Below are 72,089 nucleotides of genomic sequence, written 5' to 3'. Positions count from 1 at the left end.
CCACGAAGCAAGGGCTCCTAAAAGGCAAGTTTCACTGCTTTTTCAAATAATTCACTTGAAGCTCAAAGTACGTCTACTTTGGACTTGCCAAATTTTGACATGTTTTACCAGAGGTTTGCACTTGCCAACAAAAAACAAAACCTTGAGAGGAACTGGTTTCAGAGATCTAAAGACAGTATTATCACTCCTTGGTATGACCTGGTAGTTACGCCTGGACAATGAGGAATTCCCCCTCATTCACAAGCGTCTGACTGCTGATCAGCCTCTAGCTGTCTCAGGTGAAGGAGACCTCACAATAAGTGCTCTGGGATCGTGCTGATTAAGTCCTAAAACGCTGCGACGTGCCTGTCTTCATTCATGAATTTACAATGGGAGGCAGTGGGAGGAATTCTTTAACTTGGGGTGAGGTGACTAGTCAGCTCCAGACTACGGTGTCTCCGGAACGGGAGGAACAGCCCATTAGCAAGAGAGGAGGGAATGCTGAGCAGGTTTTAAATGTATATTTCTGATCACAGTTCCGCATCGGGCGCACTGGGCTCGCAAGCCACAAGGCGTTGTCAAACCATGGCCCGAACCTGCCCTGGCTGAGGTCAGAGTGAACAGCGAAGGCACCCCCCTCCTAATCTAGCCGTCTCCGGGCGCGTACTACTGTTAGTGATAAGGGCTCCGGTCCGGCTTCGAAGAGCCTTCCAAAGCCTCGCCAGGCGCCTCCCTGCCCACACACGCCGTCCCCTGCGCTGCGGAACGCACAGGACCAGAGGCGATCAGAGGTCGGGGTGCAGCCGCCCGGCCCCCTGCAGCGCACGCAGACCACTGACTCTTCACCCTCGAGCCGGGAGGCGGGCGGCTTCCTCAGAGGCTGGAGCCCCGAGGCCGCGCCCACAGCTCCGGCCCCAAAGGAGCAAACGAGCAGTCCCCGGCTCCGGAGGTTCTCCCGGGCGACGGGGCTCGGGGCGGGGACCCCGGCTTCACGTCCCCGGCCCCGGGGAAGCCAGCCTTGCTTCTTGCTCCTTTCGTTGTAAAATGACAACTCCCCTGCCGGGCCCTACCGAACCCTCTGGGAAGTCTAGCTTGGACCAGGGGGCGGTCCGGCCCCGGGCCCCGGGCCCCGCGCCCCGCGCCGCCGCCGCCGCCCGGTGCTAGCCTCACCCCCCGAAGCCCCTGACCTCCGAGTCTTTGCGCTGGTTGCGGTTGAACTCTCGGGCTTTGCCCCCGGGCAGGAGAGCCCCGGCGGCCCGTGGTGCTCCGGGTGGAGGCTGCGCGGTAGCCGGCGGCGGAGGTGGCGGCGGCTGGGGCTGCTTGTTGTTCAAGATCAGCGGGCCGGGGCCGCCAGCTGCCGGCTCCATCTTGGCTGTTCCACACCCCCGGCTTAATTCACGGACAGCCGCGGCGATGCAACTCTCGCGTGGTTTCCTCCAGGAACGCTCCCTGGTCGCCATATTAAGTGTGGCGGCGAGTGCCGGAAGCCATCTTGTCTGCCCAACACCTCGTGACATTTTGTCTTTTTGAAATCTTATTCTCCTCCGTCCTTTTCATTTCTGCGTCTTTTCAGCCCCGGTGTAGATGGCGTTTTATCTGTGAAGCCTCCCTTAGCTCCTTTAGTCAGTTTAGTCGCCCTTTCCTTTCTTTAACATCGTTTTGCACGTGTCACTGTTACAGCCCTCTTCAAAGCTTAGGGGATACAGTAGTGAACAAGATGGGCACCGTCCCAGTCTTCACGAATTTACGTATGCGTAGAGAGATATGCTAAACAAATGAATAAATCAATAAAACAATTACAGTTGTGACAAACATTTATTCATCATTCATTCAAAGAACATTTGATGAATGGCTCCTGTGCTCCAGGCAGTGCAATAGAATGGAGAATAAATCAAGTTCCTTCCCTAATGATGTATAACATACTGTCTGATGGGAGACACAAACAATGAGCACGCAAATATAATGTTAAACAAGTGCTAAGAAGAAACAAGAAGTGTAAGGGATTTGAAGGTGGCAGTGATGACGGGGGCGGGGGGTGGCTATATTAGGTGGGCTGACCCGGGAAGGCAGGCCTGAGACTGTGATTTTGAACAAGTTCTGAGAGAAGTGAGAGCCGTGCAAAGATCCACGGAGGCAACACGGGCAGGGGGACCAGCTAAGTGCAGAGGCTCTGGGTTAGTGTGGCAGGAACCGAGGGAGCCAGAGGAAGAACAGTAGGAGATGGGGGCCAGGTAATGCATGAACCAGATAAATGCAGGGCCTTGAAAGGGCATGGGAAGAAGGTTGAAGTTTATTCTAAGTAAAAGGAATAACCACCAGAGGGTGTTAACCAGGGAGGTGTCATGTCTGGTATTTAAAAGACCAATCTGGCTGCTTTTGGAGAAGGGATTGGAGAGTAGCAAGAATAGATGAGGGTAATCCGGTTAGGAGACTATATACATGGAAATAATAGCGGCTTGCATCAGGGTGGAGCATGGGTTGATACGATATTGCTATATTGTGTAGGTAGAGTCCACAGGATTTGCTGAAAGGCTGGAATCCTATCAGCAGGATAGAGAGGAATCAAGGATGAGTCCTAGATTTCTGGCTTGAGCAAGTGGGTGGGTGGTTGTATTGCTTATTAAAATAAAGAAGTCTGGGAGAAAGAAAACAGGTTGGGGGAGAAGATCAAGATTTCTGTTTGGGACATGTCATATTTCAGATGCCCATTAGACATCTCAGGGGTGATGTGTAATAATTACCTGTTAGTGTGCTGTGAAATCCTTAGAGGCATTTTATCATCTTTGTCTCTCCATAACTGCATCTTGGCTGCTCCACACCTGCAGCTCAATTCTAGGAAAGTTGCTGTTATGCAACTTTTGCATGATTTCTGCCAAGGTCCCACCCAGCAGGTGCTTTAAAAATCTTTTTTGTAAAATAATGAATAAATCCAAAGCTACCATGTTGCTACTTCCTCCTACCTAGCTTCCTGTCCTTTGCCTCTATTCCTTCTCAAATCCAGTAATACACTTTCTAAATTAGCATTTCATCCAAGCTGGGCTGGGCCAAACTGATAGGAAAAACTAAGGAATTTGCAGGAAAAAGACCAATGTTGAGAGGCTTCTTAGATAAAATCAGCAAATCCCACACAACCCAACACACAACTGATACCTAGTTTTAGTGACCACAGTTTGGACAGGTTCTAAGACTGACCTACCATAAGCTTTCCCACCTGGGGAAAAAATTTTAGACCTTCAGACACTGTAAACTGTTTCAGCTACATTCAGAATAAGGAAGGTTTTGGTTCAGCAACTCCACTTCTAGTAATAAATTCTAAGAAAATAATCAAAGATTTCGACAAAGGTATATGTATGATGATGTTCCAGGCAGTGGTATTTTCAATAGTGTAAAGTTGTGATAAACCTAATTTGAGAAATAGCCAATAAGAAAATGGGTGACTAGGGGCTGGCCTGGTGGCGCAGTGGTTAAGTGCACACGTTCCACTTTGGCTGCCTGGGATTCACTAGTTCGGATCCTGGGTGCGCACATGGCACCACTGGGCACACCATACTGTGGTAGGCGTCCCACATATAGAGTAGAGGAAGATGGGCATGGATGTTAGCTCAAGGCCAGTCTTCCTCAGTGAAAAGAGGAGGATTGGCAGCAGTTAGCTCAAGGCTAAGCTTCCTCAAAAAAAAAAAAAAATGAAAATGGGTAACTAAATAATGGGCTATGTGTAAGATTTAATATATTAATATTTAATCTTAATATTTGTGTTTAACATTAAGAATTTTTAGTAACATGGGAAAATGCTTATGATATAATTAAATGTACAATTGGTTCTGTGTGTGTGTGTGTGTGTGTGTGTAGAAAAGAGACTGGAAGGAAATATACCAAAAACTTAGTAGGTTTTATTTCTAGATGTTGGAAACATAGGTTATTTTCATTTCCCTCTTTGTGCTTTTCTGTGTTCTTGAAATTTTTATAATCATGTGCTATTTTTATTAAGGTCTAATTTTTATACACACATGTTCAAAGTATACAATTTGATGTATTTTGACATATATAAACACCATAAAATCACCACTGCAATCAAAAGAATGAACATACCCATCACCCCAAAAGTTGCCTGTGCCGCTTGGTAATCCTCTCTCCCACTCTTTACTGTGTCCCTCTCTCGTTTCCAGTTAACCACTGATAAGTTTTCTGATACTATAGATTAGTTTGCATTTTCTCCAATTTTACACTAATAGAATCATACAATATGTATTCTTTTTTGTCTGAATTCTTTCCCTGAATCTAATTATTCTGAAATGCATCTGTCTTGTTGCATGATATCAATGGTTTATACACAGTATTCCATTGTTCATCCAGTCACCTGTTAACAGACATCTGGGTTGTTTCCAATTGTTCTGGCTTGTTCAAACATAATATCAAGGGGTAACAAGCTTTTTTAATAAAAACAGTCTGAGCTTGTGTGGAAATCTTTCCTGAATGAAATGCAGTGTCTCCAAGCCGTGACTAGTTCAAGAATTCTAAATAGGAGAGCTACTTAAATTGGCACCACTTTTGAGTCCCAAAGAGTGCTCCCTCTCTCCTGGGAAAAACTCCTTGAACTATACTCCATTTGGCCTCTGGTAGGAAAAAGGATTCCAAACGTGAGGGAGCTTAAGCACAGCTGCAGAACTCACTCTTCTCCATTTGCTAAGAAGCTTTCAGAAAAGCACAGCCCTGTAGAGAGTGGAAGTTGCAGAAATGCCTTCTGCACATCTCTTCCTTCGTTCCTCATCTGTGAAATGAGGATAATCCCACCTGCCTTATGAGGCAATGGATCAAATGAGCTAATTCATGTAAAATCATTTTGAAGACTATAAAGCATTTTTTTCTAACAAAAGAAAATTATTATTATCACCACGAAGTGAAGCCTAAGGTGAGAAGGCCCTTCCTTCATCATGAGCAGTCATGTTAAAGAGACTGGAAGAAGTGGAATACCATATTTGAGATATTATAGCATTGCAAGGGCTGCACCAAGAACAGGGTGATTGTTCCGGTTGGGCTCCGTTGAAGGAAATTGGCACATACTATGTGCTTACAGGATGTCAGGTACTGGGCAAGATGCTTCATATCCATCCATACCTAAGTTCATACTGGGAGACAAAGTGAGCCTGTTTCTGGCAATTTCCATCTTAGCCCTGGCCAAGATATTGCTGGTCACTGAAATGCTCAATATTAAAGTCATGACCCATGGAGCATCTATGGGCAGGTCTTCCCCCTCTAGTTGTAGTGCCACGTGGAATTCTCTCCATTAGCAGCTATGAGAAGAAGAAAATATTAACAATGTTTTAGGTAGGTAGTTAATAGGGCAGGTAACAATCCTGTCTTCCAAAGGAATCAGTCAGTTTAACTCTGTCCCAGGTCAGATTAATTTATAACCTCCTAGCCTTCTTACAAACAGTTTGGATTAGTCAAAAGAGGACCCAAACATACATCCAATGGCTGATTTGACATCTCATGTGGAAGTCTAATAGGCATTTCAATCTTAACATGTTACAGCCAGGACTCTGGATTCTCCCTCTCTTGCACCAAATCTGCTCTTCTGCTTTTCCTTATCTAAATAAATGGAATTACCAACCACCCATTTTTCTCAAGCCCAAACCGAGGATACCTCCTTAATTCCTCTCTTCTTCACCCCTCACATCTAGTTCACCAGTGACTCTCTCACCAAAACGTATTCCGGAACTCACTATTCATGATTATTGCCACTCCAGTCTTCCCCACTTCCCCTCCGGCTGCCCTATAACCAATTCTCCTTGCAGCCACAGTGAGCTTTTAGAATCACATATCAACTCATGTCACTCACTTGCTCTCAGTCTTCCATGGCTTCCCAACTCACTTAGATTTAAATCCTGACTCTTTAACATACAAGACCCACATGGGTCCAGCAGAGATCTGCCTTCTTCTCCCACCTCGTCTCCTACCACTCTCCTCCTTTAGCTTCATGGCCCTCCATTCAGTCTCTCTAGCATGCCAAGTTTGCTGCTACCTTAAGACCCTTGCACCAGCTGTTTTTTTTGGGGGGAGGGGAGCTTGGAATGTTTTTTTAGTATATAGTAATAGTAACAACAGCAAATATTTATATGTGCTTGCTGTATGGCAGACACTATGAAGGACTTAATCTCATTTAATCCTCACAACAATCCTATGGGATGGACACTGGTATTTCTCCCATTTTGCGGATGAAGAAACCAAGATATAGAGAGGTAAAGTATTTGCTCAAGGTCACATAGTATCTTAGGTCAGGTTCCCCAGAAAGTAGGCTCTGAGGGAGAGATCTGCATTTAGGTGGTATGTTGGGGACTGTTACTAATCATAACACCTGTAAGGAGGTGAGAGAAATAGGATTTGGTGGAGGGAGAAGTTGAACTGTGACACAGTTGCAACAGAGGTCTCAGTGGATGCTTCAGGACACCCTAGAGCTGAGATAATCTTTCAAAGTTGTCCCACATTGAAGGCCAAGGGTCTAGGCCTTTTACTCCTGCATGGATGAATCCTTGGGTAGCAGGCTGTCCCTGGGAAAGAAGCATATCTCTGGGAAATGTAGCTCTCTTTACCAAAGACATTAACTGGAGAAGGACTTAGCTGTGAACTACCAGCAGCCAGCATTCCTGGCAGTAGAAGAATGAAAGCCCCAGTCCTGGAGGGGAACTTGAGCAGTGCATCACAGTATCCATGACACATCATGTACCACTTCCTATTTCTGTGTAGCAAATTACCCTAACACTTAGAGGATTAAAACAATAAACATTTATTATCTCACAGTTTCTATTGGCCAAGAATCCGGGGATGGCTTAGCTGGATGCCGCTAGCTCAAGGTTGATAAACAAAAAATTATTCTGACATTTGTTAAAGTGGTAAGGAAGACTTTATTCAGGACTGTTGTGGTAGATGTCAAGGCTGTCATAACAGATGAGAGAGATTGTACTTAACTCCAGATACAGCAAAGACAGCTGGGGATTTGTAGCCAACGAATGGAATGAGGGGACAAATGGATGAAAAATTACTAAGAGGAGATATCAAGGGTAGGGGGATTCCTGCTAAACTGATTTAACAGGATTCTTGCTGAACATAGGCCAGGGTGATCAGATACCAAGGAGAGGGGATGAGGAAAATGATCAGACATTAAGGGTGATCAGATATCAAGGGTGAGGGGATGCTTTCTGAACTGACTTAGCAAGATTCTTGCTACAATTGGGCTATGCAGGCCTGGAAAGGACGGTGACCAACGTCAAGGCCTGGTCAAAAAAGGGGCTCAGAGGAGGCTGACTAAAGTTTGGTCAAGTAGAGAGTCTTTGTCAAGGTCTCTCAAGAGGTTACAGTCAAGCCATTGGCCAGGGCTGTGGTCTAATCTGAAGGCTTGACTTGGGGAAGGGAGGAGATGATGAGACATATCCAAATGCCATTTAAGTGGTAAAATGGTAGGGGTCACAGGAGAGGATTCTGGAAAGATGGCAGAGTTAGAAGCACCAGGAATCTGTCTCCCCACCTAGACAACAATTGCACTGGCAGAATCTGCCTGATGTAACTATTTTGGAACTCTAGAGTCTGTTGAAGGTTTGCAACTTCCAAAGGAAGACTTGGATGTTAAATTATGGTTAATTTTGGTCAATTTCAGCTCCTAGCACAGTAACAGCTATCCATCCTGCACCCTCAGCCATGTGGCAGACAGCTGTGCACACAGCATGGAGCACCTTGCACACAGCTTGCCAGGGTGGGCAAAAAGGAGCCCCCTGTTCTCCAAATATTGGGGATCTGTGCTCTGATTGCTGTTTCTGATCACAGAGGTGCAGACAACGAGGCAGGCAGCCATTGTTGTTGCACTGCCCCCCATTGTTGCAAGCCCCTCTCACTTTGGCTGAAGTGACTTCCAAGGTTTTAAAGGGCTTGGGCCCTTTTCTCCCCTCCCTCATTTTTCACTTTTTCCCCTTTTGGGAGCCAGACATTAAAGACCAGGACATTAAAAAAACAACAGTGTAAAAAAAAAACAAAACACTAACAGCATATATGGAGAAAATTGGAAAGTGGCCATGTATGCCCAGAGAAAGGCTCAGAAGAGACCTGAGAAGACATTAATTTTACACCTCAGTTTGATCCTTGGTGTAGAGATAGCCTATAACAACCAAAAAACCAATAACAATAAACAAAAACAATAACGAAAAAAACAGCAAACCCTGGGGGAAAGGGCAGAATCTGATTCTAAGACTTACCACATTATTAGATTTAAATGTCCAGTATTCAACAAAAAATCACAAGGCATACAAAGAAAAAGAAAAGTATGGCCCATTCAAAGGAAAAAAAACAAGTCAACAGAAACTGTTCCTGAAAAAGACTTAATGGCAGATGTGCTAGACAAAGACTTTAAAACAACTGTCTTAAAGATGCTCAGAGAGCTAAAGGGAGATGTGGAAGAAGCCAGGAAAACGATGAGAGAACAAAATGGAAATACTGATAAGGAGATAAAAAGCTAAAAAGAAAAGAATTCTGGAGCTGAAAAACACAATAACAAAATGAAATATTATTAGAGGGATTTAAAGGCAGATTTTTAGCAGGTGGAAGAAAGAATCAGGAACTTAAAAGATAGGACAGTGAGAATTATTGAGGCTGAGGAACAGAAAGAAAAAAGATTGAAGAAAAGTGAACAGAGCCTAAAAGATCTGTGGGCCACCATCAAGAGGAGGACAACATAAGCATTGTGTGAGTCTTAGAAGGAGAGAGAAAGAGAAGGGACAGGGAGAATATTTGAGGAACCAATGGCTGAAAACTTCCTAAATTTGATGAAAGACATGAATATAAACATACAAGAAGCTCAAAGAATTCCAGGAAAGGTGAACTCAAAGAGACCCATACCAGGACACATTATAATCAAACTTTCAAAAGATAAAGAGAGTCTTCAAAGCAGCAAGAGAGAAGCGAATCATCACATACAAGGATCCTCAATACGATTATCAGCAGATTTCTCATCAGAAACTTTGGAGGCCAGAAGGCAGGAGACTGATATATTCAAAGTGCTAAAAGAAAAGACAAAAAAACTTTGACAATTTTCCAGTTTTACTTTTGTTACTGATTTCTAACTTCATTCCATTGTGATTGTAGAAAATAATTTGTATGATATCTATCTTTTTAAAACTGTTGAGACTTAATTTGTGGCCTAACATATGATCTATCCTGGAAAATGTCCCATGTGCACTTGAGAAGAGTGTATATGCTGTTGTCGTTGGGTCGAGTGTTCTGTATGCCTGTTAGACCTGGTTGGTTTATTGTGTTAAGTTCTCTATTTCCTTACTTATCTTCTCTCTGGTTGTTCTAGCCATTATTGTGAGCGGAGTACTGAAATCTCCAACTATTATTACAGAATTGCCTATTTCTCCTTCAATTCAGTTTTTGTTTCATATATTTTGATGGTCTTCGTTAGGCGTAAATGTTTATGATTATTATAGCTTCTTGCTGTATTGAACCTTTTATTCATAGATAATGTCCTTTGTCTCTTCTAAACTTTTTTGGTTTAAAATCTGTTTTGTCTGATATTTGTATGGCCACCACTGCTCTCTTTTGGTTTCTATTTGATATGATCTTGTAAGTAGAAAACCCTAAAGATTCCACAAAAAGCTGTTAGAACTACTAAATGAATTCAGCAAAGTAGTAGGATACAAAGTCAACACATAAACATCAATTACATTTCTACATATGAACAATTTGAAAAGGAAATTACAAAAACAATTCCATTTTCAATAGCATCAAAAAGAATAAAATGGGGCCAGCTCTGTGGCGTAGTGGTTAACTTCAGCACGCCCCACTTTGGCAGGACAGGTTTGTGGGTTCGGGTCCCAGGCACAGACCTACATCAATTGTCAGCCATGCTGTAGCAGCAAACCACAAAGAAAGTGGAGGAAGACTGGCACAGATGTTAGCTCAGGGCTAATCTTCCTCAGCAAAAAGAAAAAAGAATAAGACACTTAGGAATTAATTTAACCAAGGAGCTAAAAAACTTGTACAATGAAAATTACAAAACATTGCTGAAGGAAATTAAAGAAGACACAAATAAATAGAAACACATCCCACGTTCATGGATTGGAAGACTTAAGATTGCTAAAATGTCAGTATTACCTACACATTCAATGCAATCCCTATAAAAATCCCAAAGACGTTCTTTGCATAAATAGAAAAACCCATCCTAAAATTCATATGGCATCTCAAGGGACCCTGAATAGCCAAAAAATTTTGAAAAAGAACAAAATCAAAGGACTCACACTTCCTAATTTCAAAACTTACAACAAAGCTACTGTAATCAAAACAGTGTGGCATTGGCATAAAGACAGACATAACCAATGGAATAGAATAGAGAGCCCAGAAATAAGCCCTCACATATATGGTCAAATGATTTTTGACAAGGGTGCCAAGACATTCAATGGGGAAAGGTCAGTCTTTTTAACAAATGGTGCTGGGGAAAACTGGATATCCACATGCAAAAAGTATGAAGTTGGACCCTTACCTAACACCATATATAAAAATGAACTCCAAATGGATCAAGGACTTAAATGCAAGACCCAAAACAATAAAACTCTGAGAATAAAACATAGGACAAAATCTTCATGACATTGGATTTAGCAATGATTTCTTGGATATGACACCAAAGGCATAGATAACAAAAGAAAAATAGACAAATTGGACTTCATGGAAATTTAAAAATTATATGCATCAAAAGACCCTATCCACAGAATAAAAAGGCAACTCAGAGAATGGGAGAAAATATTTGCAAATCATATATCTGATCAGAGGGGAATACCTGGAATATATAAAAGAACTCCTAAAACTCAACAACAAAAAACCAAACAACTGCATTAAAAAATGGCCAAAGTACTTGAATAGACATTTCTCCAAAGAAGATATACAAATGGCCAGGAAGCATGTGAAAACATGCTCAACATCACTAACCATTAGGGAAATGCAAATCAAAACCACAGTGAGACACCACCTCACACCCTTTAGGATGGTTACTACCAAAAGCCCAGAAAACAACAAGTGTTAGTGAGGATGTGGAGAAATTGGAACCTTTGTGTACTGCTGATGGGAATGTAAAATGGTAAAGCCACTGTGGAAAACAGTATGGCAGTTTCTCAAAAAATTAAAAGTAGAATTACCATATGACCCAGCAATCCCACTCTGGGTAGATAACCAAAAGATTGAAAGCAGGGTCTCGAAGAAGTATTTGTTCACCCATATTCTTAGCAGATTTATTCACAATAGCTAAAATGTGGAGGCAACCCAAGTGTCCATTGATGGATGAATGGATAAGCAAAATGTGGCATATATGTACAATGGAATAGTATTCAGCCTTAAAAAAGAAGGAAATTCTGCAATATGATACATGGACGAATCTCGAGGGCACTATGCTAAGTGAAATAAGCCAGTCACAAAAAGACAAATACATATGATTCCACTTATATGAAGCACTTAGAGTAGTCAAATTCTTAGAGACATAAAGTGTAATGGTGGTTGCCAGGGGCTGGGGACAGGAGGGGATGGGGAGTTATCGTTTAATAAGCATAGAGTCTCAGTTTTACAAGATGAAAAGAGTTATGAGGATGGATGGTGGTCATGGTTGCACAACAATGTGAACATATTTAACATCACTGAACCGTATACTTCAAAATGGTCAAGATGTCAATTTTATGTCATGTGGTAGGTTCCCTAGGTGGTCAGGGCTTGCATTCAGGAAGCATTAGCAAAGTCATGGCATCCGCAGTTTGAGTCTTCGTGCCCATGCCAAGTTTCTTCTCCTGAAAGAATCTTTGCTGAGAAACGAGAACCCTGGGGAAACGGCCTGAAAAGCCACAACGTGACTTAGAAGGGCCACAGGGAACCAGAAAAGACTGGGGGTTGAATCTTAGCTCTACCTAGCTATCTAATCTACCTATCAACTGCGCTATGACCTTGAGAGGTATTTGACTTCCTCACGGCCCTGAGAGTTTGTTTCCGTAGGTTTGGGACAGGATCTAGAAATCTAGATCCCGTTTTTAGTTGGCCCCACACGTGACTGATACTAGATCCCTGGTTTGGAGCTGATTCCTAGAAGCGATATTGCCTAGCATCAAGCAGGGACCCTGAAGCCAGACTGTCTGGGTTAATTCCAGTTCCACCGATTTAGGGACTGTGTACTATTGGGCAAGTTCCTTTACCTCAATGTCTCAATTTCCCCATCTGTAAAATGGGGATAATAGCAGTACATATCTCATGGGGTTATTGTGAGGATCAAGTGTGCTAATCGTGTAAAGCATTTAGAATGGAGCCAGTTACAGAGCAAACACTATGTCTCACTCTTAATATTCTAGAGCTGTAAACCTTTATCTATCACTCCAAAATTCGATAAATTCTAAAAATCAAAATTTTTGTCCTGAACTTTGGCACAAGTTACTTTGGCAGCAGAATCTGATCTGAACTGATGGGAGGCTATTAACGGCTTTATTTATCCCTTATTCTGTGATTATTAACAAACAATTGAAGAAATATTAGCACGTTTGATTATAGAATGCTGCTTCACACTTCCCTAATAGGTATTACATAATATACTGCGTATTCATGCATTTCCTAAAAATCTGAAGTATTTTCATTTTCAAAACACAGGGGGTCTCAGAAAAGGGATTATGGACCTACATTTTGTTATCCTTTGTTGGCCAGAGACCATGTATGACAACCTGGCAATGTGAGAAAACTTGCCATCTGGTGGCTGCAGTGGAGAACCACGCACAGGGTGGCAGGATGAGGGGGAAGCCCCCAGGATCAGAGACAAGTGCCCTCTAGCCCACAGTCCAGAACAATTCCTCTTAGAGGACATTTTAAAATGTCTTCAAGGGCTGCTGTGTGGGCAGAGACATCACTTCAGTTTAAAATATTAATATTAAATTAAAAACATTACTTAAGTTTTTTAAAGTTCAGCTTATAGATCTTACTGTATTTAAAAATCTAGCAAATGTTAATCACTTTTAAGGGGACTTTGAATATCCAATGTATAACCTTAAACTCCTTCAAACATTTCCAAATGCATTTATACGTTTATTATAGTTGATTTCCTTTTCAGAGTACTTGAATTGTCTGGCAACCCAAACACAAACAGAATAAAAACAAACAAAATACTATTATTAAAAGTTCTAATAGTGTATAGTTTCCACGACTACATATATATATATATATATATATATATATGATTGCAACTTAAAACTGATTACTAAGTCTAAATTGATCAATTATACTTTCTAAACTGGAATCACAAATTACCTTCCCAAGTAATTTTTAAATTGCCCTATCAGCTTGCAGAGATTTCCTAATCACAGAGTGAATCCTGGCCAGGATGTAGGTGGGTTTAACATCTGCCACCCAGACTAGAATACTCTGATATCCTTTACTTTCTAATGCTTTCATTCTCTCAGTTTCTGCTAATAGAATGCAAGTCAAATGCCCTCCAATACATCTTTGCCTTTACACCTAACACAACCTTTATGCCTGGGGTCCACAAACGGCCAGATAGTAAGTATTTTGGACTTTGTGGGCCATTTGGTTGCAGCTACTCAATTTTGCCATCGTGACATGAAAGTAGCCACAGACATTACATAAGTGAATGAGCGTGGCTGTGTATAAAACTTCATTTATGGACAATGAAATTTGAATTTCATACAATTTTCACATCACAAAATATTAGTCATGATTTTTTTCTAACCATTTAAAAACATAAAAACCATTCTTAGCTTGCGAGCTGTACAAACACAAGTAGCGGGCCAGATTTGGCTCACGGGAGGGCTATAGTTTGCCGACCCCTGCTCTAAACCAGAGTTTCACAATCGGTTAGCAGGTAAGCACTGCTATCAATTCTTGTTTTACATTCTTTCAGAATTCACAAATGTCTTTGGACTTCCCCACATCAGAAGTTATGTGGCAGGTAAGACTGTTCAGGGAGCACTCTGGCAAGGTCGCACCATGCGGCACCTCCGCTCTCCCCCTTCCCGTTCAACCATCCAGGACTGCAGATTGCTTTTGTTGGGATTTGTCAGTGAAATACTTTGTTTTGTGTAAGCATGTAAAATATTGTCTTTCCACTGATTTCTTTTGCTTTGCTAAACCAGAAGGCTTTACCTTTATTATAATTATCTGGTCTAAGATGTTCCTAAACAGAGCAAATTTATTTTTTAAGTTTTCTCAATTGATAAAGTCTGTTTTTTTTTTTTGGTCTTGGAATGCTCATTTAAAAATTGTTTTTAACTTTGTAATAATCAAACTTACAAAAAAGTAGCCAGTGCATTAAAATAATCTTTTCCTGACCATTCAGTGAGTCGTTGACCTGATGATCCACAACTCCCTAATACTTCAGTGTTTATTTTCTACAAACAAGAACATTATATAACCACAGTTCAGCCATTAACATCAGGACATGAACACTGATGTTACTATCGTCCTGTCCTCAGACTCCAAGTTTCACCAATTGTCTCAATAATGTTCTTTATAGCAAAATGATCCATTTCAGTTCATGCAGTTGTTGTATTAGTCTCCTCAGTTCTTTGATCATTCTTTGACTTTGGCACTTTTGAAGAGATTAGGTCAGTTATTTCATAAAATGTCCTTCAATTTGGAATTATCTGACGTATCCTTACGACAACATTCAGGCTTTGCATCTTTGATGCTGTGACCTTCTCAGTGCATCCTAGTGGTGGATTTAGATTTCTCCCATTATTGATGTTCATTTTGTTCACTTGATTAAGGTGTCTGCCAGGCTTCTCCACTTTAAAACGACTCTTTTTCCCATTGTACTTCAGAAACATTTTATGGAGAGGTACTTTGAAACTACAGACATATCCCATTCCTCATTAAACTATTCACTCACTCACTCACTCATTTATATCATAATATATTCATAGTTTCCTATTTTATTCAATGGTTTAAAGCCATTATTTTGATGCTTATATTATGTCAGATTTGCCCAGTGTAAGTCCCTTAAAGCTGGCTTCTGTGTTCTTTTGACATGGCCCCTTCATTTTTTGAGTCCTTCCTTGCTTTCCGGCTCATCTTGTACCTTCCCTGCCCAGCCATGGAATCAGTCATTTTCTCCAGAGTCCTGGTTCAATTAAGTGGAGAACGTAATGCCTGAATCTGGAGGCTAGGTGTGTGCACTGCATCAGGGGAAGGAGAGGTCTGCTCCAAGGCTCACTTAATAGACAGAGCTAGGGAAGGTGTGTTTACACACATATACACGCACACTATATTTATGTTGAAAATCATGAGTTCACACCAATACTTCCTATTCAAACCCAACATTAGACCACCAGTCTTTTCCTTTTCCCATTTGTAATACCTTCTCCCAAAATGAGAAAGTTGGCTTCCATTATCCTTAATATTTGTGCTTATCAAGTCCCCTGTTCCTACCTAATCTGCCACTGCCATCCCTCCCCTGTGGATGCCCTCCCCATCCCACTTAGACGACTCCCTGCACCAGGCCATACCCCCAGCTCCCACCCACACACATCAGGCTGTGAATCCATGTGGACGCCAGCTTGCTCTGCTCTACCTAATGAACGGGATTGTGGGTAAGGGAAAAGGGGAAGGGGAAGTCTGAGTCTGGAATTTTATGTAAATGCCACAAAGGAAGAGATCTGATTTTCAATGATGTATTCCATGTATCTAAAACAGACGTTGGCACATAGTAGGCAATGAAAAAAAACACCTGGAAGAATTGATTTTATGAAACTCTAAGGTCAACAGTTCATTTAAATTCTTTATATTCAAATATTTAACTTCAAGATATTTTCCCACCATAACAGACAACTTTTTGTAAACTAAAAAGTTATCTAATAGATTCATGAGACTTAAAAAAAAGTTTAAATCTCTAATTAAGCAATACGAAGTTTATCTTAAATTTGGATTTATGTGCACATATAAAGCCTCACAGAATTAAAAACACTCATTTTACCAGCCTGCATAGAAATCATCAACATTGTTTAGGACCAACTTAATGAAAGAGAAAAGGTATTACTTTGGAACAATATTATTAATAGACACATTGCTGCATCAGAAGACAGAGACAAGTTTACATAACTTTGTAGGCATTCTTTAAGGGAAAGAATTAGGTACAGTGTCTTAGAAAGGGACTATGCAAGTGAGGAGCCGTAAAGCTTAAGCAGGAAGTCTGCTTCTTGAAGAAAGAGTGAGAGTGCCTTGGCACAGAGCAGGCATACAACACTTAAGATGTTACTGAAGAACTCTGCATCCAGCCTGGTCCTCTACATATGAGGTCCTCAACAAATCTCTATCACACACTGTTAACTGACACATGACTTGTCTGACCCTAGAAAGCAGGTTCTAATAAAGTTTTGCTGTTCAACGAAGAATGACACAGACTTCCAATAAGGTCTTATCACTTTAATTGACTTTAATGATTATTGCTCATCTGCAAGAATTAATATTGCATTCATTAAAAATCATTCAATACAAAATAAACTTGTTCCTCCCAAGTTGCTCTCCACATGCTCCCTCTGATGCCAGACATTTTTCCAGAGTGTCCTTTGTTACATGGCTTGACAGAGACGGAGCCCTTACCTATTATTCCTATGGACACAATAATAGACAGGGAGCAGGGGGCAGGCCAGAGGGCAGCAGGCCCCTTCCCTCCAGCAGAGCTGATGTGATAGGTACCACTGTTGGCCAGGTTGCCTCCCTTAAAGGATGTGGTGTTCTGATTGGCTGGTTAAATGCCCTGGGAAAAAGGGCTTGAACCGTTAATATCTACAGAGAAGAAAGCATGGTCACATTGGCAAGGAGTAGAAAAGGGCTGGGTGGGGAGAAACAAGAGAGGAAAGGGAAAAAAGTTTTGGCAAGACCACTGTCCCCTGCTAGGAAATTGCAGGGTGAAAACTTTCCTTTCTTATATTCCTGTTTTTCATGCCTGTCTCTCTGATCAATGGCAATAGAGAAATGAAAATTTCTAGTACCTAGCATTAATGCCTGACCCAACTTTGAAGGATCACAAGCTAGAACAAGTTGAGGATGTAGAATCCTGGATAATTATATACTTAAAGCTCATCTGAGCATGCAGAAATGCTGGTAAGCAGGGTACATGGCCTGGGAACACACCTCTCTGATCCGTGAAAGCCTCTCTGGGGATTCTTCCCGAGCATGAGCCAGGACATACTCATTACCTTCTCTACACAGAAGCTGTCTTTTAAGATCTTAGTTCATAAACTTTTTGTGACATGTGTCAATCCAAAGTGGTACCACATCTGTAAAACTACTGTTTATACAAGGCCTAAAGTCCCAAACAAGTTATATGGAGCTAGATTTCCCTCAGCCTGGCCCAATTTCTCCTGTCTCCTCCCATCCACACCTGCTTCCCTTTAAATATTTTAGGTTGCAGAAGCACAGCTGACCAGAAATTTGCTCTTAAAGGATAAATCCTAAAAACAGAGCTCAGTGCTTTATACTGAGTAATGGCTCAAGAAATTCACCTTCAGCACAAGCTGTATGGGGCAGAGCTGATAGAATCTGTTATGGCCCCAGTTCACTGATGCTATAAACTATGGGCTAGAAACAGAGGGATTTATCAAAGTTTGAAATCAGCATTTCTCTAGACTTAACTCTGTACTCAGCTCCAAAGGTTCAAAAGAGAAACTGATAACAACTAACCACCCAAGTAGTTCCTCAGTGTTAACACTAAACAGGTTTCTTACTTTCGTTTTTTTTTAACAAAAGAAATAAATGTAAGGGGACAAAATTCAACTTAATAGTGTGCAGTCTTGTTAAAAACCTGAAAAATGAGAAGGTGTGGTGGGAGTGGAGGAAAGGCTGTACTAAATCCAAGCAGGCCTACTGGATCTTAACAAGCAACACTCACTAGTCCACATCTCTGAACCAGACACACCACCTTCGCACAGGAAACAGGGCTTGGAACATCCAGGGGAAATCAGCATGCACCACCTACGTCTAACCTACCTGGTTGGTAGGTACCATCCCTGCTCCTCTGAAGACGTGAAAGAGCACTGATTTCAGCAGCTAAGAAATGGGCTCTTTTAAGGCAATTTAGACATTGGAGATTGTTCCACATAGAAGGTACCTTAGCATTTCCTACTAATGAGGTACCCAATTAAGACTAAAGTTCCCAGAAATGGTAAAGAAAGAATCACCTTTCTGGGTTGGGAGACTAAAATCCTTCTTTAGTGACTAGGGTGAGGAACCTTGAATCTCAGTTTCATCTAAAGAGCCATGAAGCAAGTTCCTGTGTGGTCTGCAGAACTTGGATAATGAGATGAAAAAACAAGAATGAAATTATAGAAAAAAAATCAACAGGAAAGGAATAAGAAGAAAATAAAAGTTATCTTAAAAAATATCTCTTTGAGAGTTGTGTGGTTCATGTGGACTGGTCCTTGGTAATATGGTCCATTAGTATCTGTAAAGAAAGACATGAACTGGTTAGCACTTGTGTTTTCCACATGAGAGTTCCAAGAGAAGAATCAAAAACAGGGCACACTCTCCAGGGCCCCCACGGCCCAGGCTGGGACCCCTGCAGCCATTCCCCAGGGATCATTCTTCCCTGTGCTTCCACAGGGTTTCTGACAATGCCATCTCTGGCTTTATCTCCTGCTCCCTGATAATGTAAGTCAGTTGTTTTCAACCCTGACTATACGTTAGAATAATCTGGGGAGATTTTACAAAATAAGCCTGAGCCCCATCCCAGAGCAATTGTATCAGAATCTCTAGGGTGAGGCCCAAGCTCCAAAATTTTAGAAAACCCTTACTTCTTTACATACTACTAGATGCACAATTTCTCTGCCTACCCTGTTAGTTTAGAGCAGAGGTCTTGCCCTCTTCAAAGGCAGGTATAATACTTTATTTAAGAAAGTGGGCTAGCCTACTTGGTTTAATATTGGGGAAAAGAGCTTTTCACTTGCTTTCCCCCAAGTTACCTGTAATAATTGGGTTTGAATGGCCCATTTTTGTTGAGTCCCAGATATTTTGCTTGGTCATCTGTCAGCTCTGTCAGGTGGGCATCAAATGATGGCAGGTGCAGGCTGGCAACGTACTCATCTAGGAAAAATAAAACACCAGGGGAGCAGACTCCATTTCAAATATGCCTCTCACAGTATAACTTTCCCTTATTTTCATCTGAAGCTTTCTGAGAAAAAGGCTAAGGGATGGAATAACTTTGAAGGAATCTACAACTCAAAATATTTGCTTAATAAAACCCCCCCACCAAAGTTGCCTTTATTGCAGGGTACTTCTCTCAGTACATCCAGAGTGCAGAGAGAAAGCCATTTACCAGGGTGACACAATGGGGTAGAGTTTACCTCACATCCTTCTCTGGCAAGGGTCTGGCCTCACCTCAGTGGCTGACACGCCAGGCACTACTCCCTCCTCCCTGCGGCAACTTCCGTAACCGGATTATAGTCACATGATGACTCAAAGTGGACACCAGAAAGCTCAAAAGAGCCTGTGTCATTAGCATTTATTGAGGATAAGATCCACAAAGGCCTCAAATCTTAGGGTCATGGATTTCTATGGCAGCTGGCACAAATCTATTACATTTTCAGAGATAAGCTTCCTGGGCTTTACCTTTATGAATATAATTTTTTTAAAAAAACCAATCTGAGGTAAGCTGTTGGAGGGAACGAGAGCAAGAAGTTTTTTAGCTTTAAGAGGACAGGGATTTAGATGGGAGGTGGGCACCACTATTTAGAAAAGTAAAGAATTAGAGAGGATGTATTATGTCACATGAACATAGCACAGCTGTCCCCTGGAATGACAGGATGTTGTTTGCATATCCACACAGAGGACGGCCAATAAAACCTGTAGTTGTTCTGTTTCTCTCCTTTTGGTCCCAGGCTGTACTCAGTGGTACTTGGAAGTTTACTGAACTTCATAAGGCTACTTAGAATAAGAGCATCTACTCTAAACCATGATGCTGAGCACTTTCACCCATTAGCTGAATTCTTCAATTCCACAATGTATGCAGTATTAGTGTCACTTTACTGATAAAGAAACTGGCGGGAAAAAAGAAAAGAAATTGGGGTTCATGGAGACTACAACTTGACCAGAGACAAAAAACCACTAAGTGCCATAACAGGGATTAGAACTGTGACTCGAAACCCAATGCTTTTCATAATATTCATTTTACCAAACCACACAACAATCTGGGTAATCAGTACAGGTTTCTACTGTTTTTCACTCACCCATTTTCTTAGGAAGCAAGTACACGTCTTGTTTGTAGCGTCCCTCAGGTGCATTATAGAGTTCTATCAGTGCCAAAGCCTAAGTTGGGAAAAGAGGATCAGAAAAGACAGAAAAACTTTTTGACAGGGACATAAAAATAAAAACAGATTTAACAGGGTCTTGGGGTAACTATTATAGTGATGCAGCACAGTGACAGCACACAGGATTTGACCGTAATAAATGCCAGCACATGTCATAAGAGGATTTGTTGGTGTTTTTGTTTAGTTCAGATAAAAGAACAGACTAAATACCACTAAGCAGGAACACTATATTCTCAACTAAAACAGCCAACTTAAAGGGACACAAACACTGACTCTGCCTGACTAACGACTCTGTTCCAGACTGGAGAAAGCCTAAGTCTTGACAATTCGTGACCTGAAGGAAGAACAGGTTGATAAGAACATAGCAGGGCGCTCTCTCACTGGAATCTGATCTAGGCCAGTTCCACTCATCTCTGTGCAGGATAAGCAGGCATTTTGTCACAAACCTGTGTGGTAGCTGTGATGGACAGAACAAAGGTGGGAACTGTGGAGCAGCTCAGATTAAGCAGACGACCCTGAAAAAGTTAAGAGAGCCCTGGGATGAGTGGCATTATCCCTCTGTCTCAGACTCCAACGTCACATAAGTCAAGTAAATGCAGACATTAACTTTCCACCCCCTAGGCTCAGGTGGTAGAGGAAAAGTCGCAGTTCCAGACCAGCACTGTAGGTTTTATTTTATTTTCTGCAAGTCCATCTGAATCTGACAAGCTGAAGAATCAGCTGTAGTCAGGAAATAGTATGTTACTTACTAAAAATTAGATATTTTTTGAGTGATTCCGTTTTGGGGACCAGACTATTCGAGAAATGTATCTCTATCCAAAGACAGAGCTCAGGGGAACACAGGCCCAATATTCTTTCCTGCCTCCCCTCTCCCGCATGGATCTAACTACACTGCTGATGCTGCACTGCCGGAACCCTTGTGTGTGTACCTCTGCCAGGAGGACGACGCGTTTGCCATCCGGCCAGATGACATGGTCCACCTGAGAACGTACTCGCTCCCAAGTCAGCTCCGGAGTGCGGAGACTGGTCTGAAAGGAAGAGAGCACAGTTGACCGTGGCTCTAAAGGAAAGAAGAGGGAAAAAGGCCCTAGTAATAAAGGAATGAGACAAGCCTTACCACATCAATTTCCGTGTTGGAGTGGCCCATATTACATACAATACAACTGTTTTTCATACGGTCCAAATGTTCCCGTGTCACTACATTCTTATTTCCTAAAAGTAAAGGAACGTGTTTAAAGAAAGAGATGCTGGGGAACAAAGACACCAACTGGCTTTCAGTTAGAACATGGAAGAGAAGAGGTTTGCTGGCATTAAAGAGCACGTATACATTGTGAGAAAAGAGGTGTGCCTTGTCTAACGGGTCTTCAGGCTCAGTTAACCGTTTTAAGGTTGAGTAGTATAAAAAGCCAGCAGGGAAAAAGGCTCTTTGTTCTGGAAAACACGTTAAGGTTCTGACAGCTTACTCTAGTTCTGAGACTTTTACACTGAGCACAGGTCTCACTTACTTTACATGGAAGTCAGTCAGACCACTTTCAAGATTTAGCCTCAGTGTTAACTCTCCTCCATGTACGCAAAGCACTGATACTTACCTGTGCAAGTTATTACGACATCAACTTGCCGGATGACTTCATTTAGCTTTACCACCCTGAACCCATCCATGCTGGAAGAAAAGGAAGGAACACTATGAGCAAAGTAAGGAAGCAGTGGGACAGAAGGTGGTCACAAAATGAGACAAATAAATTCCCTTCTAAAGTCAGATCCAATGCTACCTCACAGGGATAATAAGTGATAATCTGTGCTGAACTACACACACTGGCCTCCTCAGACTTCCTGAGATTCCATCCAGAAAGGGAAAAGGCCAAGAAGCTCTAGGAGTGCCCTGGGATTATAATGGAAGGGATAGAGCAATCCTAGCTTTCTCCTCTTTCGAGAGATTTCTGCAAGGAATGGTTAGTACAATCAATCACGAACTCTCAGAAACATAAAGTACCTGGAGTAAATCTAACAGTATTACTACTCTGTGCTTACCAGGCTTGCAGAGCACAGATGGGGTCAATTTCTGTGATGTAGACAATTGCTCCGAGGGCCTTGAGAGCAGCACAGCAACCCTTTCCCACCTGCAGAGCATAAGAAAGAAGTCAGGCCATCAAGCCCATTAAGTCATGGGTGTTGGGGCAGTAGGCTCTTAGGGAGATGGGAAATAACCTCCCTGAAATCATTAATCATTTAGTGCATAGATTGCATGGGTGCTCCAACCTAAGCAGAGCAGAAACAGATCCAGATTTTGCTGTGACCCTTGGTCAGAGAGGTGATTTAGCAGACATTCCATATTTCATAGCAAGGGCTGGGGCTTGGGACAGTAAAAGAGATCAAGGAAATACAAGTGTTACCATTAGGGAAACAAGACCAAGGAAGAGCAACTATAACCTCTACTTTCTTATTCCAGAAAAGCCTGATAACCCTCATTTGAGATGCATCTAACTCAGGGACAGGGTAGCAGCAACTCGGGAACTTCTGTGGGTCATGTTGACGGTAAGAAAATCTCCTTCACCTATTCTAGTTTAGAGATTATTAACGATATGCCACTTCCAATTCCACCCTTCACTCTACTGCAAGTCACTTGTGGGACTAAAACGCTACATATTCACTTGAAGTAAATCACATAAAAGGTTACTGTTCTAATTGGGGGAAAGGATGCCAACATTCCATTCCACAAGACAAAGTGGTAAAATCTGACAATTCATTCTGTATGTCTCTACTCATAAATCTGAACATTGGACTTGTGCTATTATTTTAGGATACATTATCTAAAAGCATATTTTAAACCCTGAATCACTGACTCTACACTGACAGCACAAGTCTCCTTCACTCAACATTTCTAATAAATCTAAGAAAAGACAGACACTGAGGCCCAGCTATTTACCTCACCATAGCCACACACCACCACTTGTTTCCCACCAAACATCACATCTGTGGTCCTCTTCAGGCTGTGGAAACAGACAACAGCTCAACTCAAACATTATTAGCTCAAATACAGTACCTCTGCACAAAATTAAAAGTGGGGGACAATGCCCCACAAGAACTCCAACTGGACGTTGGCTGGCTCCATATGAAATGGACCCCTCTAAACAATTTTTAAAGCCAAAGGAAGACCAAGGCACAAGACTGGAGTGATAGCGGACTAACATCGCAACCCAACCCAAACTTACCTGCTCTATGTTTGAATATCTATACATGTCAACCTACCCATCCAAAATGGATTCTCGGCAGCAGTACAAGTTATCAAACTTCTGTTTGGTAACAGAATCATTGACGTTCATGGCTGGAACACAGAGCTTCCCAGCTTTGGAGAGCTGATACAGCCTAAAAGGAGAAGAAGCCACAAAAACAAAAAAAAAAAGTTAGCTGGTAAACACAACACATGGCAAAATCTGGCTAATGCGCCTCAAGCTCCATGCTGCCCTCCCCAGTCTTATTTATTACCCAAGGATATTAATAAACAAGATATTTCCTTGTCATTCCTCCTCACTTCTTTTCATTCTCTCTACCCGCTTGTCCCCGACCCCCCTTTTTTTGGAAGGAAAAAAAACTTTTTAATTGAAAAAATTTACTTCTCTTCCATAAAAGGGGATGTACTTCCTTAGACCCGCATTTTCTCAATTTTTAAAAACACCCTGCCTACTTCTGATAAACCAAGATCATCAATGAATCTGATATGGTTCCCTGTGTTGTGTGTGTGAGCACCTACAATGTGCCCCCAACAAAGAAACACTCTTTCAGATATCTTTTAGGTATTCCAACAAGCCAAGAATATTTTGCCCAGTTTTACTTTTTGTAGTGTATATAATGTATAGTTTTACAAGGATTCTTTTTCATATTTCAAAATAAAATTATAATACAATATTGAATACAGTTTTTCAAGATAAACTCACTCCCTACCTCTCAACACTGGTTGAGAATCACAGTGGAATAAGTGGGAGAGAAAAATGTGTGAACTAGAACCTGAAATAACTTCCTTTTAGGGTCCCCTTGATTTTTCAAAAGTAAAAACTCAAAAGTTTTATCTAATGAAGATACTCCCATTTAGTTACTGCAAGTCTGAAACACAGCCCTAACGCCTAACGGAGACCAGAAGAATTTGCTGAGGCAAGGACACAAGGGGCAGCTACTCCAGAATCTGTTACCTGTGAACACCAGTCACGCTCTCTTCCACAATGCCTCGGATCTTCTTAAACACGTTTGGATACTTCTTATAAACCCAGTGGGTTAAGTCTCCCCCATCATCCAGGATCTACAGAACAGCCAGAAGACTTCTATGGGCATTCAGGCTGCTAGAGCTGGGGGGAACTTTGAGCCCACTTTCTGTACTAGTAAGAGAGCCCTGCATGTTTTGGAAGAGCACTCCTCAGAGCTCCTGAGAGCAGGTTTAGACAGTGGAAACACAGTCAAATTTGTTGGTGTAAAATGGTTAAAAGGATTCCTAAGTTTGTTCTAGGCTATGGTGAAGAGTATTAGGCTAATCACACACTCATTTTTAGCCTAGAGTCTTGAAACACATAGCCCCTTTGGATGCAAAAGGAGAGCTGGGGCAGGAAGGAAAGAAATCAGGATCCTACTCCAAAGAGGTGCCACATCATTTCCTTCTATACCATTCTGCTATGTTTGAGCCACACATGTTCAGTTAATCTTACCCTTCCCCCACCTTTCCATTCGGTATTCAGACCCATTCCGAATAGATATCAAGCTAAACACTTTGGCAACAAAGTTAAGTGCATAAGACCGAACATCCAGAACATATTTAGGGAACCATGCTTTGAGGGAAAAAAGGAAACAAATCTATTGTCAAAAGTGTAGGATGAATATGCATTATTACCATGTTAGCCTGCCACCCATCCATGTTCACACATCGGTCAATACACCACCAGAAGTCATCTTCCGACTCGCCCTTCCAAGCGAACACTGCAACTCCTACAGAGATGGAAACAAATCAGCTGATTCCTCCTTTGGGGAGTGTCCTATACCAACATCACTTTCTGAGATCCAGGTGAAAAGAAAAAGGCTATAGAAACGATTCTGGAAAAGAAACAACTAAGGACGAGCAAAAAGTCAAAATAGCACCTTTAGTTCAGAAATTGGTTAAAAATTTAAGGGATTTTAGTTTTTGAAAGGATTTGGGAATCTTAAAATGTCAATCTCTTTGGCCAATTTTATACTTGGAACTCTATCCAAAGGAGATAAAATGAAGTGGGAATCAAAACAAAGTTATTCACTGGAAAATTTATATCAGTAAGTAACTTAAAACAACCTAAATGGTCAACATTAGGAAAATAGTGAAATAAAATCACACCACCATATGACTGAGTATTATAAATGATGCTGTCCAGGTCTCGAGCAACATGAAAAATTACTTCTGAAAATGTTATATATAGGTTATAAAATTGTACACATACTGAGATTTACTTAATCTCTGTAAAAAAAAAAAAGAGAATAAAAAAAGGAAAATATGCCAGATATCTCAGTGTAGTAAAATTATGGCTTTTTTGGGGAATCTCCTTAATTTTCTGCAATAAACACCAGAAAAGAGTAAACAAGAAAAACAGAAGTGCTATAAAGTTGCTTTCTGAGGATCCTAGGAAGATGGGAGATTCTTAAAGAACTTCATGGTGATTTTCTTCTGAATATTTTAACAATAAAAATTGTTTTACGTTTAACTGAACAAGTTGTCCATATAGTTCCAATGCAATATTGAATATCAAATTACCTAATGAACTATCAATACAAAGATGCTTCTTACTTGTGTTCTCTCAAAAGTGATGAGACTTTTGGCGAAAGGAGACCCACTGAGCCCATACTTATATAGCTCGTATAAATTAGTATTCTTCCTTATTCATTTAATATTAGAATTGGGCATTTCCCCGTGTAAGCAGATTCTTTTCAGAGATCACTTTTTATGACTGTATAATATTCCATCGTGGATATGGACCTTAATTTTATTATCCATTTTCCTGTTGATATTTTCACTATCCTCCAAATTTTACAGCCCCTAGACATACATGACACTGTAAAGACAATTTTGATACAGAAAAATTATGTTTAGATAATTATTTTGAGGCAAAGTTGGTGAAAAAAAGCTGAACATACCAGCCTCAGCCAGTGCTGCAGCCACTTCATTCTGAGTGGAGTAGATGTTGCAAGCAGACCAGCGGCACTGAGCCCCCAGGGCACAGAGTGTCTCAATCAACACCTATGTAGATGTATAGGAAGACAGGGTGAGGAAGAGGAGGGCCAAACAGGAGTAGCATATAGGAGAACAATACCCACCAACTCTGCAGCAACAGGTGCTACACTGGGGGGTTACAAAAGGGGGTAATCTAGCTGGGCAGCACATTGACATCTAACTTTACCCAAAAGATATGTTCCTAAAGTCTTAATGACATTTTTATAAAATTAGGTTATACTTATACAAACAAAGTAGAAAACCTCATTACTGTGTTATAGGGAGGTCCTACCTAATAGTATTTGGAGGTTGGATAGATAGGGAAGGAAAAGCAAGTAAAGAAAGTTTCTTTGTTCCCATTATCAGAAGTCCCTCTCTTTTCTCCCAATAAACTCACCGCTGTCTGGGCTGTGATGTGTGTACAGCCCACTATTTTAGCACCAGCCAAGGGCTTCTCCCCCTGAGCACGTTTCCTGAGTGAAATCAGAGCAGACATGTCTGTGAAAGAACAGAGGATTTGAGCTAGGTCTGCACTAGCAATATCAATTCCCGTCCCAGCAACACCTAGAGCTGGTCTGGATCTGTTGAGAGATGGTGAGATAAGGTAGACAAATTCTAAGTACATTTCTGTGATGACTGGCAGCTTCAACAGCAAAACAAAAGTGGAGAGTTGTCATATCATCACTTGGGATTTCTCTCTTCCTCTACTGTTTTGGCCTTATATGCAAAGGCCCGAACAGAGAATGACATAAATTCTTAAAACTGATCAAAACGAACGGTGAGTCTCATCACTCATTTGGGAGGAGAGGGAAGTAGTTATGGCATTGGCTAATAGCCTCATAAATATAATCATCAGACCAGAAAGAAAGATTTTACCCTTAGCAGAAGCCACTTGCTTCTGTTTTTCTATAGTGGCTAACCCTATTCTGTCAGTCTGTTTGGTTTCTGTACTCCCTCCTAATATAGAACATGCCTTCAATGTCAAAGCAATAAGAGTAAAGAGATCTTACGAGAGTGGGGTGGGGTGGAGAAACCAAGATTTAACTGGCTGTCAGTCACTTTTACTCTTGCTCCAGCACAGGGTGCTCAGGACCAAAGATCAAACGAAACCCTCAGTCACATCCTTAGCTGAAACCCCTCCCACAATTGCTGCTTCTGGGAAATCTGGGTCTCTGCAATTGGCAGCTATGGTAGGATCCAGCAGAACTAACCACTATGTAGTAGTGATCCAGGACTTGCTGACTGCAAGTAGATCTTTGAATACGGTGTCATGCGGGAGGAAAACAGAAACTACTCTGTAATTGCCACATGCTGAGAACAGGAAGCAGGGAGAACAAGAATTCTGAAGCACAAGCTCCATACAGAGGGATCTGTTTATACAAAGGTCCAGGATAGTGGATTTTCCCAGGAGACTTTCAAGTTAGCTTTAGAGACTTAAGTTGTTTGTGGATCTTGATGACCTGAAAGTGGGTTGTTTCTGGTCCCCTACCCACTCCCTTTCTTTACCTTGCTCTGCAATCTCAATCTCCCGGCGACCAAATTCTGCCTGCTTGATGTTCTTCACACAGAAATTGCTGCTGCCCTTGGAGTTGGTTTGCTGCTTCTCTCGGGGGGAAACCTCATCATCAGAGCTATCTGTGTAGGATGCAGCTAGAGCCGGGAAAGAAAGAAACGAGCACAGAAAAACCTCAATGGCCCCAAGTCCACAGAGTTCTGTCCCCAAGGGACTCTCATTTAAGTTAAGCGAACACTCTTAATTGGAGCCACCTTTTCCGCCACTCTCAGTTCTGCTCCTCCAGGGTCTAATAGATGGTATGAATGAAACTCCTGTGGCTCTTTCAACATTGTGGCCCTTTTACCCACCCTGATGACACCCTGCCATTAGTGCCCACGATAAGGAGCTATTGATCCCAATCCTGCACCACCTCTAGTGAATCCTAAATAATCCTCTTTGGATTGACTATTTTCCCAATCACTGTCTCTGCCAGTGCATTAGGCCTCTCTCGCTGACTTCCACATACTGCTAGCTAACACAAATACTTCTGTCTAGCTAAAGAAAACATTACTAAAGGTATCTACCCCACTAGGACAATTTAACTACATCACTGAGCCTTAAAACTGCTCTGACAGGTTCCCATAATATATGGCCATCAAGATCTTCGGAAACTTTGTTAAACTTTCTTCACTCATTTCATCTTTCTTCCTCTTATAACTCAATCTTTCGCAATTAATTCTTTCTTAGCAATAATTAGCCTGCTTGTCAGCCACTACCTTTTATGTCACTCTAAGATACCTTTTCATCTCTAATAGCCATTAAATTTGCAACATGTCTACAGTGAATCTGTATATTCATTCATTTCAGTATTTAACCCTGTATACCATCATTTGCCCTTGTCTGGCTATCTTGTCTGTATTGGGTTGTCAGTGGCACAGGGCAGAGAATAAGTTTCTAAAAATTTGTTTGTTTGTTTGTTTGTTTTTACACATTTCTTGTACTTCAAACCCAGTCTTTAATGTTAATAATATAATGCAAACAATCTTCTGGTAAAAGATAATAAATGGCTTTTGGTACAGATCTCTTTGCTGACTTTAACAGCAACCTACGACCTTGGGCAAGGCTCAATCTTTTAACAGGCTTCCTCCGTTGCCTAATGAGGGGGGTTGGATTAGACGCCCCTGTGGGTCTTTCAGAGTGTGTCCCTCCAGTACTCAAATCGTAAAATTCTATATCCTTTTCTATGTGCATTTTCTAGTACTCTCTCAAAAGCTGAGAAGGGCACAATTCAAATCAGAAAAAAGACTACTTATATAGCGTTAAGACAGGAGAAAAGAACTAAAAAGAAACAGAGCTGGAGCCATATTATAGTAGTTTGAACCTTTCCCACTCCAGAGGTTAATAGGGGAGGGTACTTCAACATAAAGGGTAACCCAGTAAATGAAAGGAGCCAAAATACTCATTTTTATTGTTACAATTCAAGCAGTCTTGGAGACAAGAAAGAAAAAGATGGGTGGCAGGTGTATCTTATACAAAGAAATGAGCAATTATGCTTCTAAAGTACACCTCTTTTTCAAGGCCAGTTCTGTCAGCCAAAATACCATTGATTTTCTCTCTCTGTAACTTGGGCAGATAAACGTGGGAATGGGAACCAGCCCAGGACTACCAACCAGGCACCGGCCACAGACCACACACAGAGACAGTCTCAGGATGACAAAAGCTTCCCCAGCTACAAGCCTGATTGGAACATTCCCATTTCCCAACCATTCATTATCAGCTTTTTGCACCAATGATGGGCAGTCCTGACATGAGGTATTTTCAGATTCCAGGTAAGTGGAGAACACTGGATAGAGAAGTAGCTTAAGCCTCTGCAACAGGGAAGAGGGATTAGAGAGGACATGAAGTTCACACTTACCTGAACTGTAGCTGTCAGTGGAGGACTGAGAGATGGAGCGAGACAAAGATCTTCGGCCAGTCTTGGTGGGGAATTTGGTGAACTCCTGCATGTCATCAGCAAACTGGATCTGCTATAAGAGGAAGACAGAAGTTGAAAATCTGCAACAAGGATTCTATGAAACGTTCCATTTTAAAGACCATACAGTGTCTTCCCTAAAAGCTAATGTTATCATGTGTCTCCTACTAAGCCAGCAACTCTTTCACCAGAAATGAGGATGGGGATAGGCTACTCTCTGATTCCTCCTAAAATGCCAATCACTGTGGCTTCCCAATAGTTTCAGTGGAATCTTGGGGCGGGGGGGGGGGCCCTTAAGATCCGATTTCACAAAGCTTCCTTCCCACATTCCATAAAGTTTTTTCTCTTAAAACTTTGACATTAAACTCTTTACCCTTCCTCCCAACTTTATCAAAACACAGGCATAATCTCATAGTGCTTCTGCTTGTTTTCTCTTTTTTTCAGAAGATTCTCTTGTAACACATTCTTATCCTGAAGTTAGCAATGGTCTTGTTTTTTGAAAGACTTAAGAAGAGATGCCTTGAAATAGTGATGGGCATTGGGGTGCCAATAGTCAGAGTCCAACCATATAGCTATACGTCACAAAGCCAAAGTAGTATCCCCAGAATCTTCGATATCCAGTAAAATACCAGAATATACCAATGAAAGAGAGATCAAAAGACACATACACACCACAGTAAATTCCAACTAATTAGGACTAATTTGAAGGAAGAAAATAACGACTTGGTAAACTTTGTATTAAAAACATCCTTAAATGAAATAAAGCAGAACTAGGTAATTATTTGAAGAATACTTGGAAAACTGGCTTTAATAAATAGCAAGTAGCTTACAGTTAATATTATTTATAAATAAATTAATGGATGTTCCTAAAGAGTATGAAAATACTCTCTTCCATTAAATGGTTTAAACTTCTCTCCTGAATTCCTATTTAAACTCTGATAAATCTTTTCTTCAAAATATAAAATAGAGCCAGCCCCAACGGCCCAGTGATTAAAGTTCGGCATGCTCTGCTTTGGCGGCCCGGGTTTGGTACCACACCACTGATCTGTCAGTAGTCATGCTGTGGCAGCACCTCACAAAGAAGAACTAGAAGAACTTGTAACTAGAATCTACAACTATGCACTGGGGCTTTGGGGAGAAAAAAAACATAAAAAGAGGAAGATGGGCAACAGACGTTAGCTCAGGGCAAATCTTTTCCAGCAAAACAAATTTAAAAACTAGGTAAAATATAAAATAAACTTCAGCCTCCTGAAAAACAGAATAGTTTGAGAATCTGAATTGAGACAATCTAACTAAATTTGAAAAGGTTCTCATGGATAATACATTAAACCAAGTCTTTAGAAAATATCTCTGGAAATGTACACTATTACAGATTAAAATCTTCTCTCCATAATGCTAACAACATGGTTAGAGCCATTCTGAAGCCAGGAACAGTAAACTGCCCCATTAGTTAGAGCTGTGAAACGTTCCCCTCCTCTGTGAGATGACCCCTCCAGCTAGGGCAGCATCAGATGGCATTATAAATGTGCAGCCTGGGCACAGGCAGTCAGTATGAACAAATCAATCATTGAATTAGGACTCCATAAGTAATAAAGCAGTAAGCAAGGGAACCCAGATTTGTGTTTTCATACCAAGAATAAAAGCAGAGAATAGCCATGCAGTAACAGCCAAAGATACAGTAGGCCCAAGAGAAAAACCTGAGTGTACTTCCACTTAAAATTCACCTTGGCTCAACATGTAATCGGGAAAGTTTTTTTCTTTAGGATACTCTGTGAAATAAGGAGGAGGTAGAGTCCACAGCCTGTTTTATTAAGTCTGAAGACAGATCCTAAAGCCATGGAAGGGAAAGAGTTACATATCCTGGCATCTAGCCCAGGACCTTGTGCATAGAAACCATTCAATAATTATCTATAGAATGAGTAAACCTTTCAAATTTCTTTCTTCTCTAAGATCAAGTCAATCAAATTTCAAAAATAAATAATAATAGACTCAAGCTTAACAACATCTACTGCATCAGAATTTGATTAACAAATATCTGTACCTCTGAAGCAGCTTTTTTAGCTTAGGTGTTAAAACTTTAAATAGCTTAACTGTCAAAAGCACAACTGCCTTTCAAAAAAAAACACTCATTGAAGTGGCCATAGGTCAGCATCTGTCCTTCTAGATAGGATTTCCCACTCCATGTTCACATGACTTCTGCAGTCAGCAAAGCTAGTTTTACTGAAGGGATGAAACCAGGATCAAAGTAATGACTTTCAATCCAATATGCAGTTATTTTGGTGGCAGAAAAAATACAGTCAAGAGACCATCAATGCCTTTTAACACCCTCCAGAGGCAGCCCCTTCCTTCATCAGCCTCCTTGCTCCTGGCATGGGCAGCCTATTCGGAAGCTGCTCTCCTCTCGTGGCTGTTACAATTCCCTCCCTTGCTCATCTTTTTTCAAAAGGTTCTGGGTATGTTCCCAGAAACCATCTACCCAGGGGTGGGGCACTGGGGGAGGGAAATGCAATAACATTCGCAGTTTTTTAAATAAAAAATAGAGAGGTGACTCTGGCAAGATAGAAATGTGTTGCTTCAGCACCTCAGAACTACATTAATAGTTAAAATTCCACCTTGTATTAATACAGCTCATTAGTAGCCTAAAGCTTAGCAAAATCTTTCCCATCTAAACACGTCAGACTGTGATGCAAGTAGTTTACTAGTCAGCACAGTGCCCCATCTATATTTGAAGTGGGCAGAATGCTAACTCAAGCCATGACATGGATGAGTGGCTATCTATTCTGGCAGCTCTTTGACATTCTCACTGCTTATAATTAAGGTGATCCATCTACCCAAAGATGCATAATAACCTTGTCTTCTCTCCCACCCCCAAACTACACGATGAAGAGAACCTACAGCACAACTGCTGCTGTGGAAGGCAGCTGCTCTGCCAGTTTCCACCAGCCCTGCTCCCTCCACCGGCCGTCTTCACAGCTAGTAAGCAGCTCTGCCTTCTCCTTAGTGAAGCACCTCCTGGAGTGTCCTTCACCTTCACATTGTAAATAAAACACTGTCACCAAAAGCAATTTTTGGGTATCACAACTTTTCTCTCTAGTAAAACCATATCTCAATAACAGCCTTCTAATTGACTTGGACACACTGCATTTAAGCCAAATATGATCACTTAGGTAAAAACAAAATCCAAAGACTACTGCAAAGTTGTTCTTTTTACATTACTTCCTATTATCATGATTTCTCCCAATCATTAAGTCTTAACTGGTGTACTTTAGTGTTCTTCAAATGTAGATCTCCAAGGAATGGCAGGTCTAAATATGACGTAGGATGGGGAAGAGGGGACGTAAGGTAGTTGAAGTCCAAAAAGTATCTGAAAATCTTAAGTCCTATGTTAAAGAACTTTTTGTGTTTGGATACTCACCACCTTATAAACAGCTTTCCCCACAAGCAGCACACTAGTGTTCCATTCTTGGACTAACATCACAGCTGAGAAAGGCTAGGAGGTCAGACTGACCCATTCAACAGATAGCACATCCAAATACAGAAGTCTACTCGTAAAAACTCAATTAAATATCAGACCAATTTAATGTGCTATTTTGGAGGATCTCTTCAAAGAGCTTAGTGGGTACAATGTTTGACTCTGTTCCATGTGATACTGAGAATGATAAAAGAAAAGCTCTACTGAAGAAATAATTTGGGGGACAGTACATCCACCACCTAGTGACAGAGTCTGGTGACAGAGTGAGCTGAAAGAATTGCTGTAAACAACTTACCAAGAAAAAGGAATCACAGGCAATCCCAAACAGGTATAAGCCTCCAGAGAAGAAAAATTGTTGTATACAACTTGTTCAGTTGATCCTGATATTTTTTTTTTTACCATTAGAAGCTGAGAAGTTTACTTCCACAAACACATGGTCTATCTATCCAGATGTTAAACAGCTTAGCTACACTTTCTTCCCAGGTCCCACTCAATTCTGTCTTGTAGCTCCTGAATCAGAATTAAAAGCCACCAGAATTCCACTATGACACTATGGCCAATGGATGATCATGAGGATAATGCTCATGGACTATTATATTCTTTTAGTCAACACATTTGGTAGGCACCAATAAGTACCCAGTGCTATTCCAGGAAAGATCTACAAAAGGAAATATGGTCCCTTACAATCTGTAGATGTGTTTTGACCCACAGTGTAATAACACAAATGGTGTTCTAATAGAATTTTACTGCTTCTTTAGGAACATGCTAGATACTGTAACCTTCACAATCCTATCTGGATATTGTTTAATTTAGGCCTCCAAAAATCAGAGGTTAGGCTAGACATTTTATTAAAACTGTTATTTCACATGCTTATCTAACAGCTTTTAATTTCCTCAGCAAGGTTTCCTCCTAAGAGTGAAGAACCAGACTCAAAGGTAAACAGCAATCATTAGAAAAACAAATCATTAAGGAAAGCATAGCTTAGACGCAAGTAGAGGGATCAGTCGGCATTATGTGAAGGGCCAGTAGCCCTCTTCTGGTACACCACCGATTGTCTGAAGACCTTCCTAAATTTACATAATCTGTCCCACTATCTCCTCCAGCACATTGTGTGTGCAGATTTTTCTGTTTAGAAATTATGGTCAGCATATTTCTTAGCTAACACTTAGCAACTGAGCAAAAAAATAACTATAGAAGCTAGAAATTTTAATAAAGTCAATTACTAAGCAGTGTGCTATAAACACCTTCCAGGATTCCTACCACATCTTTTCTAATCCCTCTTTCACACATCTTCTGACATTTATTTTTTCTTTTACAGCTTCTACTCTCACCCGCTCTTTTTTCAGAGGAAAGTAAGAGAGTATGGGTGTCAGCCTAAACAGGTACAAGACCTTTTCTTGATACTTACCACTGATCAGTCTGATTCCCATTTCAGACGATTCCAAAGAAACAGTTATCAGTAAACACCAACTTCTTGATACAAGAACTATGTAAGTCTGAACATCTTTCAGACTTTCAATTAGGTAAAAGAAATTTCTCAAAGAAGGGCCTCCCCTTCCCAACACGTTGCCCTCAGGTACATCACCAGAAAACAATTTATCTCAAGGGAATCAATCTCAGGTCCCAGAGTCAAATCCACAGCCACCTTCAGTCACTTCTTCCATTCCCTAGTGCAGAAACCACTCTTCTGAGACTCAGGCAGGTTTTGGCTGCTCGCTGCCCTCCTTCCTTGTCTCAAGTTTCTTAAGTTCTCAGTTTCTCCAGATGGGTGCTGAGTTTCTGCGGGGGGAGGGGGTGAGCAAGCTGACTAATCACACACATCTCCCTCCCCGACTCCACCCATCTCTGTGTCTCAACAGTAACAGGATATAACACACACATTTGCTAGAATCCAATTCCACAGTCAGAAGAAATATTCCTTTTAAAACGGGACTTGACTTGATCTTTCATCAACGTTGGTAGGAGAAAGTGGTGAGGCAATGCCAGGGCCCACACTGCTGAGCCACTTAAATGGTGAGGAAGGAATGTAAAGCTTAAAAAACTGCCAAAATGAGTGATCTGGGCCTCCAACTGCCAACTAGAGGTAAAATTAAGAAGTTAAAAAATGGCAACAAGTAGGACAGGAAAAGCCTACCCTAATCTTTTGAAAACCACAATTTACAACAGAATGTACACACCCAGACTATGTTTCAATGCTTATTTAACTATCTACCTGTCCAATTGCCTGGCCTGTCCATACTTTCCTCATTCTCAATCTGCTACCAATATTACATGAAAACATGTCAGTCATTCTTCTCTTTCTCCTGACAGTGATTATCATCAACATTAAAATTTTTTTTTTGGTACAGGTGACTGAAGAAATCTAGGTTCCTGGAACATACCCATGACTTTAGTGATACACCAAAGCGCTCCCAGTCCCCGCCCACTGTTGCACTTTCTATTTATTTTTCCGATCATTTTTAATATATACAAATTTTTAAAAAATAGTATAATGAACACCTGCATAACCTTCACCTAGATTGAATCTTTCCGTTTTCCATTTTAGGTTTCTTTCTCTGTATATATACATATGTACACACACATACTTTCAAATATCCAGTCTGTAGTCAAACTTCTCCGAAAGAACACCTTTCATAGCTGTAGACCCAACAGCATCCCCAACTATTCCAACTCAAGTTGGAATCAAAGTTCACTAAATGCATTTGGCTGTTAGCTTCCTTTAGGTCTCTGCTAATCTAGAACAGTCTTCTTGCCTCCCCCCTACCCAACCCCGCCTTGTGATCCTCACTTTTCCTTTTAGAGTCCACGCCAACTGCCTTATAGAATCTCCCATATTCTGAATTTTTCAGATCGCTTCCTTCCTGTAAACTGAAAGTGCAGTTTTGAGGTCTGAGTAGAAAGAGATTACAATTTTGAGAAGAATATTTCATAGATCATGTTGCATACTTCACTTTGCAGCAGGTAGCACATAATGTCAAGTTGTTCCACTATCAGTGACTCTAAACTGAATCCTTTGTTAAAGTGAGACCATCAGTCTTTGAAAAGTATATTTTCTCCTTTGCAAGTAAAGGTTAATTTGTGGGATACTTGTCAGCCTGTGAATATGCTGTTCCCTAGTGACTTTACCATCTGTTCATATTCCTTGCCTGAACCAATTATATTGGGAAGGGGGAGTTTATAGAATCACAACTTTTTTCAATCATTTGTTCCATATACATTAGCTGGCAATCTTTCGTAAAGAAGTTTTTCTTCTTCCTCTTTCACTTTCTTTTTTACTTGTTATTCATGCTTTATTTATTCAATATGTTACACTCAATTACATAATGAGTGCAGTGAACGCTCCAAATGTCCCAAATTGGGCCAGTGGGATTCTCCTTCAAGCTGACTCTTCTGTCCTTTTGACGTGACCCCATTTAAAGTACTTCTTTGGATATACCAGGTCCACTTTGTTCTTTCTCTGCTTCAGACCTGGAATCAGCCATTTCTCCAAGGAGCCCTGATTTCTTTCAGTGGGAAATGGTGTTTAGAAAGTAATATCTGGGCAAAAGGTGTGCTAATTGCTATTAGACACGTCAGTGTTCCTAGTTTCTTTCAGTGAGGAGAGAAACAAATCTTTTTATTTTACTCTTGAGGTCATATTGATATTTCCTTTAATTTTTAATTTTCCTATTTTTATCTCTTTTCGCTTATGTTAATCTTGGTCTCTAATAGCAATAATACATGTACTTATTTGCTTTATTCTATAATATACATAAAATAATTTGAAAATTACAAGACTAATATTATTACTAACAATAATCTACACAGTGAACTGTCAACATTTCACTGAAGTTCTTTTTGTCCTTAGAATATATTTCACAAAGGATGGTTAGTTTAAGCACTGTTTCCTGGGTGATTGTATAATTAATTTGAAATGTAGTTAGGTTCATTTGTTTCTGTTTATAAACAACTTTAAAGTTTCCTTTCTTTTTATTTTTTGACATATAAAACACGTCTCAAAAGTTTAATAGGTATATTCAGAGAAGTCTCATTTTCATTCCTATCCCTTCAACTCTGCTTCCCCCTCCTCATTTTCATTGGTTTCTGGTTTATGCTCATTTGTGGAGGTAGAAAACAGCAAATGTGTACTTATATTATTTTCCCTCTCTTTCTTGCTCAGAAGGTAGCACGGCAAAATATTCTGCACCTTGTTATTTTTCGCTTGGAAATCACTTTGTATTGGTTCATGGAGTATAAGAATCAACGATTCTTGAATGTTGGGAAAGAACAAGCCAGGTTACTAGTGCTCACCTTATACGTTTGTAATAAAAAGTCATTAGCCTTAATTTGAAGTCCTCTCTAAAGCCACCCTTGATTTTAAATGAAGCTCACAAAAAGTTAAACTGGCAAACCTTACTGCAAGTCATGCTGGGATGTTCTTTAAGATGAAAACTTGTCAGTTGCTTAGAAATAGGTAAATCTGTATTCTCCAAATGAATTTCTATGAGAAGAAAAGTTAACACCGAAAACAAGCGACCAATGGACAGCTCTACAAGGATGATGGAGTCTCTGGCATTTCGGAAGCCACACATACTGAACAAACGCCATCTGTGTAATTTCTTAGCCTACCAAGAAGGAACAAGATTGGAGATGTATAAGAACAATTCCTCCTTCCTTCATCTGAAGTCTAGCTTAAGTTGAAAGCCAATTATATTTTACAAATCCAAACCCTCTTCACATATTTGCTTGAGTGAGTCAATCCCACCTGCGAGTCAGCTCAGCATTTGGGAAAGCTACATCCAAGGAGCGATGAACGTCAAGAAAGTCCTTGCCAGTAGTACCGGGCAGAAGAAATATAAGCAGCTCCCAGTAAGTGGTAGCCAAGTCTATGCTGGTCAGTTTTCTAAACTCTACACTAATACTCAACAAAGTATCTTTTCTTTTATTTTTTCTTTTTATTTATGTATTTATTTGTTTTTTAAAGACTTTATTTTTTCCTTTTTCTCCCCAAAGCCCCCCGGTACATAGTTGTATATTCTTCGTTGTGGGTCCTCCTAGTTGTGGCATGTGGGACGCCACCTCAGCGTGGTTTGATGAGCAGTGCCATGTCCACGCCCAGGATTCGAACCAACGAAACACTGCAGCCTGCAGTGGAGCGCAAGAACTTAACCACTCGGCCACGGCGCCAGCCCCTCAACAAAGTTTAATGAGACAAACCGTATCAGTTTTTAGTCACCATCTACTGCTTCCCATAAAATATAGGCTTCAAGGGAAGAAAAAGCCATCAAAACTCAACATTAAATAATCTGACTTTAAAGACCTAATGTTAAATAGTAACTATGTAATAACAGGTATTGTTTCCAACGTGAGTGGGTCAATGGGACCTTTCAGAATCCATTCTGTAGTTAGAGTGGATATTTTCAAGCTCAGAGGACAAGGTGAAATCACTTTAAAGACCAGCTGCAGCTAGCTTGAGTTTCCAAAGCTCTTAAAAACAAAACACAAAATATTAAGCCTCTAGGAGAGACCAGAGACAATACATGGACAAGAATCTATCAAAGATAATCAGTCTCATCAAAGACGTAATTGTATCTCTCATTCTAGACAGGTAATATTTGCATCCTTCTTGACTTTCTAACTTGAGATGTATATGTCCAATTTTAGATCAAAGTCTCAGTATAAAATCATGATCTTAGGGGCCAGCCCCATGGCCAAGTGATTTGGTTCGCATGCACCGTTTCAGTGGCCAGTTTTGCCAGTTTGGATACTGGGTGCAGACCTAGCATTGCTCACCAAACCATGTTGAGGTGGCGTCCCACATAGCACAACTAGAAGGACCTACAACTAGAATATATAACTATGTACTGGGAGACTCTGGGGAGAAGGAAGGAAAAAAAAAAGAGATTGGCAACAGATGTTAGCTCAGGGCCAATCTTTAAATTAATTAATTAAAATAAAATAAAATCATGACCTTAGATAGCCTGTAAGAAACAGGATGGTTGAAAGGAATTGTTGGTTGCAACTCCTCTGGGGCTATTTAAAAATATGAGCTACCTATTGCTCTGGAATGAATACAGTATAATCCCCTCAACCACTCTCTCTGCCTCTCAGACTAGAACACAAAAATCGGGTTTTCCTGACCAATGACTTTCTGAACAGCTATTTTCTAACGAGCAAAGTGGACAGATGCACAAGGATAAAGACCTCTTGCTTTATATTGTATGGCAAACCAAAAATCAATTGTATAGGAACAGTTATTTGGCAAATTTTATCAATAAATAACACTGCTAGAACATCACTCATATAAATATTTTCAAATCAATTTTGTTTAAATCTTGGCATACAAAGAACAAGTAAAACCACCTGAGAGCATTAAATCAAGACTTAAAGCTGATTAGAAGTTTGAAATCCACTTACTAATATCGTGAAAATAAAGGCCCTGAATGCTTAGATTTCTGCGACTTTCTAGTTTAAGTACTCTGCCTCAACATTAATGGCTTACGGCTATGATTTCCTTATAGAGGTTTGTAGTTTCAAAATATTCTGGAATCCTTTGAGTGCTAGATCTAGCTTTCACAGATGAAAACACAGAACAGGGGTGGGGGTTAAGTGACTAGCTCAAGGCAAACTTGTTACCAAGACTGAGATTTAAAAAAACATCCCCACAAGCCCAGTACTATCCTTCTTTTAAACTACAGTGGGGGAAACAGCAGCTTTATCCTTTATTTTCACGGGGTCAGTTTACAGAAAAGTCTACTATCGCACTGAAGCTTTCTGAGCTCACAATAACAGATGAACATTTGTGAGCTTTGGGAAAGGAAAAGAATTCTTTCTGTTCCAAAATCTAGACTGATTTTTGGGAGAAGCAGAATGATGAAAAGAAATACAACATTCTAAAGTTTCCAATGAACTGCCATTGAGAGGTACTGCTCCTTAAACTTGGAAAGGGCGAGGTGAGAAGAGCAGAGCCGAAAGATTGCTGAAGCAAAAAGCTCCATTCTGGAATATACTTCACTGTTTTTTGGTGATGGAGCGGGGAGGAGGAGAATGTATGGGCAATCTAATCCTGATCACTTTAGTAGGATGAAAGAAATGACCCCAGAATTTTCTATTGGGATCAAAAGCAATTTAGAAATTCCACCTGTATTTATTTACACTAGGATTTCAATTTGGTATGGTTAAAACTGACCAATGATTTTTTTTTGGTCATCTAAGAAACCTGCTGGCTATTTTCACAAGAAATGACATACTTTAACACATGCAACAGAGAATATACTTTGTGCTTTTTAGAGGGGCTTTATTTATCCTGTGCAGAATGGCGATGGGGGAACTTTCCTTTTATACACTAATACTTAGTACAATCAGAGAACATGCCCTTAAACTGAGAACATTCCACTAGGTTCCTTTCTCATCTGTGGTACGCCAAAGAGTACCCGCTCCAAGTCACCTCACATCTTATAACATGTCTGAAAGATCTCGCAAAGTTGGCTTTTCCCAATACAAAACCAGTTGTATTAAATTTGGGGACCCCAAGTAAGGTTTTTTTAAAAGATACATTTTGTCATTGATGCTTTCTCACTTTGTAGTACCACTTCTCTAACTGACTCTACTAGGACCAAAAAAAGTTCCTGTAAGGTTATTAATTTTATTGAAGTACCCTATTCTGGATTTAAGTAACATGATATGTGATTACTGAATCCTAGGTTCATATCCATGGAAGACATTTAAAGTACTCATTTAATACATAAAGAAAAAATTCTGGTTATATAGTTTTTAAGAACAGCATTTTTTCAAAAACTGAGTAGCAGGTTTTAACTATATAGCTTCAGAGGCTGAACAGAATCTCAAAACACATCTAAACAGTCTCAGGAAGTGAGGTCTGAAGTTTCTTTGATCATTTTAAAGGGCTTCTTTAAAAACAGAAAATAGGGGCTGGCCGAGTGGTTAAGTTCTCGCGCTCCGCTGCAGGCGGCCCAGTGTTTCGTTGGTTCGAATCCTGGGCGCGGACATGGCACTGCTCATCAAACGACGCTGAGGTGGCGTCCCACATGCCACAACTAGGAGGACCCACAACGAAGAATATACAACTATGTACTGGGGGGCTTTGGGGAGAAAAAGGAAAAAAATAAAATCTTTAAAAACAGAAAATAAAGATGTGATTATATTCCCCTAGATTAGGTAGCTTTGGCTTGAAAGCATCATTGAGCAAACAACGAGACGGCTTTATATTAACAGCAGAACAGTTTTTCTATACGCCGGAGAGCAGTTACAACTGGAACTATCTAGAGGTTCCTGTTCTCCAGCGGGCTTCGAGTTTATAGGAGTTTGGCCTGGAAGGCCTTGAATACAGCACTTATTCAGCAATCCCTCAGTGTGGGTCTGGAAAGTTCCCCTTCGACCTCAGGCAGAGAAACAAGAATATCCCTGTAAAGGCCACCCTAAAGAGGTCTTGGCCTGTGGTTATACGAAAGATCAGATTTCAGGGAAGTGAAGGGAGAATTGGCACAGGACTCTGTGGGCTCATTGTGCTCCAACCTCTAAATCTAGCCATATCTTTTCTACATAATTCTTCTCCCAGCGCCTCCCACGAAATTTCATTCATGTTTCTGGAGAACACATCGTACTAACCCTGAGGCAGGGTTTGGCCATTCATTCAAGTCAAACACCAACTCTTTCAGGGACAGTGACATATTAATATCAGTATAAATAAAGCAAAGCCTTATCTGCCCTCCTTTTTTTAAATTTTATTATTTTTTTCCAGTTTTACAGAAATAATTGACATGTATCACTGTATAAGGTATAAAGCATGATGGTTTGATTTACATATGTTGTGAAATGATTACTATAATAGGTTCAGCTAACATCCATCTTCGTGTATAAATAATAGAAAAGAAAGAAGGATACAGCAAAAAAAATTTTCTCTTTGTGATGAGAACTCTTAGGATTGACTCTCTCAACAACTTTCCTTCATATCATACAGCAGTGTTAGCTACAGTCAGCATCGGATGCCCTCCCCTTTTTATACTATGGTCTACTTTATAATAAAGCAATAGTACCAGACCCCTTCAGGACTAAAAAGGAATCTTTTTCTGTCTAGGTCTCACATTTACTCATTTTGGCTTAAGGAGGAAGCTGCTCTCCTGGCTATCTGGCTTACCAGCTTTCTTTCTGAGCTCTGCTCTCCTTTTTTCCTGTCATCGTCTCCAATCTTTACTCTTAGGCTATTTCCTCAGCCCCTCAATCAACTCCTGTGATTTTCTGTGTTTTGAAGATAGAATTTCACTAAACTGCCCTCTCATGATCTTTATAATTTTACCATCACTCTTAGTACAGGAATTCACAATATAAATTATCATGTTAAGGAAATCCTTATATTCTGACTCCATTTTTAATCTACTGAGTCCAAGAAGCTCAGCCAACTAGACACTAGAGGTGGGAATGGGGACAAAGCGTCAAAATCATTCTTAGCATTTCAAGGAGAGCACAGACTCAAGAAATGCTATTGATTTCGTGGAGGCCTAGCATTCCCTGAACTTACCTTTTCTAGAGACACCCTCAAGTTCTTTGCAAATTGCCTTGGCTGTACAGATGAATAAACTACAACCCAGTTTGGCTAGGTGATAATAGTTCCAAACACCCAACTCAAGGCCTGGCTTTATCCCAATCACCATATTCTCAATTCCAGGAAAACATTCCAGATTTTGTTAGAGTGGGATCCATGGATGGACTTCAGGCTGCCAACTCCCCCATACACGCAAACTGATACATATATGTACATTTTTCTAGAAGATGAACACAGCTTTGATAGGGTTCCAAACCTCAAATGGTAAAGAACCACTACACCAGACTTACACAACCCAAATAATAACCTCACAAAGAATGTAAGCGTCACAGGATATGGATCTTTGTCTTGTTCACTGATGTATCCTATGTGAGTAGCACAGGTCCTGGGACACAGTAGGTGCTCAACTCTGAGCTGATAGGGCTGCAGGATTTCTGGTCATAGCTTACTCTGAGTACTGTGGCAATAAGAGTAAGTATAGGTTATTTTCAGGACACAAGATTTTTCCTCATGGCCAGTGTCATCTAAGGTAGGTGATAGTTGCATTACCACCCCAATATCAGATTTCATAACAATTTTGACCAGCCTTGCTAGATAATCTAGAAGAGTGGTTCTAAATTTGGGACCTTTCAAGTGTAAGCTGTTCTCCACCTGTTCCTTACCCTCATCCCTCCCCATTCTGATTAAGCAGGATCTGAAAAAGCAAACAAAGGCACACTGAGTTTACCAGGCTCTTGATAAAGCCACTCAAGGAACACAGGGAACAAATGCGTCAGATACGTCTTGTTTAGAGATAAAACAAATAAGGCAAAGGAAGTAGAAATCTCTGCCTTTAATACCAGTTCCATTTGTGAGGTACAGACAACCCATCAGATGGATCCACAAGGGTTTAGGAGAACATGATAAAGAGCTGTCTGAGGAAGGGAGACTATCTTTTTACAATGGCTTGGTCCAAATTCAGTAAAAACTGGCAAGGTGCTCTCATTCCAAACATGCCCAGCGCTCAGCTAATCCCTTCCCTGTGGAGTCAGAAAAGAATGTGCAGAATTCTGTACCCACTACTCCTGAAACAGGAGGAGTTCCTTCTGAATGCAAGGGGTGAAACTAATCTCATCAACTCAGCACTCCTAATTTCAAATTAGGTAGAGAAATGAGGTGCCTCCCAACATGGGTACTCTCCTTCTAATCTTTATGATTTGTAAACATCCTTTACTTGACCTCACTAAAAGCCAAGGCTTTGCCAACCTCAATTCACTCTCAACTAGCAAAAAAGAACAGAAACCACTCCCAGGGTAATGCCTCCCTCTGAGAAATCCTGGGGAAGGGACGCAATGGGGTCAGTTCCTCCAGCATGCATTTTCCTTGGACTTACAACACAGTTTATTACACATAGAGAACATCATGTTCCCAACCAGCTTGGTCTCTTTTCTATTACAAATCTGAAGTAAACAGATTCTACAGCAACTACAAGTCTGTTACCAAGGCCACTGTATTGATCAGTATAATTAACATTCACAATTCATCTAATCCGGCATGACAAGCCAGCTGGGCTACTCTCCATAAGAGCTAAACATTGGGAATCTTCATGTCTTGCTTGCTAAGAAGTCTGGTGCTCCGAAGCTGGGCACTAAAAACTCGAGTACTGAATTAGAAGTTGGATACCACCTGTCCACCGACAGGAAATTGAATTAGTTACCAGAACAAGTGAACACATCTGCCACGTCTACAGAACACCAATTTCTAATTCCAAAGCTGTGGAATTCTGAAGGTCTCCCTTCCCCTTGAATCCCGCCTAGGTCACATACTCGAGGGAAACAATACACACAAAATCCTCAGTGCCAACTAGAGCCTGAGTTTCTGGTGAGGACAAGTACTGGTCCAGTTCTCAGAAGACTATAAACCTACAGGTGTATTTCAAAGACAAGGGTGTAGATAACTTTTGAACACTGAACTCAGCCTTTGGTTCAGAAAGGGCAGCCAGGGTTGCAGAATGAGAAGAATCAGAAGTTTGCTCAGCACTGCTGGGCAGAGCTGTTATTACTTTTAGGACTCCAACACACATTCTAAAATCAAACTGTTCAACTCATCACTGGCCCCCAAATCTCAAACACTCTAAGAGTAAGCCTCTGTTCCTTAAATCAAGCAGGTGTAAACCAGAATACTGGTTTCAACTTTGGGCAGTGTCCCTAATGCTAACGGTTTAAAACCTGGTGGGAAATTCAAGTTACCTTTCCCATTATGTCTAAGGATATCCTTAAGCTTCTAGCCTATTGCCTTGTGGTTCTCATATTACTAGGCTAAGACGCTGGAGGCCATGTATTCTCAACAGTCTCCTCCCTTACCTCCTATTTCAGGCATTATAAATAGATCCACTAAGCCGCTGGAAATTCTCATCAACTTCTCACCAGCAGTTCTTGGTACTCCATTATCACCCACGTGAAAGGAGTCTTAGTTAGAAAAACCCTGGCCAACTGAAGGGGAAAGTGAGCCAAAGCCACCAAGTGAAGCCAACTCACTTTCTCCTAGGAATAATCATCTCACAATACTTTGCTCAATAAATAATTACTGACAGTATTACTTGTCAGGCACTACATACTATATATATGTGTGAGATATGGTCCTTGCCCTCAATATTTTTGGTCTAGAGAAATCAAATGAAGAGTAAGATTCAGATATCTGAAAACAGTTTGAGAAGTATTATACTTAAATCAAACCTCCTTTTGAGAGACATAGGGAACCAAATTATTATGTTTAGTTTTGATACTCAGTTTAGTATGTGAGCTCCCTACTCTAAACACTCCTATGGAATCAGCTCTGGAGCTTTAGGGGCAGCCACAGTTCATATGAAGTACAGTGGGACTGAAACAGTACAAAAACCCCCCAAGATGCTGAAATGCTGGTTCATTGAGCATAAGTTACCGAGGTGAACCCTCAAGGCACTGATAATGAGTCTCTTGGGAAGCTGAGGAACATCCCAAAGTTGGGGGGGGGGTGGTGACAAAGAACACCAACAACCTCAGCTTTATTCCAAGGACAAACTGCAAGCTGGAAATCTCAGCAGTTTCTGGATCTGTAAAGGAAAGAGATAGGAAGGCTTAGAGGCCTGCCCTTCTAAATCAGGTTTTTTTAACCCAGGATCCATGGATGAGTTTCAAGGGATACCATAAATCTTCTGAAAGTGTATCCAAGCTCCTGAATTTTCCGCAGGAAAGAACCATGATTTTCTTAAGATTCTTAAGGGGATCTGTGACTCAAAATATTAAGAACCATTGTTTTAGAGTCTCTAATCCAGGGAATATCTCAAGAGCATTCCCTCAAACTGGCAAAAGAGAAACCTATTTAAGTTTTCTGCCTCCCACACAGATTTGTCTATTTATTGACCTCTCTTCTGAAGTTAGAAATAGAGTTGGGGGTGCGCACTCTGAAAATTCAAGGCAAAGAGCTCTTTTCTACATCTCCAAAATAAAGTTAACTGTCATGAGAGCCCAAACAACCTTTGAGGAAAGAGACTGGGTTGGGTGGTCAGAGGGCAGAGCAGAATCTCTGTCCTATTAACTTTCCTGACAGGTCCCTTTTTTGACTTCAAGATCCTAAGATTGTAACAGAAACAGGTCACAGCCCAAAAACTTTGACTGAAGGTCAAGCCAGTCCTGGATGAAAGGGATAAAGTAATCCCCATTACGCCTATGGAAACCTGTGCCCCAAAGATTCACCTCAATACAATCAGTAAGTACTAGAAGAGCTGGAGCCATTCATTAAAAACAGAACTTCCAAAATCCTGACATTACTCAAAACACAGTGATATGAACAGCTTCATTCAGGAAGCTGCTATGAATGGAACATGGTTACATTCATCTCCTCTAGGCCTTTAACCCCTTCATTCTGCCACTCACCAATTCACCATCTAGCTCACAGCGGGGCGCACCACTGCAGTTCAGCACATTAGCATTTTCCTTGGCACCAGGAGCACACAGGCTCCGTGGGATTCCACCGATGCCATTGTATACACACAGGTTCAGGAGACAAGAGAAAAATACATAAACAACAGGGCTTGCTTCAGCTAGGCAGTTCTTCAGATGGTAAAGAACTAATAACCCCGAGGCAGGTCCAAGATGAACAGCATGGAACAGCGAGCAGCCCCAAACTATTCCTGTTTAAGCCTCATTCTAGCACACAACTGAGTACAGGGTGTCCATTTTAAAAGAAGCAAACTGGTTCGGGCTCGCAAAGAAGAACATTTTAAGCCCATTAAGCCCTACAGGTTAAGTACAGAGGCACTTTAGCTGAGGCACTGGGCTTTCACGGCAAGAAAGCAGGAGCACACTTGGAGGGTCCTAGACTTGTGGTTCTGTCAAAGTCCTTTCCCAATCTCTACCTCAGCATTCCAAATACGACCTTTTACCAGTAGCTCATTAAACTGTTTGGGTAGTAAATGATTAAGTCTCACTGTATATTGCTAAGCAGTACTAATCATTATATACATTCTGAGATTAAGGCCCTGGACTGAATCCTTTAGAAAAACTGAACAGAGATAGGAACAAAAATGAAACTAGTCTGAGTGTCAACAAAGGCATGGATGTTCTACCTTAGTTCTGTAATTGCTGTGGAGCAAAGGTCACACATTTCTGTAGGAGAAAATCAGTGTATACATAATTAGGGGCAGGCTGTTTAGAGCAGAGAGAAACAGTACCTGGAGGAGGGAGCTGGAGTACCGAGAGATGCAATCTGAAGGTGACTATATAAAAAGATAAAGTCACAACTCAGAAGAGTCTTTGGAATTGTTTCATGCAATTCAAGGATTCTAGTTTGGGAAGACTCCCAAACTATTGCAGTTTGATGAAATAAACTCCTGGACTCAGCTAGCCCAGTGTCTGACAAATGCCCACTTTCTATGGGTGGGTTGTGTGGTATAGGGTATGGGGTGGGAGAGTGGTCAGGCAGAAATCATGCCATTTCCATCACAAGCTCTAAGCTCTCTCACTGTCTATGTACCTCCTGGAAATCAACAACTATTTTAGTGTTCACAGGTGTAAGCTCTACATAAAATAACATTTTTGTCAGGGAAAATTTTTTTCCTTTTGAAAAGACATTCCAAGAGAAACATCTTAGTTTGGGCTCTTTAAGAGTATTCCAAAATTCCATATAAACCAAGGTACTTTTCAGAGTGTAAGGAAGCACTCATTGAATGGCATGCTGTGATAACAGGTATAAACTGGAACCGTACTAGGCAAACCAGAATATATGGTCACTCTAGTTATAAAGGAGAAAATACACTAATTCGTATTTACTAAATTATAATCCCCTCAACGTTCTGTAATACTATCATTATTCCTCATTTTACAGATAAGAAAATGGAGGCCCAGACAGGGTAAGTCACACGACTTATTAGAAGGTAGAGACTGAAAGTAAACCTGGCTCCAAAAATCCAGTGCTTAACTTACATTGTACTACTATTCACAGTTTTAGGAACAAAAAGGGGAAGTTAAAGAAGTCTTACATAACAGCCAAGCAACAGTGGGATAGCAAAAGAACTACCTGAATGAGTCAAAGGGAAACGGAATCAGAAGAGAAAAGGCGACCGCAATTCCATGTGAACTTTTAACTGTATACCACATGCAAGACACTGACAGGTTGACAAGAATAGGAAGGAGAACCTGTGGTAAGAATCTGTCTTTTAACTTTGGATTCTTGGATTTCAGGATGGAAAAAACTCTGGTCTATGCAAATGTGTTGTTCATATATGATGGGGATGCTTCTGACCCACCTCAATATGATGTGTTCTAAATTATTATACCCAGTATAATAATGGTGGCCCTTCTTTGTAAAATTTTAATATTCAAATTTCCAAACTTGAGAAACAGATAGGTACAAATGATCCTCCTTTACTGGCTAGTTCCTTTAAATAACAGCCCCAAGGAGGGCATTAAAGCGCTTGTTTACAGATCATAACTATTTGAGTAGCAGAGTAAACTTATTAGGAGTCATAGGCAACTAAAGATATAATGATTCTATGTATTAAAACATCCTTTATAAACAACTTTAGAAGAATATTATATTGGGTAACACATACTGGATTCAAACGATACCCTCCTGATAAAACAAAAGGTACGCATTTGTTATCTTGCCAGCAAGGGATCTAGACAATGAACAGATTTCTCTGTTACAAGATAAAAGTCTAAAGGAACTTAGAACAAAGTAACATGGAAACTAACTAAACAGAATCAAAGAAGAAGAAGAGAGGTAATCAATATCTGTGGAGAAATCTAAACAAGATAGGATCTTCTTACAGCCCTGACTCCTGTTCCAGACTGCCACTAAAACTGTAGTGCTCTGAAAAGAATCAAGAGACAATAATGATGTGGAGAAGATAGGAAATGTCAATCTACCAAATCTCTTCTCAGCGAATCTAAGCAGCACTGGTGTAATGCTATAAAACTGCACAAGAATTAGCCATAACATACCCAGATGAGAAGAGGACCATCCTGGATTCCACCCAACATGTGAACATCTAGGCGGTATTCACTGGGGCTCTATTTGCTGTTCTTTTTAAGTCTCAGCTGACCCTTTTATGAATTGGCGCTATATATGTTTTATTCCAATAAAGAATACCCTACAAGCAAAAGTAGTTTCTTTTGTGTTCTTTTTCTTCTTTCCTCTACTGTGCTGGTGGTAAAGGTCTAACTACATACACCCTAGGTCAAATGCCTAATGTGTAACTCCAGAGAGCCCCTCCAAATGTTCAGAAGTGCAGAGAATAGTAAATGTTCTTGATAGGCCTTTCAGAGAAACATGTCTATCTTAGGAAGTTTCATCAAAACGCTGGAGATCTGAGTTTAGTCTATGAAAAAAGAAATCAACTTGACACAATGTCAATTTCCAAAGGTCCAAGGACAGCTATCACCTTTGCAACAAAAAGTAACAGAAAAACAAGGATAAATACCCAGAGATCATGGGAAACTAGCCGACTTATTTGGTTGGACTGTAACTGCCAACATTAAACAAGGATCCTCTTTAGGTGTGGTACAATGTACACTACCCTTCCAACTCGAGGACTCCTTTTCTCACCCAAATTTTCCTGGCAATACCACCTGAAATCACCAGTGACAGCTGTGAACATGCATTACCACGTGAATCACACTATAGTTATTCATACTGTCCCATGAAAATTTCCTGTAGAACTTAGCGTTGGCACAAGTTATCTTCCTCAGGAATTGGTATGTATTATTTCCCACATCTGCTAATGAGACTATAACTCTGTGACTCCCTTTATCCTCTGGCTCCCAGGAAGCTCAGAGCTGCATGTGATGATCAGCCTCATCAATTATCTTAGCCCTCAGGATTAACAATACTTTTTTCCTTCTTCCGACAGTTTTGACTTCCTATCTATATTGTATGTGTCCTGTGTTATAAGCTATCTCAAATGCTCATTAAAAAGAGAGAGTGTAAGTATACTAAATAGACTTCTTTCTAAAAACCACTTTTGCTATCTTAGCTCCCAACATGCTAGGCGCCCATTCCAAACAAAAAGCACTTGTTTGGGAGATGAGGAAACTGAGGCATAGAAGTTCACTTGCTTAAGGTGGTACCCATTTAGTCGGCTTCCTAACACCCAGATCACGCCACGAATCAAACCAACAAACAGTACTATCTACATAGCACTGTGGTAGACCCTGGGGCATACAAAACTGAGTAAGTTATGATACAGTTGAAGATTCTCAATATCTCCGCTTTTAATTGATGAACGTCAACTCTTCCCCAAAGTGAATAAAATTTCACTAGTTACACTGCACTCTGATCTGAGGACCATCAAGGTGACCCTGAAGTAACCTATAGCCTCTGACTGGCACCAGAAATGTCCTCATTTCCTGAGGGGCATCAGGGCTTGGAATGATCCAAGGATTACTTTCTCTAGAGCCACACTGGAATCCTCACAGGTGAAGGACGGCACCACTTAAAGGGCCTTTTTCTCACACCATTCAGGACACGCCAAGCTACATTTTTTCGTACTTTTCTCATGCTTTCTCACCGTATCAATACATGGCAGAGGTACAAAAGTGACTTAAATCACAATGTCCAATTCAGCTGAAGTTCTGAAAAACCTAGGACTTGCTATGCGACCTTGACTAGTCCTCAACCAACTCCTTAACTAAATAAATGCCTTTTATCATCACTAGGGGAAGGGTAATTAGTCATCATAAAGCACTTTAATACAAAGTGCTGCGTAAATGCTAAACAATAAAGCTCAGAAAGAGCAAGATTAATAAAAAACATGGGGGTACATTTACCAGCCAACGGAAACTTACAACAGGGTCTTCCCACATTCCTGGCAGAGACCGCTTCTTTCAGCTAATGGAATGAGTCTCTAAAATCACTAGCACTTGGCCTGACAATCATAGACATTAGCAATATTCCTCCTGGGAAGAAAAGAGGAAAAGGGATATTTATTCCTGGTAGGCAGCCATACAGGCATCTCAACTACTAGTCAGCCAGGTGGGCAATTAATATTTGAGTACCTACTATATGCTAGGTACAGAGCCAGACAGAGTGGATACAACGGTGAGTGAACAAGAGTCCCTGCCTTTACGGAGTTTACAATCTACAATACAAACTTTGTCTTATTAATAGTGGCACTTCCAAGAATAAAGGCTTACTAAAATAAAGGCAAGTAAGAATAAAGACACCTAATCCCTGAAGCAACTAGACAAAAGAGGATAAGCTAATGGGGAGAAGAAGAGTTCAGGGACTCAGGGTATCAGGACTTTCCCATTCTTTCCCCCTAACTCATCATAGGTACTACCCTTAAGCATTCCGCTTATAAAGGCTGAGGCTCTGTCTCCAAACAGTGCAGATTACAAAGGGTTACTGCCCCAACAAAGCAGTCAGCTGAACTGAGAGCACTAAAAATAAGGTTAATCAGACTCCGCAGAATCAAGGGATCTTCTACAACCATTCTTAAGGCATTCTATTGGTAAGATCTTAATTTCGTGGGAAAACAGAGCTGAAGCACACAATGGTCACCTGTCTTTTTAATCCTGCACTTGATTTCAGAAGCACTTAATTTCTTTAATTAAAAAAGTCACCTCTCCCATTTATGAAAGCATAACTAGTTCAGGTGTAGGGGCCTCAAAGACTAACTATTGCTGCAAATCTTGCTTTGTTCAGCTTAAACAAGCACTGCATCCCATCCAACACTGCAGGCAGAGACAGCCTTGAAATACACTGTCTTTGTACAGGAGGGAAATATTTATCCAGGTTTCACTGGTTTCAGAAAGGTCACCTCTCTGCAAAGGTTCTCTGGTCTACCGTTAACTGGGTGCCAGGTATGCGGAAAGTCAAGATGTAGTTGGCAGCAAATGCTCAGAAATCACTCGAGATCCCAATTCCACCACTCTGAGAGCTAGTTAGACTAAAACGTCCAAAGGGTGCCATTTAATCTTCCACAACAAGAGAATTAGAAGGGCGTCCTTTGAGCTCAACCCCCAGTACAACAGACTAAACTTGTTCTGCCTCAGTAAGTGCAGTAAAGAATGAGCAATCGTTCTTTACCACCCACCCCTCCAACCCACCCAAGCTCCTTTCTCAGGGGATGCCTAAGTGATCTAGCCACATGACTACGATCAACCTGTATCCATGACAGTGTCTGCTGTCACCAACCTCCAAATGTTAATTTCTTACATATGTCGAAGCAACTGGACGATTGTAAAAGGTGAAAGTCAGTTTTCTTTTCAATCTCACGCTGCCCTCATTGCCTTCACCTGCATAAAAGAGCTAGCTAGCTCCATGCATTTTTTTCCTCCTGCTCCAAGCTAGCACGCAGTTGCTGGATAAACCGGCCACTGCTTCCAAAGATTTGCCCAAGCAGCTCTACCCGATTTACCCACTCCCCTGAGGGGAGGTTTTCTGAACACCCCCATCCCCTGGGGCTGGTCACAAGAGTCAACTGAGTTCGTTCACCCCTCCCGCTCACGTCTTCGAGACCTTTCATCCAGGAAAAGTCAGCCGTAAATTTAAGGCCCAGCCCTGTCGGGTTTCGAAAAGATCCCGAGGGCCGAGGGACAAAGGAAAGTGAGGTCAGGGGCGGCCTTTCCAGCTCAGGATAGGCCTGGGGCCGCTCACCCAACCCTCACACCACCTCGGCCGTCCCGGGGCACCTCAAACCTCGCCCTAAAGTCCCAAACTAGCTGGAGCCCGGGACTCGCTCGCGCCCCTTCCGCGAGGCCCCAGCCCGCGCCCCCGCCGCCACCCAGAGCCCCCGCACCTTCTTGGGCGCCTTGGTGACGGTGGCCATGAAGGAGTATTTCTCGGCGTCCTCGATCTCCTTGGCCTGCTTCAGCTCCTCCCCGACCCCGGGCAGCGGCATCGCGTCAGGCATCGACATCCCCCGGCCGGCCGGGCCCGCGGCAGCCCCGCCGCCCCCGCCTCTTTCACTCACGGGCGCCCGCCCGCCCGCCCGCGCGGCGCCCTCCGACCCGCGCTCGCCCACCCTCCCGCTGCGCCCCGCGCCGAGCTGCGTCCGGGGCTGCGGTGCTGTGGCCGGCGTCTCGTCCGCAGGCGGTGCAAGACAGCCAGACAGCGACGGCGGCCACAAGAGTACCAGAAGCAGCAGCGCCGAGCTCCGACCGGCCCGCGCCACCTCCTCCGCCGCACGCAAACACGCACGCAAAGTAAGGGTAGAGTGCGGCGACGCCACGTCAAGTACTGGCAGCTCCGGGGAGGGGGGAAGAGGCGGGGAGAAACGGCGCTCTGTCATGACGTCACCACGCTGGACTGGGCTGCCGAAACCGCCCCTTCTTTCTCCCAGCTCGCGGGTGATGAAGCTCCCAGGATGAGCCGGATCCTTTGCGCCACCAGGTGGCGCCATCAGCCCTGTGAGCGGTGCGTGGTTCCTGCAAGGGTGCCGCGGAGCGCGTGGGGGGTTGGGGCTACAGGATTCCAGGCAAGGCCTCAGAAGAGCGTAAGGGGGATACCTGCGAGCAAAGACCAGAGCCCTACACGACACATCGTACAGCCAGTCCTAGGAAACATCCCGGGCCCAAGACAGCCCACTCACTGCCCCCACCGCAGGCCCCTTGGCCCAGAAGCCCCCTCCCAAGGGGCAGTCTTTGCCTCTTGGACTTAAGAGTGGGCAGAACAGATTCAGAGCAGTGTGGTTTCTGCACGACCCTTTGTGACCTCCTTCACCACCGTCTCCGCTGGGCCTTGCCTGTTTACAGGACCTTCAGGCCACAGAGCTGATGTTATCCGGCCATTGGGATAGGGCTAACGGGTCAGAGGGTGGAGAGCATGAGGAGCGGGGGTGGAAGAGCCTGAATGGCTTTCCTGCTCCATCCGCCCTGCCCCCCAAGCGTGAGACTGCCGGCTTCCCAGTGCAGCAACCAGGACATTCATGGACAATTCCCATGCTCTTACTGGGCCCTGCTATGTGCTGTTCCTGTGCTAGACCCTGGATAGGAAAGAGGAGTGTGATGCATTTTATGTTTTGCAAGGCTTTGTGCACCTGACAATGCAAAGCGTATTTGTAACCTAATGTCAGGTGAGGTAGCTTGTCCTTTGAGATTCAAACGACATTGGCTCCAACTCCCATTTCCTGTGGAAAGTCCAATGCCCTCCCCAGGATTTCTGTGAGTTACTGGGGGGACTTGGATTTTCATAGTTGCCTCTGGCTCTAATTTTCTGCGTTATCTGAAGTTTTGTTCACTATTCTGGTCGTGTAGCCATTTCTTTAGTTCCTGCTGGCAATTCAAATATGGAACATAGCCCCTTCTGCTTTCAACCCCCACCCCTATTCCAAAACAACCACAAAAATAATGCTGTAACATGTAGCAGAACTTTTAATGAAGGTTTGTGGGCCACTGGGGAGAGATTACATCACACAGCAAACAATTTGAAATCATATTTCTGAAATGTTCTGAAAAGTTATTTTGGCTATCTCGTCACCCAGGATTTCTCGTTGGCCTCACCACTCCACAAAGCTCCCTAGCCCATTGCCGTCTAATCTAGCTTCCTCCTCTTATTCCCTTCCCATCCCTCCACCTCATCCTCCCCTCCTTGATTGACTGGGAAGCCAGATTCCTCTCTACTGTGCCAACTGTTCAAGTCTTCCCACTACCCTTTCCCCAAATTTCTCCCCAAACCCACCTTTTGGTATCTAGAAACCCAGCAGGTTTCTGACAGTGTCAGCTCTTTCAAGAAAGAAGCTGTGGTTTGAAGTGACATTTTCCCCACTGGTTTATGTTCAGGGTTGGGAAGAGTGTGAAATACTTGCCTGTGGGGCTCCAGAAGTCTTAGCCAGAGAAGCCCATGTTCCAAACCCATCAGACTGTCTGTTTGAAGCAGCCTGTGGAAGTGCCTGGTAGGATGCACACTTCTGCAGATCCTGGTCTTTAACTGTCAGGATTCTCTCATCTGCCCACTCTTTCAAGCCCCTCCACTTCCCTCTAAGGAGTATTCCTGTAGCATAAGGGACAGAGAGATGGGGGACCAGAATAATAGATTCACTTATGAGGGTACCAGACTGGTACCTTTCTCCTCATCTCCCAGCCAGGGCCCAGGGGTAGACCTGCCCACCTAGGACTCTTTGGACATATGGCCTGAAGTAGCTTTCGTCCTATAGGTTTGCCGGAACTGTTGTCAGAATCTGGGGATGAGAGCTGTCTGCTCACAGACCAGAGGCAGGGCCAGTTGGAACAGAGGTGAAAACTCCACATCCCTTAAATAGGAAAACATGTGGCTTAGGATAACTTGTTTAAAAATAAAAGGGCATAGGTGTGTCTGTCTTTTGGACTTGATGTTTAAAATTTCCATTGTTTAGGGGCCAGCCTTGTGGCATAGTGGTTAAGTTCATGTGCTCTGCTTCAGTGGCTCGAGGTTCGTGGCTTCAGATCCTGGGCATGGACCCACACACTGCTCATCAAGCCATGCTGTGGCAGCATCCCTCATAAAGAATGGAGGAAGACTGGCATAGATGTTAGCTCAGTGACAATCTTCCTCAAGCAAAAAGAAGATGATTGGCAACAGATGTTAGCTCAGGGCCAATCTTCCTCACCAAAAAAATAAATAAATAAATTCCACCGTTTGAGAGCTTTGTTCTCCGACCCCCAGTTGTGCTGTGCATATTTGTATTCAGATTGTGAGGTTCCTGGAGACTGAAGTTTAGCCTCTTTTTTGCTCCTCCTGAACCAAAGCAACAGGTTTTCCCTAACACCAAGCTCACAGAATTGGCTGTTGCTGCTGCTGGGGATGGTGAAGACAGGGCCAGGTTAGAGGAAGCAGTACCTTCGCAGCTTGAACCAAGAAAGACCAGCAGATCTGACTCCACTTACCTGAGTGCCTGGCCCAAGGGGAGGCTGAGGAGGCTGACCTAGGGGAGTTGAGGTGCGTAGACTGGAAGGCTGAAGGGGCAGCACTCCCCGCTCTGGTGGAAAGGCAGCTGGCCTACGTGGTTCATGTCAGGACAAGGCCAAGGGCATTTCTGGAAACCAGCCTGCTGCAGAGGACATGGGTGGCTGCCATCGCCCCCTCCATGTGTGGCTGGAGATCAAAGAGCTCACCAGAGAGCTTGCCAGAGAGTGTGATGACATAACATTGGTGAGAACCATTGCACGCTGCCCCCACCTCTCCTAGATGACCCCACATCCCCCAGCTGAGGCGTTCCCTCTCACGGATGTCAAGAAATGACCTGTCTTCAGCCCTCTCACCCACCTACCAGATCAACGCCTCTGAGCTGAGTCAGGTGGGTAATTCAGGGCTCACTCCCCTGAAAGCACAATCCACACACAGACAAGAGAAGCCATCAGGGGCCAGTGTTTGAGAAGAGCAGGGACCCAAGGATAGGTGCACCTGTTGTGTGCGGTCAGGGGAAGTCCCCAAAGGGCCCAGAGACCAGAGGGGACCCTGCTCGAGAAAGGAATAGCCTAGGAGTAAAGATGAATTGGGAAATGCTGTTACCAGAAACATGGTGCCACTGGGGTACCACACGTGGGCTTAGTCTTGTTAATCAAATTCACTCTTCTGTCCACCCTAAAATTTACCCTCAACTTTCATTCTTTTTTTTTTTTTCATAAAATATACATTGAATGCTGTCCAGCTAGACATTGGGACGACAGAGGCAAATGAAGTACTGATCTCTACCTGGGGACAGATGAGGGGCTGGGATAGGGATGAGGAGATGAGCAGGAATGGCTTCGTAGAGGGAGAGGCTGCTTGAGCTGACGCTTGACAGATAAACAGCTAGACAAGGTAGGGAAGGGATTCCAGGCTGAAGGAATAGCATGAGAAAAGGCAGGGCAATGAAAGAACTTGGCATATTATGGGAACTGTAAATAGTTCAGTGCAGGTGGGGCATAGGGTGCAAAGTAGGGCAGAGTGAGAGCTGAAGCCAGAGCCAGATGTGGGTAGGTAGTGATGACATACACAGAGATGGGGAACACAGGAGGAGAAGCAGGCCTGCGTGGAGGGGTTGCTGAGATAAGGAGTCAGTTTAAGACATAAATTGAGTTTGATATGTCTGTGGAGTGTGCTGTCCTCGTGTCCCAGGGGAGCCGAGGTTGGTGCCTTTCACACCATCTGTACCCTGCCCGTCTGACACCCCACCAGAACAAGGCTGGTCTCTCCTGTAGGCCTTTCACTTCTTCTAGGCCAGGCCCCACTTTAGCCCTTTGAAATGAAAGGTGCAGAAAAATTACAAGAGATCTCAGATGACAATAGAAGTATGGAAACAGGTGAACAGCTCAGTGGCCCTATGTCCATCTTCTTTGTGTCCCATGAACCACCATGTTGCACAACTCAGGGAGGCACCATTGACATTGTAATTGATGTGAAGGCTGTCCATGGAGTGCGACTCCAGATTGCTAATCTGCCCTGTTGGCCCCGGGGGACTCCTGGGGCCAGGCTCCCAGCTGCACCTCTGCAGCTCTGGGGGCTGGCTCCCCAGGCGGGCCTGGCTCCTACTTCGCACTGAACTCCCTCATTCCCCACTTCCAGCCTCCTTCCCTCCCCGTTCTTCAATTCCAGCCCTTTAGAGAAGATAGGCAGTCCCTGGGTTCCAAGAAAGACTCCTCCTTCTCTGCCTCTTCCTCTGCTTATTATGATCATATTTATTATCATTTTACTATTTATTATTGTTTTGAACATAATCTTTATAGGGAAAAAACTGGCGATGATAAAAATCTCTTTAATCTCTGTAAATTCACTTCAGGTTTTAATCAGTTTGCCAAAGCTCACTTTTACATACCTGTGATCAGTAGGTACATGCTATTTTGTTTTCTGCTTTGATAAATTACAGTATTTTGAAAGCAGAGACCACATACAGACATCATTTACATGCTTGTCATTGTCAGTGTTTCCAAGGGTTCCATCATATTGCCCTAGGAGTTTGCTTAACCATTTTCCTATTGTTGGGCATTTAAGTTGTTTCTAACAGTGTAATATAAACAGAGAGTCTGTTGGGGGTAGGAGTCAGAGTGGGAACGGCTTTCCAGCAAAACAGACAAGGGTGGGTCACAATACCAGGTCCCGCCAGAGAGAAGGAGCAAAAATGTTAGTAGTGGGGCCAATTGTCTGGCTGTAAACAGGGCCTGGGAGACAGTACCTTTCTGCTGTAAGGGGATGTGAGCTCCGGTGCCTGGAACTCGTGATGGCTGACTCATGGGGAGGCTGTATGGCGTGGAGGGAAGCTGGGCATCAGGGCCGACAGAGATGCGACCTCAAGTCTTGACTCTGCTACCAACTTGGCTGCTGGCATCCTGGACCTTTCTGGGCCTCTGTTTCCTCATGCAAAACAGAATGATAGCTCTTCAGCGGGGGCTTGTGATGATCCAATCCAACAAAATAATAAATATAAAAGAGTTTGAATAAGTTACAAGTATTGTGCGAATGTGAGTTACTGAGATGTGGATCCAGGCTAAAAATCTGGAGGGGAAGGGAATTTTTGTCGAGAATGTGGAATTCTCTTTGTGCCCTGCTTCCCAGAAAGATGAGCGTTAGCAGAAACCTGCTTGCTGCAGGAAAAGATTGTCATTGCTGGTACTGAGTACTTGTTTACGCTGGGGTTGTACTTCCTTCACAAGGGGGACTGGAACTGCCCCAGCCCTGAGCAAGTGCCGCTTTCCTGACCCAGCCTAGCCTCAGGGTCTGGCTACTGTGTGTCCAGCAGCCCCTCAAAACTTTCTCAAATGCTTTTTTCTGGGTTGGACCAGAGATCCTGATGGATCTTTCTTCAGTTTCCAAAGCTGCAGCCTATAAAAGTTAAGGCTGAGAAGGCTTCTAGTAATTGTAAACAATGTTCGAGGAAGCTGTTTGGATGATTCTTTGTGCTACTTTGTGTACTTTTCTGTGTGTGTGTGTGTGTGTGTGTGTGTGTGTGTGTGTGTGGTGAGGAGTTTATCAAAAAAGCAAGACTCCAGAAATTGTGAAACTAGCCTTGGACTTCACCCCCGGCCCAGGTCTCTGCTGGTCAGTTATTTACTGAGCACTGGCTTTGTGTCAGGAGCAGTGCTAGGTGCCAGGGAACCTGCAGTCAACAAGGTGGACACAGTTCCTGTCTTCATGGAGCTTAGCGTCCATACCAAGACTTCATCGCAAAATCTGAGCCCCTAAATACCTTCTCAGAGAGGGGCCATCCTCCTTACTCTCTCCATGTGCCCCATGCTGCAAAGTCCTTCTTAGAAGTAAATGGCATACTCTCCCTGCCCCTGAGACTGTGCCAGACCCAGAGTGGGGAGGAGGATGCAGTCCGTCTCCAGAGTTCAGATCAACTTACCCACTCTTGGAGTTGCCCTGAGTCTTTTAGAAGTTTCTGGAATACTATCTCCCTGGTACATATCTTGTCTGAAGACAATGGAGAGTGGGCTGGGAGGTGGAGGTGCCAGTTTGCCAGGATCAGGCACTGCATTGCTCTCCACTTCCTGCCTGCCTTCTGCCCCTAGGATGGGAAACAGTCCTGGAACTGGGAGAGACATGAGGTTGGCCAGGCCAATTAGATACCCTGTTGGAGGCTAGCAGAGCATTTTCCTTGGCTGGAAGGCACTGGGGCTGGATGGAGTAGGACAGGCAGAAACTGCAACTGCCCAAATCTCAAGTGGCTGGGGTCTTGCCCCCTTTGCCTCAAAGGCCCTGCCCTGCGGCTGGTTTGTTGGAGCTGGAAGAGAGAGAACGGTCAGCTGTCGGTTGTGTGGAGGCTGCTGCTGGGTGGGAGCCTGCCTTCCTCACCCTCTCTGGTGTACAGGGCGGGCCCCATTGCATCACTCTTGGAGCCTCTGCTCCTGGCTTTGCAGCCAGCTGGGCCCCTGGAGGAGTGACTCTCCCTGTTTTTCAACAAACCATTAACCATTTCACCCTCCTGGTCCTCCCTGTAGTCCACCTGGATTCCCAAGGCTGCCCCTCACACCTGTCTGTCTGGATCTTGAAAACCTCCCTTCTGCTCCATGGTGCAAAGGGGTTCTGCCTGGGCAGCTTTAGAGGGTTGAAGGCTCCACTTACCCAGTGCAAGCCTGGCCTCTTCTCCAGGAAAAGAGTTAACCTCCCTCATCCCCACCCTCAGCATTTGTCCCATTCTGCAGCAGTGAGCAAAGACTCCTCAGCCTCTAGGATGAGCTCATGCCACTTCCACACTCCAAACAGAGCCGGGACAAGGGGTCAACACAATGTTTAGACCAAGAGCAAGAGTGGGACCAAGCCAGAGACCAGGGGCTTGGACGTTGGCCTCTCCCCACAGCCCCTCCAACCATTTCCTGCAGACCTGCTCAGGCCTTTGTCCTTTTTACAGGGACCCAAAGAAGGAGTGGGTATGGTGAGAGTTCTAAAGGTCCCAAGGATCTGATGGAGGAGAGTACCTAGTACACAGTGTTTCCTTGCTCCTGAAGGGGCTGGTGAGGAGGCGTGGGTGTGGGGAGAGGAGGGGAGCAGAGAGGCCCTTCCAGTCAGTGAAGCCCAGGCTGCGTTGCACCCAGGACTTTGATCTCCCAGCGCCAGCATTCCCCTTATCACCCCGCCCATTCCGGGGCCTGAAATAGCCTGAAACTTCATCCAAACGTAGGTCCAGGTCCAGATTTTAGTTCCACAGACATTTGGCTGCACCATAACACGTAGAATCCTGGGCTGGGTCCTGTGGGGGACGCAGAATGAATGAGGCCCAGCCCTTGCCTTTGGGGAGCTTGCAAAATGTACCCTGATAACTGTAGTCAAAGCCATAAGATGCCTGTAGAAGAAAAAGAAAGACGGCTTCCTGTGGAAGTAGTGGGGCAGCCTCGCAGATGAGAATCATTTTTGTTGAACCTTAAAGGATGAGTAGGATTTCAACAGGCAGAAATCAGGGACACTCATTCTAGGGGAAGAGCAAGAACGAAACTATGGAGATGTGAAACTTAGAGTATTTGGAACATGGCCTGCAACCTGGTCTGACTGGAGCACATAGGAGAATATTGAGCTGCTTATGGTTTCCTTAGATATGTCACTCAATTTACCAGTGAGTTTGTCTAGACTTCCTATAGGCCAAGGGCTCTCAAGGGGCAAAGACCTGCTGGTTCGTAGAAATTTACAGACCAGGGGCCCGCCCGGTGGCACAGCGGTTAAGTTCGCACGTTCCGCTTCTTGGCGGCCTGGAGTTCACCAGTTTGGATCCCGGGTGCGGACATGGCACCACTTGGCAAAAGTCATGCTGTGGTAGGCGTCCCACATATAAAGTAGAGGAAGATGGGCATGGATGTTAGCTGAGGGCTAGTCTTCCTCAGCAAAAAGAGGAGGATTGGCAGTAGTTAGCTCAAGGCTAATCTTCCTCAAAAAAAGAAAAAAAGTTTACAGACCAGAAAATGGAGGTACGGAGAAGTGAAGAAACTTGCTCAAAGTTATAAAGCACATTAGTGATAGAGCAAGGACTACAACCAGGTTTCCCACCTTTATCTCTCTTGGCTCAGTGCTGGTCCCTTAATCCAAGGAGCTTAATCCACAGAGGTGACTGACCCAGCAGACCTTGTCCCCCACTTAGGGGGCCAAGAAGACATTTGAAATGAACAGCCAGTGTTCAAGGATGACACAAAGATTTAGCCACATGAACGTCCCTCATGGTGTCACATGTAAGTGAGGAATGAATAGCTCCAAGACACTTGATGGGAAACAAAATGCCAATGTTCTTTAATTGTCCAAGTTTATTTAAATCTGGTCCCAAGTCCCATCCACAGTTAGTGAGAAATTTAATGTCATTATTAGGGCTTCTTCCCTCGGAACGTTGGATTTTACAAAAACAAAAGTCACAAAAAATCTCCCAAACAAGCAAAGGACTCGATCTTGTAGAACTGGGGCAGCTGGTCCTTATTCAGTAGAGATGGCCACAGTTACAGTTGCTCCTTGTGCTCCTTGCTGAATGCTGGTGCTTCCTGTCGTGGGCACTGCTTCTCCAGGCAGGCTGGTGAGCTGCCCACTCACAGTGGCTTTGCCCAACAACTGGCCACTTAGTGGTCTTTCTTCCAGCCTCCTCCTTACAGCCATCTCTGTACCAGGTTTTGCCATCCTGGGAGGTGGGAGGGTGTGTGTGTTCCATTTGGATCTCAACTTCTGCCACTTGTGGACACTCATGATCTCCCACCCTCTTCTCAGATACTGGAAGTCACTGTCCGACAGGTAAGGCTACTCCCACTCCCCAACTGCAGAGCCAGCTCCAATGCTCCTTGACCTCCAGGACTGGAGGCCCTGGTGGCCCTCCTGGGAGGATGTGGGAAAAATACTTCACATTCTTTCCTGAAGAGTCTACAGCCAAGAAAACCAGTTATGGCTGATTTCTCAATCAGGTTATTCTGTAACATAAAATGTTCAATTAATTGCCCTGTTCCACTTCCAATAGCAAAAGAAGATTTCAGCAGTAGGCGACCCAAAATATGGCAATACCGTGCAACCAGGCAGAAGAATGTTTAATGACATGGAAAGATGTTCATGATAAAATTGCTAACTTAAAAAAGCAGCTTTTAAGACAACATTACAGTGTTATATGTGGAAGAACTCAGTTTTCCCACCTGTGTATAGGGAAAACCCCAGTTCTTCCCTACAGTGTTTCTCTCCTGTATGTCTCCTTTACTTGTCCATAGAACACTTCAGTTCTGGTCACCAAATGTGTAGAGGTTTCTTCCCACACCAAGCAATTCTCTGTGACACCAGCTACATGTCCCACAATGCAACCCAATTCCTTCACTATCTACCTGGAGACAGTGTCCGAACCCACAGGTTAAGGGTTCAGTCCCACACGACTGCCCCCGCCTTCCGCTTCAGCTGCCAGTCGCAAGCCCAGGCTATCACCTGTGCTTCTGACCAACTGGCCACAGATCAGAGATTCCAATGACCCCCTCATTGGCTTCAATTAATTTGCTAAAGCAGCTCACAGAGCTCAGGGAAACATTTACTTACATCTACCAGTTTATCAAAGGATATGGGAAAGAATACAGATGAACATCCAGATGGAAGAGATGCACAGGTTGAGGTGTGTGGGAAGGGACGCAGAGCTTCCCTGCCCCCTCCCAACACTCTATTCTCCCACCCCCTCCATGTGCTCACTGACATGAAAGCTCTCCGAATCCCGTTCTTTTGGGGTTTTGTGGAGGCTCATCACATAGGCATGATCCATCATTAACTCCATTTTCAGCCCTCCTCCCTTCTCAAGAGAATGGGGTGTGGGGCTGAAAATTCCAAGCTTCTAATCATGGCTTGGTCTTCATGGTGACCAGCCCTCATCCAGGAGCCCACCAAGAGTCACCTCATTGGAACAAAAGACACTCCTATCCCCCAGGATATTACAAGGGTTTCAGGAGCCGGGTGTCAGGAAGCAGGAGCAGAGACCAACATATATTTTTTATTATCGCACAAGTGTGAAACAATTTTTTGATAAACATAAAATTATATATTTATACAAATAGAAAAGAATTGAAAAGGTAAACACCGAAATGCTCCTTTCCTCTCCGTGGTGAGATTACAGGTCATTTTCATTTTCTCATTTGTACTTGTTCTCATTTTCTAAAAATTCTACGAGTGTATATTACCTTTTTTTGGTGAATAATTTGAAGAAAAGTTTAATTTTAATAAAATTAATGCATACGTGTTAAAAAAATCTAAACAAACAGATGTATGTGCAACAAAACAGAAAATCCTCTTTCCCCATGCACTCCCACACTCCAGGCTTAGAGTGAGGCGCCATACCCCCACATCAGATTTTTTGTATTTTCATATGTGGATTTTTTTTTATTGCACAAATAAGACTATCCATATTGTTCTGCAACCCCTCTTGTGACAGTTACCAGGGAAAATCGAGATAACAATACCTCCTTTATCGAGGGTTTTGTCACAATAAATGAGTTCATATATGTAAAGAGCTTAGAGCAGTGTCTGACATATAAAAAGCACTACATGAATTTTAACTATTTTAATGTATTTATTATTTAATTTCCCACCCCATTTCATAGACATCCCTTCACATTAAGACTATATCAATTTAACACTTAGGAATAAATTAAAAATTATCTTCTTGAAAATGAAACGAAACAAATGAATAGCTGACTTCTCATCTATTCCTCCCATCGCTTAGAGAGGGGCTGCCTGGTGGAACGTTCTCCCCTTGTCTACTTTCACATTGATGACCCAGCCTGGCCTTTACTTGAATGACCGTGGGCCCCAGATAGGCAATCTGTTCAGCCAAATGCCATGCTTGTCTAGAGGCCTGGGGTTATCTGAACTATTTGCATCATTCTGGAGGAGAAGGAGGCAGAAATGCCCGATGTCCCCTAGAAATCTACATAGTTGTGAACTGCACAGAGGCCTTGGCTCACCTGGCTGGTAGATTTTGTCCCATTTTAGGTGTGGATTCAAAACAGAAGAAGAAAACAAAGAGATCCGGTTGATAGTGCAGCTGTAGGAAAATGCATGTTGCATCAATTACTGAAAATGTGGCAGCAAGGAAGACTAGTTTTAATAATTGGCAATAAGATAGTGAGATTACCGAAGTTAGTTATTGCTGCAGCCAACATGACTACCATCTGTATTTTGGATTCAGAAGCAAAACATAAAAGAAATTATATTCAACTCACAACTCAGCAAATGTCACTGGCTCAGAATCTAGGAGGTGATGTCTATGGGATGTTTGCAGAATGCTTGTCGTTTATCAGGTTCTATCCTTTTTAAAATAAAGTATTGGTCCATTAATAGGATATCATTATACTCAAACCAGAAAAAGACATCACAAGAAAAGAAAATTAAAAACAAATATCTCTCATGAACATAGACTCAAAAACCCTCAACAGAATATTAGAAAATCAAATCCAACAATATAATAAAAAAGAATAATACACAATGTCCAAGTGGGGTTTATCCAAGGAACACAGGGCTTATTCATTATTTGAAAATTAATCAATGTAATTCCTATATTTACCGTTTAAAGAAAAAACAACATGGTTATAGTTATAACAATTGATGCATGAAAAGCATTTGACAAAATTCACCATCCATTTATGATTTTTTTAAAATAAGAGGCACATCGATCATAAAGGAAGAAATAAAACTATCCTTATGCACAGAGAACCCCAAAGAGTTCACATACACACAGGAAAAATCATCTAAGACTAGTAAGTGAGTTTTGCAAGGCTGCAGAATCTAAGGTCAATACAGAAAAATTAATCATATGTCTATACACTGGCAATAAAATTGGAAACCAAAATTCAAAACACCAATACTATTTACAATAGCTTAAAAAATCAAATATTTAGATATAAATCTCCTAAAATACACACAGGTTCTGTATGCTCAAAACTACAAAACACTGATGAAAGAAATCAAAGAGGACCTGAATTAATGGAGAGACATACCATGTTCAGGGACTGGAAGACTCAGTAGACGATAGATTTGATTCTCTCTGACTTGATAAATAAATTTAACTAATTCCAATCAAAACCTCAGCAGATTTTTGGTGGATATAGACAAGCTTATTCTAAAATTTATACAGAAAAGCAAAGGAACTAGAATAGCTAAAAGGAATTTGAGAAAGAAGAACAAAGTTGGAAGAATCACACTACCCGATTTTAAATCACTGCCTGATTTACCACAAAGCTGCGGTAATCAAAAGAGTGTGGTATGGGAAACAGGAGAGATATATAGATCTGTGAAGCAGAATGGAGAAGCTAGAAATGGATACACACAAATACGGCCAATTGATGTTTTACAAAGGGGCAAAGACAATTCACCAAAGGATAGCTTTTTCAACAAATTATGTTGGAACAGTGAGGCATCCATATGCAGAAAAACAAACTCACGCTTATACAAAAATTAATTCTGAATAGATGTTTAATCTGTGTAATTTAAATGTAAAACATAAAACTACAAAAGTTTTGGAAGAAAACATGAGAGAAAATCTTCATGACCTGGAATTAGGCAAAGACTTCTAAGACATGACAAGAAAAGAATGACCCATTAAAGAAAAATATGGAGACATAGGACTTCATCACAAGCAAAAACTTTGGCTGTGAAGAAACAATTAAGAAGAATGAAAACATAAGCTACAGACTGGGAGGAAGTATTCACAAATCATGTGCCTAACAAAGGATTTGTATCAAGAGTATATAAAGAACTCAAAACTTGACAGTAAGAAAGCAAATAATCCAATCAAAAAATGAGCAAGAGACTTAAACATTTTGCTAAAGAGGATAAACAAAGCAAATAAACACATGAAAGGAGGTTCAACATCATTAGCCATTAGGAAAATTCATATTAAAACCTCAATGAGATAACATGACACATGTTAGAATTGTGAAAATAAAAACACTCACCAAGTGCTGACGAGGGTGCTTTCACATGTTAGAACATTGTTCCAATACATTGCTGGGAGGAATGCAAAATGGTACAGCCACCCTGGAAGACAACTGGACAAATTTCTTATAAAATGAGACATAAATGACCATACAACCCAGCAATTGCACCCATAGCTAGTTACCCTAGAGAAATGAAAATTTATGTTCGCATAAAAACCTGTACAGGAATATTTATAACAGCTTTATTTATAATTGCCAAAAATTGAAACAATACAAATGTCCTTCAATGAGTAAATGGATAAAAAAAACCTGTGGTAAATACATACAATGGATTAAAAAGGAACAAACTATTGATGCATGGAACAACTTGGATGAACTTCAAAGGCATTATGCTGAGTGCAAGAACTTGTTCCCACTCTCTTTTGGCTAGTGTTAACATGGCATATCTTTTCCCATCCTTTTACTTTTTTTTTTTCCCTGCTTTTTCTCCCCAGATCCTCCCAGTACATAGTTGTATATTTCAGTTGTGGATCCTTCTAGTTGTGGCATGTGGGACGCTACCTCAGCATGGCCTGATGAGTGGTGCCATGTCCGCGCCCATAATCTGAACTGGCGAAACCCTGGGCCACTGAAGCAGAGTGCATGAACTTAACCACTCTGCCGGGGGCCAGCCCCTCCACCCTTTTACTTTTACTCATGTATATATTTATACATAATCTATATTATATTTAAAGTGGATTTCTTGTAGACAACGTATAATTGGGTATTATGATTTTTTTTTTTTTGAGGAAAATTAGCCCTGAGCTAACATCTGCTGCCAATCCTCCTCTTTTTGCTGAGGAAGACTGGCCCTGAGCTAGCATGCGTGCCCATCTTCCTCTACTTTCTATGTGGGACGCCTACCACAGCATGGTAGTGGTGCTAGGTCTACACCCAGGATCTGAACTGGTGGACCCCGGGCCGTTTGGAACATGTGAACTTAACCGCTGTGCCACCAGGCTGGCCCCTAATTGGGTAATATTTTTTGATCCACTCTGACAATCTCTGTCTTTTAGTTGATATAGTAGGTCATTGACATTTAAAGTGCTTATTGATATAGTTGGATTAATATGTACCATATTTTTACTATTTTTTATTTGTTATCCTTGTTTTTTGTTCCTATTTTTGCCTTCCACTATTTTCTGGATTTTGTAGTTTCAGCTGAGTATTTTGTTATGATTCAATTTTCTCTCCTTTCTTAGCACATCAATTACACTTCCTTTTTTGCTTTTTTTAGTGATTGTCCTAGAGTTTGCAATATACATTTACAACTAATCCAAGTCCCTTTTCAAATAACACTATACCGCTACAGGAATAGTGTAAGCATCTTATAATAACAAAATATTCCTAATTCTTCCCTCCAAGCAAACTGTTATCTTTTTCTTTTTTTGGTGAGGAAGATTGGCCCTGAGCTAACATCTGTTGCCAACCTTCCTCTTTTTGCTCGGGGAAGATTGTCACTGAGCTAATGTCTGTGTCACTCTTCCTCTATTTTGTATGTGGGATGCTGCCACAGTGTGGGTTGATAAGCAGTGTGTAGGTCTGTGCCCGGGATCTGAACCCACAAACCCCAGGCCGCCAAAGTGGAACACGCAAACTCAACCACTGCACCACCAGGCCAGCCCTGAACTGTTATCTTTTAGATCAAGTAAGAATAAGAAAAACTAAAGTGTTTTTTAAAATTTTATTTATTTACTTTTTATTGCAGTAACACTGGTTTATCACATTATATGAATTTCACATGTACATCATTATATTTCAATTTCTGTGTAGATTTCACCACCCAAAAACTTGTTACAATCCAACACCACACACATGTGCCTAATCACCCCTTTTGCGCTCCTCCCTCCCTCCTTCCCCTTGAGTAACCACCAATCCAATCTCTCTCTCTGTGTTTGTTTGTTGTTGTTGTTATCTTCTACTTATGAGTTAGATCATAATATTTGACTTTCTCCCTCTGACTTATTTCACTTAGCATAGTACCCTAAAGGTCCATCCATGTTGTCACAAATGGTTGGATGTCATCATTTCTTATGGCTGAGTAGTATTCCATTGTGTATATATACCACATCTTCTTTATCCATTCGTCCCTTGATGGGCGCCTAGGTTGCTTCCAAGTCTTGGCTATTGTGAATAATGCTGCAATGAACATAGGGGTGCATGTATCTTTATGCATTTGTGTTTTCATGTTCTTTGGATAAATATCCAGCACTGGAATAGCTGGATTGGATGGTAGTTCTGTTCTATTCTTAATTTTTTTAGGAATCTCCATACTGTTTTCCATAGTGGCTGCACCAGTTTGCACTCCTACCAGCAGTGTATGAGAGTTCCCTCCCCTCCACATCCTCTCCAACAATTGTTGTTTCCTGTCTTGTTAATTATAGCCATTCTGACGGGAATGAGATGATATGATATCTCATAGTTTTGATTTGCATTTCCCTGATAGTTAATGATGTTGAACATCATTTCATGTGCCCGTTTGCCATCTATATATCTTCTTTGGAGAAATATCTGTTCAGATCTTTTGCCCATTTTTTAATTGGGTTGTTAGCTTTTTTGTTGTTGAAATGTATGTGTATGAGTTCTTCGTATATTTTGGATATTAGCCCCTATTGAGATATATAGTTTGCAAATATCTTCTCCCAATTGTTACATTGTCTTTTAGTTTTGTTGATGGTTTCCTTTACTGTGCAGAAGATTTTTAGTTTGATGTAGTCCCATTTGTTTATTTTTTCTATTGTTTCCCTTTCCCAGTCAGATATGGTACTTGAAAATATGCTGCTAAGAACAATGTCAGAGAGCGGACTGCCTATGTTTTCTTCTAGAAGTTTCACGGTTTCAGGTCTTACCTTCAAGTCTTTAATCTATTTTGAATTAATTTTTGTGTATGGTGTAAGAGAATGGTCTACTTTCTTTCTTTTACATGTGGCTGTCCAGTTTTGCCAACACCATTTATTGAAGAGACAGAAAAATGAAAGTTTTAATTTTACCTCCACTTATTCCTTTTTTGATGCTCTTCCTTCCTTTATGAAGATCTGAGTTTCTGATCTCTCATTTTCCTGCTCTTCAAAGAACTTCTTTCAACATTTCTTGCAAGTCAGATCTACTAGCAACAAATTCCCTCAATTTGTGTTTGTCTGAGAAGGTCTTTATTTCTCCTTCACTTTTGAAGGATAATTTCACAAGGTACAGAATTCTAGATTGGTGGCTTTTTTCTCTCAACAATTGATTATTTCACTCTACTGTCTTCTTGCTTGTATGGTTTCTGAGAAGTCAAATTAATTCTTATCTTTGTTCTACTCTAGGCAGAGTATTTTGTTCCTCTGGCTTCTTTCAAGATTTTTTCTTTATCTTTGATTTTATGTAGTTTAAATATGATATGCTTAGGTGTAGATTTTTGAGTATTTGTCCTACTCAGTATTTTTTGAGCTTTCTGGATCTGTGGTTTGGCATCTGACATTAATTTGGGGAAAGTTCTCAGCCATGATTACTTCAAATATTTCTTCCATTCTCTTCTCTTTTTCTTCTTCTGGTATTCCCATTATACAAAAGTTACCCTTTCTGCAGTTGTCCCACAGTTCTTGGATATTCTTTTCCACTTTTTTCAGTCTTTTTTCTCTTTGATTTTCAGTTTTGGAAGTTACTTTCATATCCTCAAGCTCAAAGATTCTTTCCTCAGCCGTATTCACTCTACTAATGAGCCCATCAAAGGCATTCTTTATTTCTAATATTGTGTTTTTTATCTCTAGCATTTCTTTTTGAATCTTTCTTGGACCTTCTATCTCTCTGCTTACATTACCTATCTGTTCTTTCGTGCTGTCTACTTTTTCCATTAGAACTCTTAGCATATTAATCATAGTTATTTTAAACTCCTGGTCTGATAACCCCAACATCCCTGCCTTATCTGAATCTGGTTCTGATGTTTTCTTTGTCTCTTGCAACTGTGATTTTTGCTTTTTAGTATGCCTTGTAATTTTTTTGTTGAAAGCCAAACATGATGTACTGGGTGAAAGGAACTATGATAAATAGACCTTTAGTGATGTGGTGGTAAGATGTGGGGAGAGGGTAAGCATTCTGTATTCCTATGAGTAAGTCCAAGTCTGTTGGTGAGTCTGTACCCCTGGACTGTGAACTTCACATGTGCTTCTTAGTTTTCTCTCCTCTTAGATGGAACAGGATGGCTAGAGTTGGATATTTCCCTTCCCTCAATTTCATTAAGCTCTGATAAAACCACAATATGTTAGGCTCTGGAAAAATGGTTTCTCTTGAGGTCAGGCCCTGTTGAGCAGAACAGAACGCTCTGGCCTATTTCAAAATAGTCACTTTCCCCCTTCCCCTGCCAGAAGCATCAGGGGATTTTTCTCTGATATTCTCTATGAGAACCTGAGAGAGCCCTTAGAGCTAAAACTTGCAAAAATATGAGGATCCTCCATGACAAGCCTCCCTGAAATTTTTAACTTTTGGATTTGTCCACACTGAGCCTCCAGTAATTCGTTAATTACAGTTTAGGTTTTACTACCCCAATACTGGTTCCCGTGAAGGTTTCTGTTCTGGTAAGTTGTGATTCTCTGTATCTGCCTGTCTGTCTCTCCAATTTAGGGGGTGGTGGTTTGCCCTGTGACCTCACTTCTTGGATAGATCTAAGAAGAGTTGTTAATTTTTCAGTTTGTTCAGCTTTTTACTTGTTAGTTAGTGATGACTTCCAAACTCTGTACATGCTGAACCAGAAACCAGAAGTCAACTTTATGTTAATTTTAAAAATAAAAGACTCTGAAAATGTTTACAAGGTGAATTTTATGTTATATATATTTTGGCACAATAAAAAAATTTTAAATAATTTTTTAAAAAAGAAAAGAATGAGAAGTTATAAATGAGGAAGAGAGTATAAGGAATAAGGTGATTTTCCCAAATGCTTGCAAGATATCTCTACTTGTTAATACTATCAGCACATCAAACTCAACATATTTTGAATCCCTTTGCTTACATTACCTCTTATGTTCTTGATTTTCATTATTGTGCCATCTTTCTGTTGGCCAACCATGCTCCAGAACTTGGGCCATCTTTGACCATTCTCTCTCTCTACTAGTCTATCAATCAATTGTTATGTCATGTCTGCTGGGTATCCAAATTTAGTTGTACATCCATTTTCTCTTTTCCTTCTCTCCTGCCTCTCCTCCAGTTCATCATCACTCGTCAGCACTTTTTTTTTGGTAAAGATTGGCACCTGAGCTAACACCTGGCACCAGTTGCCAATCTTTTGTTTTTTCTGCTTTATCTCCCCA

At 41.9% G+C, this 72,089-nt stretch overlaps 2 protein-coding genes across 2 annotated transcripts in view; both read right to left on the bottom strand.

Moving 5' to 3' along the window:
• Positions 1 to 1,346, bottom strand: part of STRIP1 (striatin interacting protein 1) — a 17,922-nt gene extending 16,576 nt beyond the window's left edge. Inside the window, exon 1 of the mRNA XM_046645392.1 lies at positions 1,167 to 1,346. Within this exon, the coding sequence (XP_046501348.1) occupies positions 1,167 to 1,346 (180 nt within the window). The remainder of the gene's footprint in view (positions 1 to 1,166) is intronic.
• A 17,603-nt stretch (positions 1,347 to 18,949) lies between these two features.
• On the bottom strand, positions 18,950 to 53,639 carry AHCYL1 (adenosylhomocysteinase like 1). The gene is made up of 16 exons (XM_046645511.1): positions 53,253 to 53,639; positions 29,925 to 30,036; positions 28,021 to 28,164; positions 26,912 to 27,012; positions 26,439 to 26,541; positions 25,171 to 25,265; positions 24,482 to 24,588; positions 23,544 to 23,660; positions 23,221 to 23,284; positions 22,326 to 22,414; positions 21,887 to 21,957; positions 21,415 to 21,509; positions 21,227 to 21,325; positions 20,744 to 20,812; positions 20,217 to 20,295; positions 18,950 to 19,074 (listed from the first exon to the last, which is right to left on the bottom strand). The coding sequence occupies exons 1-16, from the start codon at positions 53,370 to 53,372 to the stop codon at positions 18,950 to 18,952; spliced, it is 1,590 nt and encodes a 529-aa protein (XP_046501467.1). The 5' UTR covers positions 53,373 to 53,639.
• Positions 53,640 to 72,089: the final 18,450 nt, after the last annotated feature.

Source organism: Equus quagga, chromosome 18, assembly GCF_021613505.1.
Source record: "Equus quagga isolate Etosha38 chromosome 18, UCLA_HA_Equagga_1.0, whole genome shotgun sequence".
Taxonomy (NCBI): Eukaryota; Metazoa; Chordata; class Mammalia; order Perissodactyla; family Equidae; genus Equus; species Equus quagga.
This window is presented reverse-complemented; position numbering and strand designations above follow the sequence as displayed.

Bases quoted from the DNA above. Each gene is read 5' to 3' on its own strand.
- AHCYL1 (XM_046645511.1), bottom strand. From the start codon at position 53,372: ATGTCGATGCCTGACGCGATGCCGCTGCCCGGGGTCGGGGAGGAGCTG. The intron at 30,037-53,252 runs GTGCGGGGGCTC...TTCCTCTTATAG, and splicing joins TCACCAAGGCGCCCAAGAAG to CAGATCCAGTTTGCTGATGA. The intron at 27,013-28,020 runs GTAAAGAAAGGG...GTTCTTTCACAG, and splicing joins GATTGAGATTGCAGAGCAAG to ACATGTCTGCTCTGATTTCA.